A 67,761-nucleotide genomic window follows, 5' to 3' on the forward strand; every position below is an offset into this window, starting at 1 on the left:
GAGGGAGGTTGGCAAGGACGGGTGAATATGTCTATTGGATTTTCTTTTTGGGTTTTGCTGTGATACTCTAAGAACGAGATCGCAAACGCAGCTATTCTAACATTAAGAGACACATATCACTGTTAATATGATTAATGCAACTACGTTGTATCGCCCAAGTCCATCCTGAAATTGCCTGCTGCTCATGCATAATCAAGAGCACACTGCCTTTGGAGACATGGCTTGCTTGTCAAGGGGTGGATGAGATCTCTGTATAGTCATCTCTCTGTATATGTGGAAACACTGTGTATAAAAAGGTGATATCTCCTTGTGAACAGGATGGCTACAGGGCTGACGTCAGACCAGAAACACAGACTCCAAACAATGAATGGTGGGTGAAAACCCAGCCGTGGCGCTCAGTATGTTTATTTAACAAACAAAAGATTTGAACAAAAATACACACATAAACAAATAATAAACAGAAATAAAACAAGAATGGTGCTGGTTTTTAGCCAGCACGTATAGCAATTGTTTTCTCAGTTACGTCTCTCCTCTGACACTCTCAACCTTGAGACAGCTGCAGGCTTTTATATTCTGGCCGAGGGGTTAACTAGCTATTAATAAAAAAGCACGAGATTAATAAGGATGCGTGACTGACAGCTAGTTTAATAATCAGTAGCTGATCAGTCACGCATCCTCACAAGGTTTTTAAAAATAAAACAATATACAAAACACGGCTTTTCGCCGTCACATTTATACTTATAAATCATAATACAAAATAATAATAAACAAAGGGGCGGGACACTCTGCCACACTCCTTTTTTTAGATTTCCACAGGATGATCTCTTGTAAGTGATTTTCAACTCGCTAATGATACAATACCTGTTTTTCTTTATTTGTGTATTTCTGGACAGCTGTAATTAAATTCTCAGTATAAGAAGTGGTGTTGCACAGAACTGCTTTCCTGCAAGAACTTGGTAGTAGAGGTAGTGATCAATTACTAAACATACACATAATGGTAATTATCATTATTATTATTTCTGTCCAGGGACACCTTTCTCCAAGCCGACTTAATGATTAAATCATTGAAATACAAATTCACTCACCACGGGGAACACTGCAATATTTTGTATTCAGTTAATCTGTTATGAATAGCATTGGCCTTAGCATTGGAAGACAAGCGTAACCGACCAATAAGTTGACACCAGTTCCATCAAAGCATTACACACAAGACAACATTCCTCCGCCCAGGAGAGCAACCACCAAGAAAAGGTGTTGAAACTAAGCCTCGTCCAGGACAACTGCAAGCTGCTAGAGACTGGGAGATGCTGGCAGTTGGTCAACGGCTTATTTTTCCACCTGAGATTGCCACCACTAACCTTCGACCAGACATTGTCTTGTGGTCTGGATCAGCACACCTTGTTCACCTGGTAGAGTTAACACTGCCATGGGAGGATGCTGTAGATGAGGCGTATGAGGAAGAAATTTCGGTGTGCTCAACTAGCTGCTGAAGCGGAACAGCGAGGATGGAGAATCCAGGTTTACCCAGTGGAGGTAGGTTGTCGGATTTGTGGCACACTCAGTTTCTCAGACGTCGGATTCAGTGGCCAAGAGTTGCGTTGCACAGTGAAGAACTTATCTGAAGCAGCAGAGAGGAGCAGAAACTGGCTGTGGTTGAGACGGAAAGATTCTGGCAGGGGATCTCAAGCACAATAGAAAGAAAGAAACGCTGATGTACAGGTAAGTAAGCTGGGCTGAGTTGAGTGGGGGACGGAGGGGGGTGATGCTGGGACGCCAGAATCGCCGTCGAGCCCTCTTGGTGTCGTGTGCTAGTCAACGAAACACCGAGGATGGAAGGTGCCCACTTGAAGACCCCAGAGATGTACCCTACTTGGCTCAATCCAGACGGTTGTCATGCTGATGCGCTGGGGAGACCGCACTGTGGTTGATCCCCGGAGCCAGCATCGCAGCCGTTGTGTGTGCTGATGCGCTGGGGAGGCAATAAGATGATCCCTGGAGCCAGCATTACACTTCAGCCATCACCAGACAAAGATATCTACATCATCAGATGGGAAACTATGCAAATGGATGGAGATGCAGATGGATCATATTAGTTTAATGTAAAGCTACGTCTTGGTTGGTGCTTATCTTGGCGAGAGCCGAGTTCAAATCAGCATGAAGTGCAACATCTACTCTCGTAATGGTAATCAAGGGGTAAAAGATGGATTCAGCATATAGGCATGTTTGCTTTCATATTTATAATCTGTACAGCTGCTTTCTCTTGTATCATCTCAATTATATCAGAATACTGACGGGAAGTTGCCACGCCACTAATGGGACATTGAAAGTTATTATTAATTTCTTAGACACCCTTATCTAGGGCAACTTACAATTGTTACAAATATTTACTGGAGCAATCTAGGCAAAGTACCTTACTCAAGGGTATAGCAGCAGTGTCCCACACCTGGGATTGAACCCACGGCACAGGAGTCCAGAGCCCTGACCACTATTCTACACTGCTGTGCTCAGATCTTTATCAGTCTGAACAATAGAATAACTATTTTCTTCTGTTTGTTTCTTACCAGAACCAACAAACTGGAATTGGACGACTTCCTCACCAAGGGACAATGTATCTTTTCAACAAATGGCAAATACAAGGCTATTTTTCAGGTGGGTCATTCATATAACACCAAAGTTCAAACTTTTCTCATAACCTAAATAAGTGCGTGACACATTGATGACTTGCTGATATTTTATCAAACAATACACATTTGTAATAATGTAAAATAGCATGAGAGCATGAACTAGTTGAAGCTTTGTGAATAGGAATCAGTCATTGAACATGCCTGAAATGCATGCATTAATCATCATGATACATTTATATCTTTAAAGGACGATGGGAATTTCGTGGTGTATGAATACCCCGAAGGTGTGCCAATATGGGCTAGTGACACTTGGGGAAACAGGAATGCTGACAGGGTTATCATGCAAGGAGACTGCAATCTGGTGATGTGCGATACCAAAGGGACTGCCCTGTGGCAATCCAACACTCACATGCCTAACTGCCAAGCCTGTTGCCTGACTATGCAAGATGATGGCAACTTAGTTATTTACAGAGACAATAAAGAAATTTGGTCTGCAAGAAAAAATAAAATTCAATCTGTTTTGAATAGTGTGATGGGGGACTGCTCCATCTTTATGAACATGATTGGGACTGGCAGGGAGGGGGTTAAAATTCTCCCCTGCCAGGAAAACATGTGTGGCTGGAGCCCTAATTGAATAATTAGCAATTATTTTAATTGGGCTCCAGCCACAGGGGATAAAAGCCAGGGGAGAGGCCCTGGCTGGAGGGAGTTCTAGAAGGAGATGAAGATAGTGTTTTCTGTTTGTTTTGCAACCAGTGAAGGCAACGCCCAGCCTGGAAGCTTTATTTGTAAGTTTTGTTGTGTTTATTTTGTGTATGAAACCTTTTTGTTTGGCCCTTGTGCCTATTTATTTTGTATTTTTTGTTTATTAAAAAGATCAAGCTCTTTGCATTTAACTTAGTATGCAGATAATATTGCATCTGTCCAAGCTAGTACTTGCACCTCCCTTTCTCAACAGATCTGTCCAATAAAGTGAATGTTATCCAGCTTTATAAGAATGGCCTCCAAGATGTCGAAATCAAAAGCCTAAATTGAACGTTTTTTTAAAGAAAACTTTCTACTGTAATCAGTTGTGTAGTTTCTTGCCTATTTCCTGTAATGACTACAATATATGTGCATGAAGTTACTCCAGTATAACTGCACTGACATTTTTGCCTTGGATCTATCACACCTTTATGGGCATTGGAAAAAAAAAAGCATTAATCCTGTATTGAATTGTAAGGCAGGAATTTGTAGTATTGCTTTACATAAGTATTAAAGTATTTAACAATATGGAGACATGGAGGAGTGAAATTCCTGTAAGCGAGGCTGAGTAAGTCAGGTGATCACAAAACTGATAAGAGAAGAACAAGGAGGGGAAATGGCAAATTTCTATGAGCGAAATGTTATTTTTGTATCGGGACAGATATACAAGCTTTGTAACCTCTGCTGCGATCAAAGAATCTGGAGGAGACTCTCTCCAGCATGCTGTTTGGCTTTGTTCTTGCATATTACAATAAAGCAACTTCAGGTTTTGAAATCAGAGAGCAGGTGTGTGGCATATTTATTTTCCTACAATGTATTCTACTTATTCTACATTTATTATAATAAAAAGTTATTACAGTTTTCAGGCAACAATAGCCGTACAATATACTGTCTTTAAGAAATGCACATTAGAGCTGCTTCTACATTCATGTTGTAGATTCAAAAATCACTTCTTAGTACTTGCAACTCCCTTTCACAAATCCGTCCAATATAGTGAATGTTCTCCAGCTTTATGAGAACGGTCTCCAAGATATCTAAAATGAAAGAATATCTTTTAATCATTTAGTGTACAAGAAAACGGATTTTGAATCCACAGGTTCTGATCCCAATTTCTACACTTGTGTTTCACTTTAAAAACAATATTAGTCCTATTATAAGGGTCGGCCTGTTTGTGTATATAATAATCAAAACACAGTTTTAAAATATAAATATTTATACCCCCCTGCCTCTCTCAGGACTGAACTGATCAGCTGGATATATTGGAAGGTGGGAAGGAGGCTCCTCTTTATTCCAGTCCACAGTTTTTTACACAAACACAAGGAGTGCTGCAGTTCTGCTGATAAATTGAAAATGTACCAATTGTCACCCGACTCATCCAGTGTCATACGTTTTCCCCCTCTGAACATTTTGACAGTTAATTCACGATTTTAAAACTCCAAAGTCCAAAAGGATTGTATTATAAATTAGGATTCATTTTTTAAAATTGTATTGATAAACAATTAGATATAGGTGCCACTCTGAGGTGTTAGAATCACTAGAGACATTCTTACACTAAATATCTAGTGTTATTTCCTAATTGCTTATGCCTCAAAAGTATAGAAAATGGCTATTCCCCACAAACTTTGCTTTTGCGACCAGGCAGTGATATTTTGAAATTTACCTATTTCCAATGAGAAAACAGGTGAATTTGTGTCTTTTCGTTCAGAAAAAAACAACATATGAATCCAAATTAACATGTATTTATACTAAAGTAATACAAAAATGACTACAAAAGATTTAGAAGTGAGTAGTTTTTCAAGATTTACGATTATACTGTAAATCACTTTCACAAATCAGCCCCCAAATGTAGTCTCCCATCATGTTCTCGTTATACTGTCCTTGGTAGCGGCGTTCAAAGTCCAGTATATCCTGGTGGAAGCGCTCGCCTTGCTCCTCAGAGTACGCTCCCGTGTTCTCCTTGAATTTATCAAGATGAGCATCAAGGATATGGACTTTGAGGGACATCCTACAGCCCATTGTGCCGTAGTTCTTCACCAGAGTCTTAACCAGCTCCACATAGTTTTCGGCCTTGTGATTGCCCAGGAAGCCCCGAACCACTGCGACAAAGCTGTTCCAAGCCGCTTTCTCCTTACTAGTGAGCTTCTTGGGGAATTCATTGTACTCCAGGATCTTCTTTATCTGTGGTCCGACGAAGACATCGGCTTTGACCTTTGCCTCAGACAGCTTAGGGAAGAAGTCTTGAAGGTACTTGAAGGCTGCCGACTCCTTATCTAGAGCTCTGACAAATTGTTTCATAAGGCCCAATTTATACTACTATTTATATTGTAACGGGCACGGCTGGACTGACTCGCCGTTGCCACCTGTCGGCGAATAAGGCGCTGTGCCCGGAGCCAGTCCCCCTACATTTGGTTAATGTGCAGCAAAGGATGCTGGGAGTACGAACTATGGTAGGGGAGAAACTGAATTATTGTTGTTGTGTTTAATTGTTGTCCCTGTAAAAGTTCCCGTATTATTTCATGCATTTTCCTGTAATCGTTATTACCCTTCCTGTGTTATGTGTTAAATATGTGAATGTCACCCTGAGAGGCAGAGTAGTGCTCTGGGGTGGGGAAGGGCTGTGTGTGTGTGTTCGAGGAGGGCGCTGACGTGCTGTTAGCTGCTTATTAAACTGCATTACCTAAAAGAGCTATTGTGTGCGTGTCTCTGTTAATCCCTGTGCTCGCTACAATATTACTGGAAAGTTCTAGAAAGTTCTAGAAGTTACTCCAAGTTTACTCAGCACTGAATCTAACTGGAATGTTCTGGAAAATAGGTAAATTTCAAAATATCACTGTCCTGGTGTAACAGGGCGAGCAGCCCTGTACATGGTTTATTTATTTTTAGATCGGGGTCTCCCCCTCCGCCCCTGTGCAGTGTATTTATTTTGTATTATTTTTATGGTATTTGTCGGCGAGCGCCGTATTTGTTCTTGTTTTGATTAAATGACGGCGTAGCCGGTTTGTTTTGTTTAGCCCCATCCACAACATAATTAATTAAAACTCGTGCAGAAGGTGGCCATCTCCCGAATGAATTAAGTGATTTAATTTGTTGCTAATCGGGAGATGGTCACCTGTTATAAAAAGCCTGCAGCTGTCTAGTTCGGGGTGGGTGTCAGAAGGAGAGAGTGTGCGAGAGGAATGACGGAGAAACGAGAGAGAAAGTAAACATAGGAACAGTGAAGGCAATCTGCCCAGCCTGACCTGTGTTTGATTTATTTTGTGTTCGTGATTTGTTTTTGTTTACCCTTTTATTTTGCTCTGTGAGCGAGTGTTTTTGTTTGAATATTTTATTAATTTTTTGTTTGCTTTAAATAAAACGGCGCCCGCGCCACTGCACCATACCTTTTTGTTTTTGTTGTGCCTTCTGCCGTGACGTCAGACCCTCAGCCATTCCTGCCACACCTGGTCACAAAAGCAAAGTTTGTGGAGAATAATAGCCATTTTCTATACTTTTGAGGCATAAGCAATTAGGAAATAACACTTACTACCCAGGAACCAAAAAAAAAAAATTGTTACACGGTGTTATTGAATTGTATTTAGTCATATACTTGTACTTTTTAGAACTGAAGTACTGACTTCCTGTAGTCAGGGCAGTACCTGTAGAAGATATTGAAAGGGGGTCAGCTGATTTTCAGTACGTTTCCCTCTGCTTGTTTTAAAGCATAGTTTTAATGCACATGTTAGATTAATGTTTATATATATATATATATATATATATATATATATATATATATATATATATATATATATATATATATATATATATATATATATATATATTCATTGATTTGTTTCTTTTTGAATACTTTATTTATTCTTGATAACTGTTTGCTGGTTTGTTTCTATATACCCACCTGCAGACTGGTTTATTCTGGGGGAGGGGGAGGTCTGGAAGGGTATAAAGGCTGTTAGTTTTGTTCAGTCAGGATCGTCTTTTTGTGCAGATCAGAGGGCAGTTTTGCAGCTCTGTGGTTGGACTCAGTTATTGGAGTCAGTACCTGTGATTAGGTGACTAGAAATAGTTGTTTTTGGTTTCCAAAATTGTTTGATATTTTGTTCAATTAGCTTTTTGTTTATTATTGTTCTTAAATAAAAATAATTGGTTTGGCACCAAACTTCTCTGTGATCCTTGTGCGTGTGTGTGTGTGTGTGTGTGTGTGTCAGTCACACACACACACCCCGAGACACACACAGTGAGACAAACACACTGAAACACACACACTGAGACACACACACAGAGACACACAAACACACTGAGATACACACACACTGAGAGACACACACACTGAGACACACACACACACTCTTAGACAAACACACTGAGACACAGACACACACAGGTACAATTATGTTATGCTAATTGTTAAATATTCAGAATTAGCGGCCAGTTAAATATTTAACTAAATGTTAAATCTAGCTAAGAGATTTAAGATTTATTTAAATATTTAGCTAACTGTTAAATCTAGTTAAGAGAGATTTAAGATTTATTTAAATATTTAGCTATCAGTGATCTCACACACATCAGTGATCTCACACACAGGTCTCAGCTGTTGGTGTTCTGAGCTGGCATCAGTGTAGATGTTATTTTCTGAGCTGAGCTTTCATGACATCAGAGATATTGTTTTTTTTTTGAGCTGGCATGGCACAGAGATGTTAGTTTCTAAGCAAATAAATTACTTCATACAGCACAGATATACAGCTAGCCTATGTAATTTCCTTGCCCAAATTTGGTCTTATTTCCCTAGCATGATCCATGGTGTGAGACAAAGCATATTAAAAGTTAACATTAAACATTAAAAGCGTTTCTTCTTCACTTTACCAATGTCAGCAGAAACCCAGATAACAAGAAGTTCCATTTAAGAACAATGATGTGAGTTTTGCTCAATTCTCACAGGGAGCAAAGCGCTATACTCATGCATCACAAGGCTGAACGACAAGACTGGTGATTGCAAACTACTGATGTGCACCAGCCATGTACAGCTTGATGTTAAGAGTTCATTAACCCTGCGTTGATTCAGAGCTTACACAGGAAAATCACACAATGTTTACAGTTTCAATGATTTCTCACTTCCTTCAACATTTAAATGGGAAGCATCAGTAACGGATTGTATAATGAAAAGGAACAAAGGCTGATGAAATAATAAGAGCTCATGCCATTTAACTGGAACAGTGTGTACCCCGCCCCACACACGGTGCGTGCTTATCAGAAAAAAACTGCATGTTCCAATTGTATAGTGTGTTATTATGAGATCCGTGACACTTACCTGAAGTTATAGCATGTCACTTTTAACAAAAGTAAGGGATTTTAAACCAGTTTGAATTGGTTTGATTATGGTTTGTACACAGGCTCAAAACAGCTTATCAAGCAGAAACAAAGTTTTGATCATCCCTCCGAGGTCACAGCTGCACTCTGAATTATGAAAAGCCAGTCACTCCCACAGGGGTGTATTTGGGGTCACGTGCCAAACTAAACAGCTACAAGGTCAGGGAAGCAAGAGTTTTAAAATCCTTGCACAGTACTTGAATTTGGTGTTATGTTTGCATCCTATGGTAACATAATATATATATTTTTTATTTTTTAATTGTTTATTTACAGATTACCAGATACTCATTTTTAATTCATCAATAAAAACACCCTGAACTGCAGCGATGACACTAACGCTTTGTTTTAATAAGGGAAGATGGCCAAGAAACACTGTCTAGTGTCTTTAGACCTCCATCCAATTTACCTTTTGCCGCTAAGGTTTTAGAGAAGATGGGAGCTGGCCAATGCAATATATTTCTGGGTGATTTCAATCAGGCTTTAGATCTGGTCACAGTACAGAGACTGCCCTAGTCAAAGTGCTGAATGATTTACTAATGAGCACAGACTCCAGTCACATATCCATTCTGGTTCTGTTAGATCTAAGTGCAGCATTTGATACTATTGATCATGCTAGTTTAACTGATCGCCTTGAAAGTTTGATAGGGCTTTCAGGAACTGTTTTAGAGTGGCTTAGGTCATATCTTACGGACAGGCAGAATTTTGTTTCAATAGCAGACTCTCTATCACAATTATCCACTATCTCCTGTGGTGACCCCAGGGCTCCATTCTTGGCCCCTTACTATTCTCCTTATACTTGCTACCATTGGGCATGATTATCTGTAAACACCATGTACATCTTCACTGTGATGCTGATGACACACAGCTTGACATCTCTGTGAAACCTGGGGATATATCGGTTGTCTCCACCCTAATTGCATGGCTGTCAGAGGTGGAAAGCTGGATGTCCCAACATTTTTTGCAGTTAAATTCAGGTAAGACTGAAGTTGGAGCAGAAATTGGAGTTGGTAAATTCTATAAAAACTAATTTAGGTAAATATAATTCAAATATAAATTCCAAAGCCAGAAACCTGGGATTTGTAATTGATTCTGATTTATGATTTGAGGGTCATATTCACAATACCACTAAAGTGTCCTTTTTATTATTTATGTAACATTGCCAAGATTAGGTCTTTTTTTATCATTGCCTGATGCTGAGAAGCTAATTCATGCATTTGTTTAAAGACTGGATCACTGCAATGCTCTGTTATCTGGGCTACCAAATCATGCCTTATTCCGTTTGCAACTTGTTTAAAATGCAGCTGCCAGGGTGCTAAGTGAAACAAAGAGAAGAGAGAGCCCATAACTCCAGTACTGGCTGCACTTCACTGGCTTCCAGTACGTTTTAGAATTGATTTGAAGGTCTTGCTGCTGGCTTGCAAGGCGCTCCATGGTCTGGCTCCTGACTATCTAAAGAGCTCCTGTGCCCACATGCACCTGTCCGTGCTCTAAGGTCAGCCGACTCCAGTCTGTTGCTTCTTCCAAAGTTTAAGACCAAGAGAAAGGGTGAAAGAGCTTTAAGCTATAATAATGCACCAAGACTGTGGAATAGATTGCCATCCGACATCAGAGAAGCAGAGTCACTGCATGTTTATAAATCAAGGTTAAAAACTCATTTTTTTAGATTAGCTTTTGAATCCTGATTTTCTGTATCAATCTGTTATTATTTTAAACACGTTCACTGTATTTCTGTTTTTAAACAGAGTTGTTGCTTACTTTTTATTAATATTACCAATTTTGCTGTAAAAATGGTGTTTAATTCTGTATTTTGTTGTTTTTCTATTGTATTGTAAAGCACTTTGAGACACTTTGTGTGAAAGGTGCTATATAAAGAAAGAAACTTTAAACGTTACATCACTGCTTTCTAGCTATTTTTAGTGGGAAGATGAAGCAGGGATGTGAGTAACTAGACAGGGTTTCTTGGCCATCTTCAATAATAAAAACTTGTAATAGCTAGAAAGCAGTGATTTGTGTAGCTACACAATGTTTGCTACATTACTCAAATATATCAATACCCATCATGCCAGTAAGAACTGGCAGAAAAGTCGTTTGTGTCTTTTGCCATTTTCCCACTGCAGACTGTATTAACAACAGTATTTCTCCTGAAAATGTGCATTCAACTGCATATTTCACAATTACAGATGTGTTTAAAGAGGTGTCTATCAAAGCACAGTAAACAAAGCATAGACATTATTGTAGTGGCCTCTAGTGTCAGTGAGAGTAATTGCAGGCACTCACCCCAGTCATCCTGATCTTCTTTTCAGTAGGACCCTTGTTGATGCCGCCATGCCGCGTTCATTTCACAAACAAAGGGCCGGCCACACCCGTGCGTCACAAACAACTAAACTTGAATCTAAACTAAATGGAACTCAGATTGTGCTGCGCTTTGTATTATAATAGGATCCAGTCTTTCACAATGACAATTTTTTTTCTTCAGTATCATCGTGCATTAATTTCTGATACATATTATTCTTTTAAATGAACTCTTAAAGGGAAGCTCTGCACCTGCTGTGGAATGCAACTCTGTCACATGACACGTTTGCATTCCGCAGCAAAGCAGCTGTGTGAGCATGGACACCTGTCCCTGCAGAGCAGAGCAGCAAGTGGGAAATGAGAATAAATAGTTCTGTACTTCGATATTAAAAAGTTTAATTTCACTCTTAATTATATAAATTTGTAGAGGGGGAAAACTGGTTTCCATCTTCTTTATGTGGAATGGTTAAAAGTACTGAATTCTAGCTCTAAACTTGCTGACGTTTTGCAATACCCAGGAGCTGTGCACGAGCTGTTACCAGAGGGGAAGATTAACCAGCACCTTGGAAAACAGGAATTCTCTACAGCATCACACACAAATCATGACAAACAAACAATTTATCATTTATTGTACATTAGATCATTAAAAAAAATAAAAAGCATGATAATTAACTTGAAAATAAATAGAGTAAGTTCAAAATGTTAAATCCTGAAACTCATTTCCACACTGAGTTATTGATTTCTCCCGACTCGTCCATCAGATGAGGTGTGGAATAGTTTCCTTTCTGCATATTCCCACTCCCAGGCACTGACTGCATTGACAGCCTGAGTTAAACTGACAGCAGAGAAGCCTCTTGTGACGTGTCCGCATCATCACCCACTATCTGACACAGAGTGCAAGAGAGTTTTAAATGCATGCTCAAGAGTGATATACAAAACAGTTATTACACAGGGACTCGTAATGCAAGGTTAATATTATTTTCCCCTCATGAGTGAAAAGTCCCATTGAACATGGTTTTTAAAGTTCCTCTCTTCTGTGAATTCGCTGGTGTTTTTGAAGGACTTGTTTCACACTGAAACTCTTCCCACAGTCAGAGCAGTGATACGGTTTCTCTCCTGTGTGAGTTCGCTGGTGTGAAACAAAGCTGTCTGCCCGACTGAAACTCTTCCCACAGTCAGAGCAGCGATACGGTTTCTCTCCTGTGTGAGTTCGCTGGTGTGAAACAAAGCTGTCTGCCCGACTGAAACTCTTCCCACAGTCAGAGCAGGAATACGGTTTCTCTCCTGTGTGAGTTCGCTGGTGGTATTGAAGGCTTTGTTTCACAGTGAAACTCTTCCCACAGTCAGAGCAGTGATACGGTTTCTCTCCTGTGTGAGTTCGCTGGTGGTTTTGAAGGCTTTGTTTCACAGTGAAACTCTTCCCACAGTCAGAGCAGTGATACGGTTTCTCTCCTGTGTGAGTTCGCTCGTGGTTTTGAAGGCCTTTTTTCACACTGAAACTCTTCCCACAGTCAGAGCAGCGATACGGTTTCTCTCCTGTGTGAGTCCACTGGTGGTTTTGAAGGCCTCGTTTCACACTGAAACTCTTCCCACAGTCAGAGCAGTGATACGGTTTTTCTCCTGTGTGAGTTCGCTGGTGTGAAACAAGCCTGTCTGCCCGTCTGAAACTCTTCCCACAGTCAGAGCAGCAATATGGCTTCTCTCCTGTGTGAGTCCACTGGTGGTATTGAAGGCTTTGTTTCACAGTGAAACTCTTCCCACAGTCAAAGCAGTGGTACGGTTTCTCTCCTGTGTGAATTCGCTGGTGTTGTTTTAGGTTTCTAAAATGATTGAAACTCTTCCCACAGTCAGAGCAGTGATACGGTTTCTCTCCTGTGTGAATTCGCTGGTGTTGTTTTAGGTTTCTAAAATGATTGAAACTCTTCCCACAGTCAGAGCAGTGATACGGTTTCTCTCCTGTGTGAGTTTGTTGGGTTTTGTTTAAATGCCCCAACAGCATGAAACCTTTCCCACAGTCAGGATATTCTCCACCGCCTGCCCTCGCTTTAGCTGCTGGACTGGAACCTGGAAAATATGAACAGGAAAGAGTGAGGGGAAGTGCTTGTAGGCTTAAGGTTGGTTCATAATTCAGACTGACAATTTCTGGTTGGAGTTGAGGGTCTCCGACCCTGTGCGACAGGTTGAATAATGTCATCCACACTCCTGCACATGCCTTAGGGCATGTGCAGGGCCGATTAACACACAGGCAAACTAGGCATGTGCCTCGGGCCCAAACTCAAGGCGGGGCCCAAAACGGTTATGTGGGTTTTTTGTTTTTTTTAAATATACAGATCTGCGCCTAACCTGGAAAGAACTTCACTCCCCGACATTCGAACTGAGGCATGTATCTCAAAATCAAATTGTTCTGACTGGTGTTATGCAGATTTCTGTACCCCATAGAATTCTGCATCCCCTGTGCAGATGCAGTTTCTCAGACTGCTGGATGCGGACGCGCACACGCGATATTTCTGTACCCGAGCCCAGGTGTTTTCTCAAGCACTCCTGCAGCTTGCAACACATATTGTGAACAAGACAAAACTAGTGATGTGGCAAAATAAAAACCGCACATTGAACTCCACTGATTTTCTAGATATACAGGACATTCAGCCTCCTGTGTTGCTCATCCATGAAACCCTTGATTTAAAAGTAACCTTAGAAAAGATTTTCTTCTTTTAAAAACACGTTTTCATTTTTTTCACATGTACTGTCCAGAATCATCAAGTGTTCATATCCAGCGATCTTTGATAGAAAATGCAGCTGTGTCAGGATGGAATCATCAAGGGTACACAATTCTACAGGGTATAGAAAGCTACCATAGGAAACACCTGAATATACTTGTATGTCAAAACATTGATGATTCTCTGCTCTGGAGAAAAGGGCATTTTCTTTAATGAAGCGAGTCAAACCCAAGGAGACATTATTGACGATTTTGCGTGCAGTAATCTAATGTATTTGACTCACAACAATGTACAGGTAGGTTTGTTTTTTACTATTTATTTTCATTGGCTATTGTGGAGCTCCCATTAGTGAAAACAAGTCTGAGCACCCTTCTATATATTACCTTTTTCATCTTCATATGGGGTTCCTTGTTTGTTTGAACTGTTGCCTTTTTATTCAGTAAATCAGGAAAGTCATTGTTGAGCTGTACTACACAACAGGACTGCCCAGTCCCTGACCACATTCCGGCGCCTCCTTAAGACTCACCTCTTCAGACAGCACCTGTAGAACTCCTCTGTTTGTATCCTGGGACACTATCACCCTTCATGTAAATGTGCTTTATTTTGCTCTTATCTGCCCCCTATTTTACTGCATTTAATCCTGTACTTCAGAATACTGTAATCTGCCAAGTGATTAACCTGTAGTATTTTGTATTTAATCATATCCTGATGTAACTATCACTATTATCTGCTGTATTATTGAATTGTGGTTTGTCACACTTGAACAAAAGTTATTGTATTTCTTGCTCTTATTGTATTACTTGTATTGATAACACTTGAAATGTATTTGCTTACGATTGTAAGTCGCCCTGGATAAGAGCGTCTGCTAAGAAATAAATAATAATAATAATAATAATAATAATAACTTCACGTAGGCTTTAGTTTTTAGCACATCCCCTACAGTTTGATTTTCTGTCAGCTTCATTCAGTCATTCATAATAACTTAAAACTAAAGAATTCTACCTGTTGTAAAAGGGTGGAGCGCTAGGTATAAAGACTAAAATGTATACAGAGGTGTGTGTATGTATGTATGTATGTGTACGTGTGTATGTGTACATGTACTTGTGTACGTGGCTGTTTGTTCTGGGGTAGGAGGCCCGCAGGTTTATGCTTGCCTCGGGTCCAGTGATGGGTTCATCCGGCCCTGGGCATGTGGCTGGGTGCTGGAGTGGATTACAGCATGTTAATTTCAGCTGTGGGGGCTCGCACTGGGATACACCATCTTAAAAAAGCAAAGTTAAACTTAGAGTAAGTAGATGGGTTCCAAAAAATATAGCGCTACCCTCCCCACATGTTGCTACAACTGTTTAAATAATGTGTTTCTCTTTTCATTGTTCACATCCTGACAACTTTACACTCATAACTATAAAGTTTGCTTCAAAGCTCTTTACAAAATGTCCACTCTAGTACACTGATTATTGCCCACGTTGTCAAACAGGTAACACAGCAATAATGAGCACTGATGTGGTACGAAACAGAAAAGAGTACTTGGGTCTTTTTGTATCTCTCTTCCTGCAGTGATTTAGAGTGCATATCTAAAACCCCAGTGCACTAGAGCAGACATTTCAAAAAGAGCTTTCCAATAGACTTTAAAGTTATGTGTAAAAAGGTGGCAGGGTGTGAACAATGTAAAGAAATGACAGGTACGTTATTTAAACAGTTGTAGTAACTCATGGGGGCGGGTAATGCTAGATTTTTCAGAACCCCGCTACTTACTCTCGAAAGTCTTTACTTTATGTGTAAAAGCAAAGTCAGTAAAGACTGACGCAGGTGAAACTGAGCCCAGGGATCAAAATCTGCCTTCAAAGTTCTCCTGTAATGTTTCGGGTCTATTTCCTCTAACACACCCTACAATTATATATTTTTCAATAGCATTACATTTAGGGGTGTTAAACATTTAGAGTTTAAATGTCAGTAAAGGGTCAAGCGTTTTTAATTTAGCTTAATTGTTTAAACTTTGTCAAAAATGGCCAAATATTAACAACAAGAGCGTATCTGCAAATACAGCTACTCAGAGTTTTCTTTCGTTGCCTTCACCAGATGCATCGGAAGGCTTGGCATTTAAATCAGCCAAGCCTTCATTTTCATTACAAGCAGGACGTGCAAACGAGATCGCGACATGTTAATAAGAGACTCCTCTTTATTAAAGCTAGAATGAACAATAAAGTATTTTATGCTGGACTCACTTTATTACAATCGCTGTGCGTGACTGTATTGACATTAATAAAGAGGAGTCGCTTCTGCATTTAAATGAAAACCCCATTTAGTTGTTTCACATGAACTGCACCCAGCTACCTCCAGACCCTCATCTCTCCCTACACCCCCACTCGACCTCTCCGCTCCGCCTGCACTAGAAGACTAGCTCTACCTCCGCTACGCTCCCCTGTCTCCAGAGCCCGCTCCTTCTCCACCCTTGCTCCGCAGTGGTGGAATGACCTTCCTACAGATGTCAGGACTGCCCAGTCCCTGACCACATTCCGGCGCCTCCTTAAGACTCACCTCTTCAAAGAGCACCTGTAGAACTCCTCTGTTTGCATCCTGGGACACTATCACCCTTCATTTAAATGTGCTTTATTTTGCTCTTATCAGCCCCCTATTTTACTGCATTTAATCCTGTACTTCAGAATACTGTAATCTGCCAAGTGTTTAATCTGTAGTACTTTGTATTTAATCACATCCTGATGTAACTATCACTATTTAATCATATCCTGATGTAACTATCACTATTATCTGCTGTATTATTGAATTGTGGTTTGTCAAACTTGTACTTTGCTTGAACAAAAGTTATTGTATTTCCTGCTCTTATTGTATTACTTGTATTGTAACGCTTGAAATGTTTTTGCTTATGATTGTAAGTCGCCCTGGATAAGGGCGTCTGCTAAGAAATAAATAATAATAATAACGTGTTTCTCAGTGTGATTGAGATACACGAATGGCTGAACAGGATCAACTGCATTCTTTAAAGAGAGTAGAAAAGCAGAGGTACAACACAGACAACCAGAAGCCCTATTTATAACATATATGCAGTAATTTAGAGAAAGCTATTTATGTAAAAAATGAGTAATAGCACTATCTCAATGTTTTTTATTTTAATGTTTAAACTATATATTTTCAAAAGTTTAAACTTTTGATAAATGTAATGGAATCTAGCACCCATAATTACATCACACATGTACAATAATATCCCTCTATTTAGACACTGAACATTTCTAATGTTATATACAGTACTTTAGTTCTTCTCCCCCTTGGTATAATCAGGTAGGAGTGCCAGTGTGAAAGAGGCTTACATCTATATCTTAATAGTATCACCAGTAGTGAGTCCTATCTTGAACTGGTGTGAGAGGTACAGTAAAAACAAATAGCTAGTAATGTAACCCACATGCTCCCTCCCTCCCTCTCAACCACACTGTGGATATCATGCAATCTAGAATGACAATGTCACAGCTACTGGGAGTCACTCACCTGCTAGACAGCATTCTGAATGTGAGCGCCTGTCTCCCTGTCCACCTCCTTGCATGCTGTTGGGAGAGCCTTCCTCTCCAGCGCCTTGCTCTCTCACGCAGATTCTCTCCAGCACCACGCTACACTCCCGCAGGCGTACAGGCTCCAGCTCAGGGATGTTTGGTTTGAAGTCCTCGGATTCTTCCTTCCCTGGTTCCATGTGCTCAAACTCTACTGCAGGGGGCTCCCGTTTAATACGGACCATTTCCAGCACCTCTTCTTGTTTCACAGGAAGGGGTTCTTCTGTCTGCGGGATCTCCAATTCATTGTGCTCAGGTTTAATCTCAGAGACCTCTGGCTGGCTGCTGTCACATTGCATCTCACAGAGCTCCTGTTTCATGGGGAGGGAAGCCAGCCCAAAGAACTCCATTGTAAAGGGGAGAGGTTCAAGTTCAGGGAACTCCTCTTTAATCTGGACAGATTCCATCTCCACACTGTCCATGACAGCACACGGGATTCTGTTTAGAAGTTGCTGAAAAAAGAAGACATTTATTTATTTACAGTACTACTAAGACCATTGAAGGGACCGACAGAATCTGTCCTTAACAGCAGGGCTGGCTTTACTAGAGACACAGAATTACACAGAATTAATTGTAATAAGTTTATAATAACGAAGGACTTGATCTATCTAATCTCAAGAATGATGAATGAAAGTTGGCAAAAGTTACAATATTTCTCTTTTCATTAATTATTTTGAGTATTTTAGAATGCGTTCTCCTAAAACAACCGATCAGTAAGGAGTCCTTTTGTCCTCGGGCCTTAAATGTAGATTTGTTACAAAAAATGATCTGTGATACAATGTTCCACAAACTTTATCAAACTGTGTATATTCTTTTAAAGACTTACACAAACATTGCCAACACTGGTGTATTATTTATTTCTTAGCAGACGCCCTTATCCAGAGCGACTTACAATTGTTACAAGATATCACATTATTTTTACATACAATTACCCATTTATACAGTTGGGTTTTTACTGGAGCAATCTAGGTAAAGTACCTTGCTCAAGGGTACAGCAGCAGTGTACCCCACCTGGGATTGAATCCACGACCCTCCGGTCTAGAGTCCAGAGCCCTAACCACTACTCCACACTGCTGCCCAGTGTAGTGTGGGGTCACGCGAAATCTGGTCTCCCCTTATCGTACAAAAACAGGTTTCCATTAAAATAGATTCTAGCGAACAAACAGCTCTATGTACCGACACCATGAGCTGAAAAAATGGTTATCACTCAAATTTTCTTGATCTGAACAACAAAAACTAAAACGTGCAATGCATCTCCATCTATTTCTTGTATAACGTATTGCTGGACTGAAAATGGACCAAGAAGGAATAATATACAGTATATCTCCTCCAAATTAAAAAGAATTACCATTGTGCAACTTTTCACATTTTTTGAAGCTGTACGGTTTCCCTCATATGCAATTTTAAGTAATAATAATAATAATAATAATAATAATAATAATAATAATAATAATAATAAATCAGACAGAATGACAGTCCGGTTTCAGATAGCCTCCGGAGATAGCTGCAACAAAACTTAAATGATGATATTTCAATCCTGCTTGGGAAAATGAATATTTTGTTTTTGAACAATCAAGGGTGGAATTAATCTGCAGTGGCCAGAGCATTGCCAAGAAATGGTGTACAAAATATTAACACACGTCTGTAATGCAGTGGCACTGGAACCATGTTTAAAGCAGGGGTGCTGAGAGCTCCTCTAGTTCCAGTGCCCTTGCAGTAATGCAGTGGCACTGGAACCATGTTTAAAGCAGGGGTGCTGAGAGCTCCTCTAGTTCCAGTGTCCTTGCAGTAATGCAGTGGCACTGGAACCATGTTTAAAGCAGGGGTGCTGAAAGCTCCACTAGTTCCAGTGTCCTTGCAGTAATGCAGTGGCACTGGAACCATGTTTAAAGCAGGGGTGCTGAGAGCTCCTCTAGTTCCAGTGTCCTTGCAGTAATGCAGTGGCACTGGAACCATGTTTAAAGCAGGGCTGCTGAGAGCTCCTCTAGTTCCAGTGTCCTTGCAGTAATGCAGTAGCACTGGAACCATGTTTAAAGCAGGGGTGCTGAGAGCTCCTCTAGTTCCAGCACACTTGCAGTAATGCGATCACAGCATTATGAGGTATGTTTATTTGATATTGGGATATAATGAAGTATACGTAATACTAACAGACAAAATATATGATCTTGTCCTAGTGAGGTCAGTATTTTGTAAGGTGTCTGTTGCGCAACATGACTGTGCCAACCCCTGCATATGAGAAGTGCCATTTAAGATGAATTACTGCAATTATACCTGTGCCCAGCAACCTACAGAATTAACCAACGTTGCATCATAGTCAAATATAATGTTACGTTAACATATTGAATTACATACTGCAGTTTAACACAATTAAGCAGGTTGGTGATTCCCAGTCCTTACATAAAATATGCCTTTACCGTTAACAGAATGCTACATTCATTGTTTACTGAACTAATATGAAGCATCATCATTTATAACATATTTAAAAGTACAACAATTGCAAACAGCATCCATCTACCTGTAATTTTAGGCAACTTAAACTGAACAGAAGTCTCCATAGCTTAGCCATGTAGCTGTCACTCGCTGAAGCTGATTTTACAGGAAATTTACAGATTCTAGTTACTGACGCTTCGTAGAACAAAAGTTTGTTTTAATCCCCGTACAAAGTTATACTAATCTTATACATGGTTTTAATTGTGAGTATATTTAAATGAAAGATGTTAAACGTTTATATACGAACATTGAAACTGTACATAATTCATATTGTATTTTGTAACAAACTACTGAAAATGTATTTCTTAAACATGTACCAGTATGTACGTTTTTTTAAAAGGATAAAGGAATCTCATTCAAATCACGTCAGTGCGCTCGCTCACCGGTGATGCACAGTAGAGGTCACAGATTCCAAGTACCTGCACATCATAAATGATATCTTTCTAATTCCTGTGACTGAAGGTACAAGAATACTCTGTGGCTGCAAAATACCCACAGTATGTAGCCTGCTGGGGTCACGTGACTGCAACCTCTCACTTGGATTGTTTACATCACGTGGATATGTTCGCAGTCCCCAGTAGAATGTACAGATCAGGACTAAACAGAGCATTTTTCTAAATACAACAGTGGAAATCGTTTAAGCAACTAATGTATGAAAAAGAAAATATTAGAGGAAGGTTGGTGTTTCTGATGCGTTTCACTTAAAATCCGGACATCACGGCATCCAGGCTTGTTAATTTCTGCCACGCGGACACAGATGCTAATTCCTGGACTGTGCAGTCAAACCCAGACTGGTGGCAGCCCTAAATCAGGGAGATGGTGTTGAATTCTCAAATGCTCTGCAACCCCCGTAAACACCATTCTCCCCATTCACGAACGCCGTGACCCATCCCGTTCCCCTTCCAATCCAAACTGAACAACAAGTCCTGCACACATTCTCCCCATTCACTAACACCGTGACCCGTCCCGTTCCCCTTCCAATCCAAACTGAACAACAAGTCCTGCACACATTCTCCCCATTCACTAACACTGTGACCCGTCCCGTTCCCCTTCCAATCCAAACTGAACAACAAGTCCTGCACACATTCTCCCCATTCACTAACACCGTGACCCGTCCCGTTCCCCTTCCAATACAAACTGAACAACAAGTCCTGCACACATTCTCCCCATTCACTAACACCGTGACCCGTCCCGTTCCAATACAAACTGAACAACAAGTCCTGCACACATTCTCCCCATTCACTAACACCGTGACCCGTCCCGTTCCAATACAAACTGAACAACAAGTCCTGCACACATTCTCCCCATTCACTAACACCGTGACCCGTCCCGTTCCCCTTCCAATACAAACTGAACAACAAGTCCTGCACACATTCTCCCCATTCACTAACACCGTGACCCGTCCCGTTCCCCTTCCAATACAAACTGAACAACAAGTCCTGCACACATTCTCCCCATTCACTAACACCGTGACCCGTCCCGTTCCCCTTCCAATACAAACTGAACAACAAGTCCCGCACACATTCTCCCCATTCACTAACACCGTGACCCGTCCCGTTCCCCTTCCAATACAAACTGAACAACAAGTCCTGCAACAAAGCAATTGTCCAGGTCGTTACAATATATTTATAAGTAAAAGTATATAAAAAGCATGACAACCTTTATGAACAAAAATCTTCACTAATATACAATTGAACAGGAACTGTTGAATATTTAATTTCATACAGTACTAAATGTCATTGTTTATATGATAGGAAAGTAAATAAATAAATTAAACACACACGTCTATGTATTCATTTATTTCAATATTTATATTAATATTTATTTATGTTTTACTTTTACCAAGTATATTAGGCTATCCTTCAGCATAGCTAATTCTTAGAAATGAGGTTTCTTTTTTGTCCAGTGGGGACCGCAAATAGCGTTACTCTCATCAACCAGCATAGACAGAGGAAACCGTACTTCCTTGTGCCAGTAGGGACCAAAATAAGTGTTACACTCACAGGAAACCAACAATTTTCAGAGCTCCAGCTCAAAATCTCAGAATGAGGATGATGAAGATGAACGATGGCTCGAAATGGAGAATTTTCAGCTGTCTGACAATCTCTCAAAATCCTGTTTGTCTCAACTAATCGTGTAGCGCTGACAGTTAACACAACACGCTTGTAAGCTGAAGGTTGTAGGTTCAGAAAGATTTTTTTTTAGAGGCAAACGTTCCATCTTAGAACAGAAATAAATCAATTCGTTTGCTAGGGCAGCGGTGTGGAGTAGTGGTTAAGGCTCTGGACTTTTGACCGTAGTGGGTTCAATCCCAGGTGGGGGACACTGCTGCTGTACCCTTGAGCAAGGTATTTTACCTAGATTGCTGCAGTAAAAACTCAACTGTATAAATGGGTAATTGTATGTAAAAAACAACGTGATATCTTGTAACAATTGTAAGTCACCCTGGATAAGGGCGTCAGCTAAGTAATAATAATAATAATAATAATAATAATAATAGGGCGGCAAAAATCGTTGCGCGGCCCTGCCCATCCACTCAACTGAACCGCAGTTAAACTCTACAGGAGTTCCCGTATTTGAAAGAGATAAGAGCACCAATTCATTACAAATTCAGACAACCAGGTATTATTGTAAAGCAATAGTATATGCAAGACACTAGACGTACAGCTGTTTATATTAAATAGATATTTTCATACCCAGTTTCATACACACATGATTAAAACACCGTCATTATTAACTCTGTGTAACACTCCCCCCTCTCGTATACTGAATGGTTCGGTCGAGAATCAGCTCGCTTCACTGCCCTATTGTAGCCGCTTAAGAAATAAAACACTAATTAAACAGAAGAGTCGTGCAGGACATGCAAAGGATCAGCAGCATATTTCAGGAAAGCAAACGCAACCTACAGAGCAGAGCATCTCCGTGTGTGTCCATCAAACTGAATCAACCCGCAGCAAAGCACAGGAAGAGGGGCTGTGCATAAGAATGAACACCGCGCGCTCACTGTATTGCAGAAGAGCTCCCTTTCAAAGAGTCGCCAGTGCTGGAGTTACACAAACTGAACGGAGTGAACGCCACGTATGCAAACGACAATGTGATGAAATGGAGTGAACGTCACGCATGCAAACGACAATGCGATGAAATGGAGTGAATGCCACGCATGCAAACGACAATGCGATGAAATGGAGTGAACGCCACGCATGCGAACGACAATGTGGTGAAATGGAGTGAACGCCACGCATGCAAACGACAATGCGATGAAATGGAGTGAACGCCACGCATGCGAACGACAATGTGATGAAATGGAGTGAATGCCACGCATGCAAACGACAATGTGATGAAATGGAGTGAACGCCACGCATGCAAACGACAATGTGCTGAAATGGAGTGAACGCCACGCATGCGAACGACAATGTGATGAAATGGAGTGAACGCCACGCATGCAAACGACAATGTGATGAAATGGAGTGAATGCCACGCATGCAAACGACAATGTGATGAAATGGAGTGAACGCCACGCATGCGAACGACAATGTGATGAAATGGAGTGAACGCCACGCATGCAAACGACAATGTGATGAAATGGAGTGAACGCCACGCATGCGAACGACAATGTGATGAAATGGAGTGAACGCCACGCATGCAAACGACAATGTGATGAAATGGAGTGAACGCCACGCATGCAAACGACAATGTGATGAAATGGAGTGAACGCCACGCATGCAAACGACAATGTGATGAAATGGAGTGAACGCCACGCATGCAAACGACAATGTGCTGAAATGGAGTGAACGCCACGCATGCAAACGACAATGTGATGAAATGGAGTGAACTCCACGCATGCAAACGACAATGTGATGAAATGGAGTGAACACCACGCATGCGAACGACAATGTGCTGAAATGGAGTGAAGGCCACGCATGCAACGACAATGTGCTGAAATGGAGTGAACGCCACGCATGCGAACGACAATGTGATGAAATGGAGTGAACGCCACGCATGCAAACGACAATGTGCTGAAATGGAGTGAACGCCACGCATGCGAACGACAATGTGATGAAATGGAGTGAACGCCACGCATGCGAACGACAATGTGATGAAATGGAGTGAACGCCACGCATGCGAACGACAATGTGATGAAATGGAGTGAACGCCACGCATGCGAACGACAATGTGATGAAATGGTCGGCACCACTGCTGCACAAACGCAAAAGGTCCTCAAAACGCAACTCCTCCAGAGTAATGATGTGTCATTCATGGCGGATGGGCAGCAGTGTGGAGTAGCGGTCAGGGCTCTGGACTCTTGACCGGAGGGTCGTGGGTTCAATCCCAGGTGGGGATAAGGGCGTCTGCTAAGAAATAAATACATGAAAATAAAATGGAACGCTGCAAACAATTAAAGAGGTAGAAGCCCGATTCGATTCTGTTACCGGTTCAGAATCGATACTGTTTGTCTCTGCGGCTGGATTGGGAGAACTTCTTAAAAACTAAAACTAGCGGATATTTCACGCAGCCATGCTTCAAATGAGTATTGATGCACGTGCGCAAGACAGTTTATGAATACGCTCAATGTTTTTATTAGCATGACGCCTAAAAGTCTGCAATTACAAAAGACATACGTTTGTACGCAGTTATTTAAAAGTGACCATCAGTGCAAAAGTGCAGGCTCCAGATATAAAAAGCTTACTGGAGCACTGCTAACTTCGAAATCGGTAGAATTATTCTGTTAAGTGAGCACGAATCAGAATTAGAACCGCTAATTGACAAACGTTACATGCCATGAAGATCTAGCGAAATCTATTTCATATTTACTGTGAAGTATAATAATAGAGAGAGACGCTTACTTCAGGTATTGTCAGTGGGATGTGCAGCACGGCTCTAGTCACTCGCTTTGACCGTCTCGGTTCTTCTCTCCAGGGTACACATGCAGTTCAAACTAACAGCGACAGGTAATCTGTGTGACTAGACTAGTCCTCACTGCAGATTTAACCCCCTCTCTCTCAGTTCCAGGTACAAGACCACGCCCCCAACACGTCAGCCCCTCCCCGGGTGTCCGCTGTCCGGTGTTAGCCTCTCTTTGTTCTCTTCCAGAGGGAGTCGTTAGCGCTTTCCTCTGATGGGAGAGCTGCAGTGAATGCGTCCTTTCTTCTCTTCAGGTGAGAGCCGTTACCAGCCACTCCAAATCTGGAGTGGTGTTACAATGTGTTAGTTTAGTTCAAGGAGAACAGGTTGTTTTGTATAATTCATATATTTGCTTCGTTTCACTTACACAGATGTATACAGCACTATGAGATTACAAGAACACAGTTTAAGATACTGTGAAAGAAGTCGTTCAAGGGGAGGGGACAATTTCACCCCCCAGGTGATCAAGGAAGTGCAACACTATCTGAAAGCAAGGCTTGTAAACTGGTATTTATTATAACTCGTGTAGCACCAGATATCCCGTAGCAAAATAAAAACATGTTTCTTTCACGCAGGAATATTAAAAACCCTGTGTGACGCTCCACAGCACGAGTTTGGAACTGAGGTCTCCCTCAGTGTTTTAAATGATACCAGCAGAATAAAACTAGTGAAGGAAACAAAGGTACACTTCATTGAAAGTATATTTAAACATTATTTCAAACATATTAAGGAGAAACCAGTTCAAATACAAATGTGGCTTTTTTGTTAAAGATTCTGAATTTAATATTTGAATCAGTTCATAAAAGTGACCAGTAGATGGCAGAATTTTTACTTTTATTTTTTTCAATGCAGTCCAGCAATCCAGTTTATTCTTGCACATTAATAACACATATATTAGATTTCTGTGGTGTCATTATGTTTCCTTTTCCAATATGGTCCTTGTTAGTGTGAGTGACATTTCCTTGTTCATTTGCATCAGTCTGAACCCCTTCTATACATTTCAGCTTCAGCCCTTCGGTTCCAATACAACGAAACACTAAAGTTAACAAACCAGGATTATTATTGTTACATGTTACTGTTTGTACCACTTGACCCTCATTCGATTAAAAATAAAATGCATATTTTAGTAATCAATCTCCAGAAGTGTGCTTCTAAATGTGTTTCCAAAAGCTGCTCCACATGAAACACCTCAAAGCTGCTCCACATGAAACACCTCAAAGCTGCTCCACATGAAGCACCTCAAAGCTGCTCCACATGAAGCACCTCAAAGCTACTCCACATGAAACACCTCAAAGCTGCTCCACATGAAACACCTCAAAGCTGCTCCACATGAAGCACCTCAAAGCTGCTCCACATGAAACACCTCAAAGCTGCTCCACACGAAGCACCTCAAAGCTGCTCCACATGAAGCACCTCAAAGCTGCTCCACATGAAGCACCTCAAAGCTGCTCCACATGAAACACCTCAAAGCTGCTCCACATGAAACACCTCAAAGCTGCTCCACATGAAGCACCTCAAAGCTGCTCCACATGAAACACCTCTGCAGTGGTGTCATTTTCTGTGACCTTAATGTTTTAAAGTAATGCTGGATTTTGTTTGTTGTTTTTCCCATTTCCGCATGCATGACATCCCTGTACAGTGCAAACCTGTTTGAGGATCCATTGCTCCTGATCCAATCTAAATCAATCTGCATGCTGTTTGGATTAATAGACTTCTCTTCTCCTAGACAGGCAGCACAAATAGTGGAGCCGAGCAGTAAAGCAATAAAGAAAAAACACTTCACAACAGTTCAGTGTAAAATCAATGCAAAGTTTATTAGTGGCTTCTGAATAGTGAAATGTGTAAAGGTGTTCTCTTTTAATAGCATGATCTACACTTCACACTGTCTTACAGGATGCAATTGATACACAATATATAAAGCTTTAAACATTCTACTGTAATGGCAGTGCTGATTTATATGTAGAGCTCAGACAAAAGTTTAGCATCACCTAGAATTTGTTGGTATAGTTAAAAACAAAACAAAAAAAAACAACTATATGAACATAATTCAGAACTTTTATTTAACATTGTGAAATCAAAGAAACTACACAAGGATATCACAAGTGTCTACTGGATGCCATAATAGTAGTACAGTACTTCATCATACTTCATCAAAATGTCACTTTTTCATTCAGTATATGGAAAACTACAAAGCAGTGTGTAATTCAATGTGTTCATGTAACATTATTCAGCAGATTTCATTCGAATTTATGAAGCAAAATTAGTTCATTCCACAGAGTGAGGCAAAACCTTTAGCCAGAGTTGTAGTCTATTTCTAATAGACTTATCTGTGCTTTTTAATACGTAAAGTGAAAATGTCTAAATTGCAACACAATGAATGCAAAGAGATTCTGAGTCCTAATAAATTCATAGGAAAAAATTCAATAAAAACAATAAAACAGAGTTATGCATATAAGGTTTATCATCTTGTTATCTGATCTAAAACAAAACCCCTGAGTCGTGGGCCAGGCTTGTTCTCAGCTGCATCTCCAGTGTGTTCAAAGCCCAGCTCAGGACACTGGAAATGCAGCTGAACTCACACACTGAGAACCAGCAGGCAGCAGAGAAGACTGAGCCCACACTCCAGGGCTTACATCATGAGACACTAGCAAAGGAATTCCAGGACACAGAGGGAATTCCATTTCTCATTTCATGAAGACTGAGCACACACTCCAGGGCTTACATCATGATACACTAGCAAAGGAATTCCATTTCTCATTTCATGAAGACTGAGCCCACACTCCAGGGCTTACATCATGAGACACTAGCAAAGGAATTCCATTTCTCATTTCATGAAGACTGAGCCCACACTCCAGGGCTTACATCATGAGACACTAGCAAAGGAATTCCATTTCTCATTTCATGAAGACTGAGCCCACACTCCAGGGCTTACATCATGAGACACTAGCAAAGGAATTCCAGGACACAGAGGGAATTCCACTTCTCATTTCATGAAGACTGAGCCCACACTCCAGGGCTTACATCATGAGACACTAGCAAAGGAATTCCATTTCTCATTTCATGAAGACTGAGCCCACACTCCAGGGCTTACATCATGATACACTAGCAAAGGAATTCCATTTCTCATTTCATGAAGACTGAGCCCACACTCCAGGGCTTACATCATGATACACTAGCAAAGGAATTCCATGACACAGAGGTAATCCCATTTCTCATTTCACAAAGCCTCTAGGAACAATTCTATAATTGAGAGTTTAGAGTTTTATCTAGATTGATTAGTTATCTTATAAAACCTATTTAATTGATGTTTTACACGATTGAGGATTTACTATGAACCCACATACACACTCTAGACACAAGGAATGTTTCATCAATAGTAGTATTGTATTCAGAGCACAAATATTAAACAGAAATCACAAAAGTCATTAAGTCAATCTCTTGGTTTTCTACGCATAACTGTCATAAAGTCAAAGCTCTCAGCCTGTATTAAAGCATCTAGCAGGACCAGTGAAATATGACACTGCTTACACTCACACACACACATACAGCCTAAACTGAAATGGTTCAGACAATCTTACAATAGATCACACTAAAGCTTACTAATAGGAAATTGTTTATCGATATAGCAAGTTTACTTTAAAATAAATTCTTCATACAACTATGAGGTAGATTACTTATAGTTACTTAATCAAGTTTCACTAAAACGTTATTTCACACACAAGGTGTGCAAACTAAACAATTAACATTTCAGTTGTACGTGATAGTGTTACAATTATGTCTTCCTCGCGTCAAACCGCTTCTTGTTGCCGCTGTGAATTATCTGTACAGAATTCAACTGTCCTTTCAGCCTAATCCAGTCCAGATGCCACCCAGTCCTGCTCACCTAGTTCAGGGGTCACACAGTTCAGTGTGTCTGCAGGAAAGGAGCCCTTTTTCTTCAAGACACATATTTCATTAATCTGTCCAGTTACATCTATAATACACTTTCATGTATTAATATCATATTCAGGGCATATTCACCACAAACAGCAGCATCTTCCCCTTTTTCAATGTCTCTCTTGGGTTTGTTCAGTTCCACTGCAGATCTGTATCTCAGGAATCATTAACAGTTTAAACAATGAGAAACCTTTTACATACAGAGGTAATGGAAACATAATAATGTGCCCTTTATACACACAGATACTGGAAAAAATACAGGAACTCAAACTCAATGTCAATGCAATCCTTTATAAATAACTAAACCTGCCTTTGGATGTACTGCATTGTCACTCTAATGATATCATACTGATACAAAATACAAGCAAACAAGCCATATTTTGCCCAAAGGATTAAACAGCTAATGGTGATTCCACAAAAGCACCAGCTCTGTTACTGTCAAACAGTCTGAGGCAACTTCACTCTGCAGATTGTTTATATCAATTATTCATAAACTGTATAACTATGAATGTAGTAATAATGGTAATGTTGCAGCATGTATGTATTGCAGATTTGAGTAAATGCAACTTTTATGAATCTTTTACTTGCAAACCTTTCATGCTTTACAGTATATTTATACAGCTCTAATATTGTGGGTCTGTCATAATTGCACACACAGCAATTTACACAATAAAAATGATAGGAATTGTATTTCAATCCCACTGCATTGAAGCAGGGCTCCAGTATACAACAAGCTTGGAGGTTCTCAGTACTTAAAGGGTGCATAAGGACCTTTTTATTTGATTGTGTCGCATGTTCCCATGTGTTGCTACAACTGCTTACGGAAGGTGTGTGTATTGTTTAATTTGTTGTTTTATTTTTATATTTTGACCACTTTTTTAAACTTTTAAATTGCATTCACTGCCTCAAGGACCTCTCAGAACTACATTTCCCATCATCCTCCTGCTCACTGGTAAATTCATCTCAGTTACATATGTGAGCAGGAGGAGGATGGGAAATGTAGTTCTGAGAGGTCCATGTAGGTACATGGGAAGCCATCTTGAGGCAGTGAATGCAATTTAAAAGTTTAAAAAAGTGGTCAAAATGTATAAAAAAATGAAAACAATACACACCTTACGTAAACACATGGGAACATGTAACACAATAAAATAAAAGGTCTGTATGTGCCCTTTAAACACTCAAAGCAGTCAAGTTCATTCAAACCCAAAACAGCACTTGCTCCAGTGCAAAGTTTGCACCACGTGAAATAAAAAAAAGAAAAAAAGGTTGTTTCAGCTTGTGCTTGCACTGGTGCAATAGCTTACAGGCCATTCTAGTAATATGAAGGGCACACTGCTGCCACACCCATGAAGAGATTTTTAGTTTTAGTTTCTTATAAATAATTCACTTCTGTTCTCACCGACACTGGTACAGTAATGGTATTTTAAAAATATGATGTGTTATCGGCAACGTTGTTTAATGTGTTCACAGAAACAAGCTTGGCATAAATCCTCACAGCATGATAAGTGAGATTAATTTCCAATGCAGTTCATTCTGAAAGAATGGGTCTGTCTCCTTCAGTTTGACATGCTCCCCTTCTCAGTGTCTCTGGATTCAGGCTGGCTCACTCCTGGGGACCCCCTTCATTTACTGCAGGGTGAGAGAGAGAGACAAGGAATCAGACAGCTCTCCACACACTCAAGCAAGCAGGGTGGAGAGGTGAGGGACTGGGAGAGGAGGGAGGCTGGATCCAGTGTGAATTCGCTGGTGTGTTTTTAGTGTTCCTGACTGCCTAAAGCTCTCCCCACATTCAAGACAGTGATACGGCTTCTCTCCAGTGTGACTGCGCTGGTGTGTTTTTAGTGTTCCTGACTGCCTAAAGCTCTCCCCACATTCAACACAATGATACGGCTTCTCTCCAGTGTGACTGCGCTGGTGTGTTTTTAATGTTCCTGACTGCCTAAAGCTCTCCCCACATTCAACACAATGATACGGCTTCTCTCCAGTGTGACTGCGCTGGTGTGTTTTTAGTGTTCCTGACTGCCTAAAGCTCTCCCCACATTCAACACAATGATACGGCTTCTCTCCAGTGTGAATGCGCTGGTGTTCTTTTAGTGTTCCTGACTGCCTAAAGCTCTCCCCACATTCAACACAGTGATACGGCTTCTCTCCAGTGTGACTGCGCTGGTGTGTTTTTAGTGTTCCTGACTGCCTAAAGCTCTCCCCACATTCAACACAATGATACGGCTTCTCTCCAGTGTGACTGCGCTGGTGTGTTTTTAGTGTTCCTGACTGCCTAAAGCTCTCCCCACATTCAACACAATGATACGGCTTCTCTCCAGTGTGAATGCGCTGGTGTTCTTTTAGTGTTCCTGACTGCCTAAAGCTCTCCCCACATTCAACACAGTGATACGGCTTCTCTCCAGTGTGACTGCGCTGGTGTTAATTTAGGTTTCCTGACTCACTGAAGCTCTCTCCACATTCAACACAGTGATACGGCTTCTCTCCAGTGTGAATTCGCTGGTGTTTTTTTAATTTTTCTTTGTCAGTGAAGCTCTTTCCACATTCAATACATTGATATGGCTTCTCTCCAGTGTGAATGCGCTGGTGTATTTTTAGTTTTCCTGACACATTGAAGCTCTTCCCACAGTCAGTACAGTGGTGTGGCTTCTCTCCGGTGTGAATTCTCTGATGTTTTTCTAGTTTTCCTTTGTTAGTGAAGCTCTCTCCACATTCAATACATTGATATGGCTTCTCTCTAGTGTGAAGTCGCTGGTGTGTTTTTAGGTTTCCTGACGCATTGAAGCACTTCCCACATTCAGTACATTGATACGGCTTCTCTCCAGTGTGAATTCGCTGGTGTTTGTTTAGTGTTCCTTTGTCAATGAAGCGCTTTCCACATTCAGTACATTGATACGGCTTCTCTCTAGTGTGAAGTCGCTGGTGTGTTTTTAGGTTTCCTGACGCATTGAAGCACTTCCCACATTCAGTACATTGATACGGCTTCTCTCCAGTGTGAATTCGCTGGTGTTTGTTTAGTGTTCCTTTCTCAGTGAAGCGCTTTCCACATTCAGTACATTGATACGGCTTCTCTCCAGTGTGAAATCGATGGTGTCTTTTTAGGCTTCCTAACACAGTGAAACTCTTCCCACATTCAATACACTGATACAGCTTCTCTCCAGTGTGAATTAGCTGGTGTTTGTTTCGAGTTCCTTTGTCAGTGAAGTGCTTTCCACATTCAGTACATTGATACGGCTTCTCTCCAGTGTGAATTCGCTGGTGTTTTTTTAGGTTTCCTGACGCACTAAAGCTCTTCCCACATTCAGTACATTGATACGGCTTCTCTCCAGTGTGAATTCGCTGGTGTTTGTTTAGTTTTCCTTTCTCAGTGAAGCTTTTCCCACATTCAGTACATTGATATGGCTTCTCTCCAGTGTGAAGTCGCTGGTGTCTTTTTAGGCTTCCTGACGCATTGAAGCACTTCCCACATACAGTACATTGATACGGCTTCTCTCCAGTGTGAAGTCGCTGGTGTCTTTTTAGGACTGCTAACTCACGGAAGCTCTTTCCACATTCAGTACAGTGGTGCGGCTTCTCTCCAGTGTGACTCTGCTGGTGTGTTTTTAGGCTTCCTGGCTTGCTGAAGCTCTGCCCACATTTATTACACTGATGTAATATCTTTGGCCAGGATATATTTTCTGTATCCTTAAACAAGTCAACAGATTCCCCTTCAATGTGGACAGGCTCCAGTTCAGTCTCTTCTTTAATGTGGACAGGCTCCAGTTCAGTCTCTTCTTTAATGTGGACAGGCTCCAGTTCAGTCTCCTCTTTCATGTGCACAGGCTCCAGTTCAGTCTCTTCTTTAATGTGGACAGGCTCCAGTTCAGCCTCTTCCTCTTTAATGTGGACAGGCTCCAGTTCAGTCTCTTCTTCTTTAATGTGGACAGGCTCCAGTTCAGTCTCCTCTTTCATGTGCACAGGCTCCAGTTCAGTCTCTTCTTTAATGTGGACAGGCTCCAGTTCAGTCTCTTCCTCTTTAATGTGGACAGGCTCCAGTTCAGTCTCTTCTTCTTTAATGTGGACAGGCTCCAGTTCAGTCTCTTCTTCTTTAATGTGGACAGGCTCCAGTTCAGTCTCTTCTTTAATGTGGACAGGCTCCAGTTCAGTCTCTTCTTTAATGTGGACAGGCCCCAGTTCAGTCTCTTCTTTAATGTGGACAGACTCCAGTTCAGTCTCTTCTTTCATGTGGACAGGCTCCAGTTCAGTCTCTTCTTTCATGTGGACAGGCTCCAGTTCAGTCTCTTCTTTCATGTGGACAGGCTGCAGTTCAGGCATCTCCTGTTTAATGCAGATAGGTACCAACTCCATCTTTGTTCCTTGGCTTTCACCAGGATAAGGCAGTCCTGAAAGCAGAAAATGAAATGAAGTATTACGATCTGTTCTCTATCGGTGTGTTTACACTTACAGCTCGGACCTGAACTGACTCAGGGTCTGTGAATGTGTGGGTTGTAGTGAGTAGTGAAAGGGTGATGCAGGTGCTCCAGACAAGGACAAACCCAAAGTTCACGGTTCAAGTTCCTTTTTATTTCTTGAACAAAAATTAAATAATAAAGCTGGCTCTACCCAGCAATGGGTATTGCCAGCATCAAAACAAGGGGTTGCAGTCCCTTAATAATAATCACAAAAACCACAAACACAACACAAACACAGTCACGTCTCTGGACAGTGCGTGCTCGTAGTGCAGGTGCGGTGCTGGAAACAGCGATGCTTGATTAAGTGCAGGTGCGGTGAAGTCCGGGTGAATCGCTGGGCCCAGACTGCAGCTCCCAGATTTGCAGTCCATTTATTAAGTGCGTGTCAGGCACGTCAGGTCCAATTTATTTTCACATGCACAGTTAATTTTAGACGTGCTGTTTAAAAATATTTTTTTTCCCCAGTCAAACGGGTTTAAAAGGCCCTGCATATCAACAAAGCACTCATTAGGCATCTCCAGCCCCGCCCCACCCTTTCGTTTGCTATAGCTTTCACATATGCTAATAAATAAATAAATAATAATAATAATAATAATAATAATAATAATAATAATAGTACATACCGATCAATCATCTCCTGATCACTCATTTTATCACCAAACTCCTCAATAACGTGATCCAAGTCATTATTTTATTACTATAACATCTCAAAAAAGCTCTGCAAATGTCCGTAATATTCTCTGTGCGCTGATACAGTATCAGTCAGCTTGTTTCCTTATGATTGCCCCTATCCGATGCCAGGGGCAAGTATGACTATTCATGAGATACGTCCTTTTTTTTATTTTTATCGGCTTGTCTCGGCTCCTGTCGCTCCCACTCGGCCATTGAATGGTTTTCTCGGCTTTTTCCGGAGAAAAAACGACTAGAAACCCGTTATTTGTGTTTTTTTGATGATGTCGGACAGGGTCCGACATTGGACCGGATAGGAATAATTGCAATGTCCGACCAGGTCCGACATAGGACCGCAAAGGGTTAATTATTCTGAGAATGATAAGAGACACACGGTTGCAAAACAAACACAAAGCACTTAACCCTCGCTCCAAACAGTCCTCGTTTCCTCCCATCAACCACAACAAAGGAACCGATTATGACATCACATCCCCCTAAGGTACCCTCAGCCCCGCCCCCTCCGATAGCTAGTTCAATCACGTCTCTTCCAATTCATGAATGAAACTTTGCTTACCGTACTAGGGCGGGGACTCCTGGTACCGTGACGCCATCCCTTTCCTGAATGGCCGGCTTCCGACTGCCCCCGGAATGAACTGCCGAAACATTCAGTACGGGGCACGCAATTCCTGCTGTACAGTGCTCTCACAGGTCGAGAGGGAGATTGTTGATTCAGATTCATTCGTGCTTTGTCACAGGGTCTATCAGATTAAGATTCCTATCATTTGAGCCCCTGTTTACACTTGAGCACAGACCTAGGCTGGCTTTGGCCCCGTATGCGCGCACATAGCCCCTGAACTGCAGTGCGTGCCCGATGACATCATATCAACCACCCCTTGTGTGAAGACATTTCCCCTCCCAGAACACAGAGGCGGAAGTGTTTAAATCAACAGCAAGCCTGTCATTTGTGTGTTTCTACTCCAAGGTGGTCATTCCGTGCCAATTAAGATTTCATTCTGTCATCAGAAATGGAGCGGAGCATTGAGAATTACAGTTATTGACAGTTATTGTCTTCATTTACACATCTGTCTGACAACTCGTCTCACATGGAAATGTAAACAGTAACTCCCATGTATTTTCTTACCCATGACAAGTATTCCAAGGACACAGAGAAAGCAGGCAGGTGGCAGAGCGTTCAGCTTCAGAGCCCCACAGGTGTGGAATGATCTGCCTCGATTTGGAAGGGAGGCACCATCTCCTGCTGCTTTTAACCCTTCCGCTCCGGTGAACATTCTACCTGTTTGAGGTCTGACTGACAGAACGTGACTTTCGACTTGTGTATCAGGATCATTTTACACCAAATTGTTTGATGGCTGCGTAATGTGAAGAAGTTCAACATCAGACAGATCTGACAACTCATCAACACTTTCTGTAATAAAAATTAAAGTTTTCTTTTGGGTCAGTGTGACAGAAACACAGTGATTCTTGGTGGTAAATCTCCCTCTTGACCTGTCAGTGCGATAAGTAGCGAGAACAGAGTTGTACCTTGGACGGGCTGGCCCGACAGTTCTTTCCCAGGGTTCAAGGGCCAGCTAGAAAGGGGGTGGAACTCCGGTTAATTAACTCATTGACCTGGAAGGGAAAAGACGTGGCAGTCGCAGATTGGAGGGGCAGCTGCACTCGTTTACCAAGGGGTCATGTGTGACGGCATGAATGGGGACGGAGAATCGCAATCTGTTCCTTTGCTTTGGTTACGAGAAAATAACCTGGAAGGACCTGTGCAGTATCGTGATAACTTATCATGAGTGTTTTGTTTTGCCTATAATTGTTGGTTGTTGTATTAATAGATGACTAACACATTCCAGAGCTGTTGCCAAGGGCCAGCACAAAACCTGGAACAGCACTGCACTATTGTCACTGATAAACCTGTACAACCCACCACGAGCACTACAGCACGCACCCAGGACTGGTGACCGTGTATTTATATTGTAGGAGGGATACTTGTGTGTTTTATTTGAGACTGCAAACCCGTTATTATTTACCCCGTGCTCTACACATTGCTGTGTATTGCCAGGGATCATTATTTGGTCACCAGACCTGGATTGTTAAAAATAAATGACTTCCAACTGGATTACAAATCTCTGTCTGATAATTACACACCACATCACTCCTGCACCTGTACACTGCAAACCACTTTGCCACAGTCGGTAAGCATTCTTGGTACTGTAAAGCAATTTAGTCTGCTCTCCAGTAATGCTGCACTTTAAAATCATGGTATATACCAGTCGTCTAAACCGAAACCTAAGATACTGAAATGCTGCACCTCATAATAAAATGTATTTCTCTTGGGCTGGGGCTTCAGTGCAATGCATTTTGATTGGACGGTCATCTCTGATGTTTATCCTGTGAATATTTCACGACAGTTGATATTTTGTTTTCTGGTAAGCTTGTACTTGTGATCGCCAAATCTCCAGACAGAGAAAAAAATAAATAAACTAACTCATCTAGCTTTCTGTCTAACTACTTTTGTTTTGAAAGTATATAAAACCATCCCTGATTGGTTGTTGGAGCCTTTGGAGATGTCAGTCATTTGGTAAACAACCAATGGTTGTTTAAAACGCCTTAAAATGGGCGTCTACCGTCACCATGACATCATCGTTCACATGTGAATGATTTATAGCAGCTGTTTTGCTGTTTTTTGGACCAGGTAGGAATGAATAGTCAGATAGTTTTCAAAATGGTTTCATGTGGGTACAACCGGCATTAAAATTTTTGAAAATCCAGTATTGCACCAAATATAGCCTTGCAGCCAAATAATATTTCTCAAGAGCAGTCAAGGATAGCCCTCCTAGTTTAGAGAGCGAGAGTCTCCTTTTCTTTATTCTGGGCTGGGAACCCTCCAGAGAAAACCTACCCCGCAGACAGATTGACAGTTCAGCATCTTCTACTATTAATTCTAATTTTTATCCTGATTATTGGTAGCCTAAAACTTAGTTCCAATCTTCACATAATAAAATGATTTACATGCAAATAAACATTTTCCCATCCAACTAACAGTATGATTTTTCAAGCAGGTAGGTCATTTATTTACAAGTTCCCTAACAATCCAATTATTATATAATGATGTAACTGCTGTCAGCTGCTTTTGTACATGTCAAACTACTGAAACTTACAGAAATATCATTAAAATAGCACTTTCACCCTTTGCAGGAAATGAAATCACCAAGCAAATTTTCAGAAACTCGCTCATATCACTAACAATCTTATGTGTAGACATTATTCTTGAAATGTTTCTTTGTAATGGCTTATCCCACAAGGTTGAGATTAAATGTTGGGGCCATTTACAAAAAATGCATATTAAATACAGAACAGTAAAACATTGCAATACAACCGCCTATTATAATCCTGTTGAGTGCTTGAAACACTGATGAAAGTCATTCTACACATCATATATTATTATTACTACTATTATTATTATTATTATTATTATTATTATTATTATTATTAATTCTAAGCTCTCTGCATAAATCAGTGACCATCAGGACAAAGCTAAACGAAAGCCAGAGAGTGTTTCACTTTACAACACAACGGAGTATGGTGTGGATGTACTTGATCAAATAGCACGGCAGTATTCTATCAAAGGTGGTTCTCGCAGGTGGCCTGTGGCTGTTTTTTTTATGTTTTGGACCTGGCTTTTGTTTTGTACAAGGAGTGCACCGGGAACACAATCTCCCGGAGGAACTTCATTCTGCAGCTAGCCCTGGAGCTGCGGCAGAAACATTTTGATCAGAGAAGTGTAATCCGGTTTGCAAATGCCCCTCAACCTTCAGCCAGCGCTGCACCCACTGGCACACGGAGGAAAAGACAAGGCCAGGCTGCTAAATGCAACAGAAACAAAACACTGGAAGCCTGCGCCCGTTGTGAACAGGCAGTCTGTGGCACATGCACTGGTAAAGTTGAACAGTGTGTTTTCTGTGTGGATTGTACTAATTAGACAGCTGTAATAGATGTGCCTTTGAACTCTGTTTCCCTCAAAGCGCATTCATGTCGCTTGTTATGTTATATTTTTGTTTTATTTTTAGAACTAGTTATTTATTTTTTATAATTTTGTATGTGCATACAACTTTCTACACCTGTTTACACAGTAGTTTATTGTGTAATGTGTATTACAGTTTTCATATTTATGTATATGTGATATACAGTGTTTTTGCTGTGCAAATGTTATATATGGTGTTCATAAATAAAAATATGAAGTTGTATCCGATTGTTTTTCATTTTCATATCGAAGCTGTTTTAAAATAGACGCCAAATGAACCTTTCGGCGGTTCAAGTGTTAATCTGAAAATGCACAAAACTCAAAACTGACTTGTTTCACATAACTTTGTTAATTCATTGCCACATCTGTTTATAGTTATTTTCTGCATTCAAGACTGAAATGATTGCAGATGTGTTATTTTAAATAGGAGATTGTGAACAAGATGGCTTGCAGTGCATGACTTCAGACCAGAAACACAAAACCAAAACAAACAGGTACTGGCGGGGCAACACTGAAACGCTACGGCATTCAGTTCATTTATTAAACAATAGGAAATAAAAGACTTAAACAAACACAAAACAAAAGGAACCACACACGTATCGTGCTGGTTTTCAGCCAGCACGTATTTTATACTCTGGCCGAGGGGTTAACTAGCTGTTAATTAATTATTACCCCTCGGCCACAGTCTGCACGAGTTTAATAAGGATGCGTGACTGTCAGCTAGTTAAATAATCAGTAGCTGATCAGTCACGCATCCTCACGAGGTTTTTAAAATACAAAATACAAAACAATAACAAATAATGGCAGCGGCTTTTCATCCGCACCGCAAACAAGAATACAAATAATAATATAACCAAAGAGCACTCATCTCTATTAATAATACAAATAATAATAATATAAACAAAGAGCACTCATCTCTATTAATAATACAAATAATAATAATATAAACAAAGAGCACTCATCTCTATTAATAATACAAATAATAATAATATAAACAAAGGGCACTCATCTCTATTAATAATACAAATAATAATAATATAACCAAAGGACACTCATCTCTATTAATAATACAAATAATAATAATATAAACAAAGAGCACTCATCTCTATTAATAATACAAATAATAATAATATAACCAAAGGACACTCATCTCTATTAATAATACAAATAATAATAATATAAACAAAGAGCACTCATCTCTATTAATAATACAAATAATAATAATATAAACAAAGGGCACTCATCTCTATTAATAATACAAATAATAATAATATAACCAAAGGACACTCATCTCTATTAATAATACAAATAATAATAATATAAACAAAGAGCACTCATCTCTATTAATAATACAAATAATAATAATATAACCAAAGGACACTCATCTCTATTAATAATACAAATAATAATAATAATAATATAACCAAAGGGCACTCATCTCTATTAATAATACAAATAATAATAATAATATAACCAAAGGACACTCATCTCTATTAATAATACAAATAATAATAATAATATAACCAAAGGGCACTCATCTCTATTAATAATACAAATAATAATAATAATATAACCAAAGGGGACTCATCTCTTTTCTTTTTTTCCTCTACAACAAAAAAAACTTTATTTGCAGCAGATGTTTTATGGCAAAAAATTCAGAGTATAAAGTAATGTGCTGACAGTCATGAAGTGCTGCAGTAATTCACAGTATAAAGTAATGTGCTGACAGTCATGAAGTGCTGCAGTAATTCACAGTATAAAGTAATGTGCTGACAGTCATGAAGTGCTGCAGTAATTCAGAGTATAAAGTAATGTGCTGACAGTCATGAAGTGCTGCAGTAATTCAGAGTATAAAGTAATGTGCTGACAGTGATAAAGTGCTGCAGTAATTCAGAGTATAAAGTAATGTAGTGACAGTCATGAAGTGCTGCAGTAATTCAGAGTATAAAGTAATGTGCTGACAGTCATGAAGTGCTGCAGTAATTCAGAGTATAAAGTAATGTGCTGACAGTCATGAAGTGCTGCAGTAATTCAGAGTATAAAGTAATGTGCTGACAGTCATGAAGTGCTGCAGTAATTCAGAGTATAAAGTAATGTAGTGACAGTCATGAAGTGCTGCAGTAATTCAGAGTATAAAGTAATGTACTGACAGTCATGAAGTGCTGCAGTAATTCAGAGTATAAAGTAATGTGCTGACAGTCATGAAGTGCTGCAGTAATTCAGAGTATAAAGTAATGTGCTGACAGTCATGAAGTGCTGCAGTAATTCAGAGTATAAAGTAATGTAGTGACAGTCATGAAGTGCTGCAGTAATTCAGAGTATAAAGTAATGTGCTGACAGTCATGAAGTGCTGCAGTAATTCAGAGTATAAAGTAATGTAGTGACAGTCATGAAGTGCTGCAGTAATTCAGAGTATAAAGTAATGTGCTGACAGTCATGAAGTGCTGCAGTAATTCAGAGTATAAAGTAATGTAGTGACAGTCATGAAGTGCTGCAGTAATTCAGAGTATAAAGTAATGTGCTGACAGTCATGAAGTGCTGCAGTAATTCAGAGTATAACGTAATGTGCTGACAGTCATGAAGTGCTGCAGTAATTCAGAGTATAAAGTAATGTGCTGACAGTCATGAAGTGCTGCAGTAATTCAGAGTATAAAGTAATGTAGTGACAGTCATGAAGTGCTGCAGTAATTCAGAGTATAAAGTAATGTGCTGACAGTCATGAAGTGCTGCAGTAATTCAGAGTATAAAGTAATGTGCTGACAGTCATGAAGTGCTGCAGTAATTCAGAGTATAAAGTAATGTAGTGACAGTCATGAAGTGCTGCAGTAATTCAGAGTATAAAGTAATGTGCTGACAGTGATGAAGTGCTGCAGTAATTCAGAGTATAAAGTAATGTGCTGACAGTCATGAAGTGCTGCAGTAATTCAGAGTATAAAGTAATGTGCTGACAGTCATGAAGTGCTGCAGTAATTCAGAGTATAAAGTAATGTAGTGACAGTCATGAAGTGCTGCAGTAATTCAGAGTATAAAGTAATGTGCTGACAGTCATGAAGTGCTGCAGTAATTCAGAGTATAAAGTAATGTAGTGACAGTCATGAAGTGCTGCAGTAATTCAGAGTATAAAGTAATGTGCTGACAGTCATGAAGTGCTGCAGTAATTCAGAGTATAAAGTAATGTGCTGACAGTCATGAAGTGCTGCAGTAATTCAGAGTATAAAGTAATGAAGTGCTTCAGTAATTCAGAGTATAAAGTAATGTACTGACAGTCATGAAGTGCTGCAGTAATTCAGAGTATAAAGTAATGAAGTGCTTCAGTAATTCAGAGTATAAAGTAATGTACTGACAGTCATGAAGTGCTGCAGTAATTCAGAGTATAAAGTAATGAAGTGCTTCAGTAATTCAGAGTATAAAGTAATGTACTGACAGTCATGAAGTGCTGCAGTAATTCAGAGTATAAAGTAATGAAGTGCTACAGTAATTCAGAGTATAAAGTAATGTACTGACAGTCATGAAGTGTTGCAGTAATTCAGATTATAAAGTAATGTGCTGACAGTCATGAAGTGCTGCAGTAATTCAGAGTATAAAGTAATGTAGTGACAGTCATGAAGTGCTGCAGTAATTCAGAGTATAAAGTAATGTGCTGACAGTCATGAAGTGCTGCAGTAATTCAGAGTATAAAGTAATGTAGTGACAGTCATGAAGTGCTGCAGTAATTCAGAGTATAAAGTAATGTAGTGACAGTGATGAAGTGCTGCAGTAATTCAGAGTATAAAGTAATGTGCTGACAGTCATGAAGTGCTGCAGTAATTCAGAGTATAAAGTAATGTAGTGACAGTCATGAAGTGCTGCAGTAATTCAGAGTATAAAGTAATGTGCTGACAGTCATGAAGTGCTGCAGTAATTCAGAGTATAAAGTAATGTAGTGACAGTCATGAAGTGCTGCAGTAATTCAGAGTATAAAGTAATGTACTGACAGTCATGAAGTGCTGCAGTAATTCAGAGTATAAAGTAATGTGCTGACAGTCATGAAGTGCTGCAGTAATTCAGAGTATAAATTAATGTAGTGACAGTCATGAAGTGCTGCAGTAATTCAGAGTATAAAGTAATGTAGTGACAGTGATGAAGTGCTGCAGTAATTCAGAGTATAAAGTAATGTAGTGACAGTCATGAAGTGCTGCAGTAATTCAGAGTATAAAGTAATGTACTGACAGTCATGAAGTGCTGCAGTAATTCAGAGTATAAAGTAATGAAGTGCTTCAGTAATTCAGAGTATAAAGTAATGTACTGACAGTCATGAAGTGCTGCAGTAATTCAGAGTATAAAGTAATGAAGTGCTTCAGTAATTCAGAGTATAAAGTAATGTACTGACAGTCATGAAGTGTTGCAGTAATTCAGATTATAAAGTAATGTGCTGACAGTCATGAAGTGCTGCAGTAATTCAGAGTATAAAGTAATGTAGTGACAGTCATGAAGTGCTGCAGTAATTCAGAGTATAAAGTAATGTGCTGACAGTCATGAAGTGCTGCAGTAATTCAGAGTATAAAGTAATGTAGTGACAGTCATGAAGTGCTGCAGTAATTCAGAGTATAAAGTAATGTAGTGACAGTGATGAAGTGCTGCAGTAATTCAGAGTATAAAGTAATGTGCTGACAGTCATGAAGTGCTGCAGTAATTCAGAGTATAAAGTAATGTAGTGACAGTCATGAAGTGCTGCAGTAATTCAGAGTATAAAGTAATGTGCTGACAGTCATGAAGTGCTGCAGTAATTCAGAGTATAAAGTAATGTAGTGACAGTCATGAAGTGCTGCAGTAATTCAGAGTATAAAGTAATGTACTGACAGTCATGAAGTGCTGCAGTAATTCAGAGTATAAAGTAATGTGCTGACAGTCATGAAGTGCTGCAGTAATTCAGAGTATAAATTAATGTAGTGACAGTCATGAAGTGCTGCAGTAATTCAGAGTATAAAGTAATGTAGTGACAGTGATGAAGTGCTGCAGTAATTCAGAGTATAAAGTAATGTAGTGACAGTCATGAAGTGCTGCAGTAATTCAGAGTATAAAGTAATGTAGTGACAGTCATGAAGTGCTGCAGTAATTCAGAGTATAAAGTAATGTGCTGACAGTCATGAAGTGCTGCAGTAATTCAGAGTATAAAGTAATGTAGTGACAGTCATGAAGTGCTGCAGTAATTCAGAGTATAAAGTAATGTGCTGACAGTGATGAAGTGCTGCAGTAATTCAGAGTATAAAGTAATGTACTGACAGTCATGAAGTGCTGCAGTAATTCAGAGTATAAAGTAATGAAGTGCTTCAGTAATTCAGAGTATAAAGTAATGTACTGACAGTCATGAAGTGCTGCAGTAATTCAGAGTATAAAGTAATGAAGTGCTTCAGTAATTCAGAGTATAAAGTAATGTACTGACAGTCATGAAGTGTTGCAGTAATTCAGAGTATAAAGTAATGAAGTGCTTCAGTAATTCAGAGTATAAAGTAATGTAGTGACAGTCATGAAGTGCTGCAGTAATTCAGAGTATAAAGTAATGTAGTGACAGTGATGAAGTGCTGCAGTAATTCAGAGTATAAAGAAATGTGCTGACAGTCATGAAGTGCTGCAGTAATTCAGAGTATAAAGTAATGTAGTGACAGTCATGAAGTGCTGCAGTAATTCAGAGTATAAAGTAATGTGCTGACAGTCATGAAGTGCTGCAGTAATTCAGAGTATAAAGTAATGTAGTGACAGTCATGAAGTGCTGCAGTAATTCAGAGTATAAAGTAATGTAGTGACAGTCATGAAGTGCTGCAGTAATTCAGAGTATAAAGTAATGTGCTGACAGTCATGAAGTGCTGCAGTAATTCAGAGTATAAAGTAATGTAGTGACAGTCATGAAGTGCTGCAGTAATTCAGAGTATAAAGTAATGTACTGAAAGTCATGAAGTGCTGCAGTAATTCAGAGTATAAAGTAATGTAGTGACAGTCATGAAGTGCTGCAGTAATTCAGAGTATAAAGTAATGTGCAGACAGTGATGAAGTGCTTCAGTAATTCAGAGTATAAAGTAATGTAGTGACAGTCATGAAGTGCTGCAGTAATTCAGAGTATAAAGTAATGTGCTGACAGTGATGAAGTGCTTCAGTAATTCAGAGTATAAAGTAATGTACTGACAGTCATGAAGTGCTGCAGTAATTCAGAGTATAAAGTAATGAAGTGCTTCAGTAATTCAGAGTATAAAGTAATGTACTGACAGTCATGAAGTGCTGCAGTAATTCAGAGTATAAAGTAATGAAGTGCTTCAGTAATTCAGAGTATAAAGTAATGTACTGACAGTCATGAAGTGTTGCAGTAATTCAGAGTATAAAGTAATGTGCTGACAGTCATGAAGTGCTGCAGTAATTCAGAGTATAAAGTAATGTAGTGATAGTCATGAAGTGCTGCAGTAATTCAGAGTATAAAGTAATGTGCTGACAGTCATAAAGTGCTGCAGTAATTCAGAGTATAAAGTAATGTGCTGACAGTCATGAAGTGCTGCAGTAATTCAGAGTATAAAGTAATGAAGTGCTTCAGTAATTCAGAGTATAAAGTAATGTACTGACAGTCATGAAGTGCTGCAGTAATTCAGAGTATAAAGTAATGAAGTGCTGCAGTAATTCAGAGTATAAAGTAATGTGCTGACAGTCATGAAGTGCCGCAGTAATTCAGAGTATAAAGTAATGTGCTGACAGTCATGAAGTGCTGCAGTAATTCAGAGTATAAAGTAATGTGCTGACAGTCATGAAGTGCTGCAGTAATTCAGAGTATAAAGTAATGTGCTGACAGTCATGAAGTGCTGCAGTAATTCAGAGTATAAAGTAATGTAGTGACAGTCATGAAGTGCTGCAGTAATTCAGAGTATAAAGTAATGTGCTGACAGTCATGAAGTGCTGCAGTAATTCAGAGTATAAAGTAATGTGCTGACAGTCATGAAGTGCTGCAGTAATTCAGAGTATAAAGTAATGTAGTGACAGTCATGAAGTGCTGCAGTAATTCAGAGTATAAAGTAATGTGCTGACAGTCATGAAGTGCTGCAGTAATTCAGAGTATAAAGTAATGTGCTGACAGTCATGAAGTGCTGCAGTAATTCAGAGTATAAAGTAATGTAGTGACAGTCATGAAGTGCTGCAGTAATTCAGAGTATAAAGTAATGTACTGACAGTCATGAAGTGCTGCAGTAATTCAGAGTATAAAGTAATGTGCTGACAGTCATGAAGTGCTGCAGTAATTCAGAGTATAAAGTAATGTAGTGACAGTCATGAAGTGCTGCAGTAATTCAGAGTATAAAGTAATGTGCTGACAGTCATGAAGTGCTGCAGTAATTCAGAGTATAAAGTAATGTACTGACAGTCATGAAGTGCTGCAGTAATTCAGAGTATAAAGTAATGTGCTGACAGTCATGAAGTGCTGCAGTAATTCAGAGTATAAAGTAATGTGCTGACAGTGATGAAGTGCTGCAGTAATTCAGAGTATAAAGTAATGTGCTGACAGTCATGAAGTGCTGCAGTAATTCAGAGTATAAAGTAATGTGCTGACAGTCATGAAGTGCTGCAGTAATTCAGAGTATAAAGTAATGTAGTGACAGTCATGAAGTGCTGCAGTAATTCAGAGTATAAAGTAATGTGCTGACAGTCATGAAGTGCTGCAGTAATTCAGAGTATAAAGTAATGTAGTGACAGTCATGAAGTGCTGCAGTAATTCAGAGTATAAAGTAATGTGCTGACAGTCATGAAGTGCTGCAGTAATTCAGAGTATAAAGTAATGTGCTGACAGTCATGAAGTGCTGCAGTAATTCAGAGTATAAAGTAATGAAGTGCTTCAGTAATTCAGAGTATAAAGTAATGTACTGACAGTCATGAAGTGCTGCAGTAATTCAGAGTATAAAGTAATGAAGTGCTTCAGTAATTCAGAGTATAAAGTAATGTACTGACAGTCATGAAGTGCTGCAGTAATTCAGAGTATAAAGTAATGAAGTGCTTCAGTAATTCAGAGTATAAAGTAATGTACTGACAGTCATGAAGTGCTGCAGTAATTCAGAGTATAAAGTAATGAAGTGCTTCAGTAATTCAGAGTATAAAGTAATGTACTGACAGTCATGAAGTGTTGCAGTAATTCAGATTATAAAGTAATGTGCTGACAGTCATGAAGTGCTGCAGTAATTCAGAGTATAAAGTAATGTAGTGACAGTCATGAAGTGCTGCAGTAATTCAGAGTATAAAGTAATGTGCTGACAGTCATGAAGTGCTGCAGTAATTCAGAGTATAAAGTAATGTAGTGACAGTCATGAAGTGCTGCAGTAATTCAGAGTATAAAGTAATGTAGTGACAGTGATGAAGTGCTGCAGTAATTCAGAGTATAAAGTAATGTGCTGACAGTCATGAAGTGCTGCAGTAATTCAGAGTATAAAGTAATGTAGTGACAGTCATGAAGTGCTGCAGTAATTCAGAGTATAAAGTAATGTGCTGACAGTCATGAAGTGCTGCAGTAATTCAGAGTATAAAGTAATGTAGTGACAGTCATGAAGTGCTGCAGTAATTCAGAGTATAAAGTAATGTACTGACAGTCATGAAGTGCTGCAGTAATTCAGAGTATAAAGTAATGTGCTGACAGTCATGAAGTGCTGCAGTAATTCAGAGTATAAATTAATGTAGTGACAGTCATGAAGTGCTGCAGTAATTCAGAGTATAAAGTAATGTAGTGACAGTGATGAAGTGCTGCAGTAATTCAGAGTATAAAGTAATGTAGTGACAGTCATGAAGTGCTGCAGTAATTCAGAGTATAAAGTAATGTACTGACAGTCATGAAGTGCTGCAGTAATTCAGAGTATAAAGTAATGTGCTGACAGTCATGAAGTGCTGCAGTAATTCAGAGTATAAAGTAATGTAGTGACAGTCATGAAGTGCTGCAGTAATTCAGAGTATAAAGTAATGTGCTGACAGTGATGAAGTGCTGCAGTAATTCAGAGTATAAAGTAATGAAGTGCTGCAGTAATTCAGAGTATAAAGTAATGTACTGACAGTCATGAAGTGCTGCAGTAATTCAGAGTATAAAGTAATGAAGTGCTTCAGTAATTCAGAGTATAAAGTAATGTACTGACAGTCATGAAGTGCTGCAGTAATTCAGAGTATAAAGTAATGAAGTGCTTCAGTAATTCAGAGTATAAAGTAATGTACTGACAGTCATGAAGTGTTGCAGTAATTCAGAGTATAAAGTAATGAAGTGCTTCAGTAATTCAGAGTATAAAGTAATGTACTGACAGTCATGAAGTGCTGCAGTAATTCAGAGTATAAAGTAATGTGCTGACAGTGATGAAGTGCTGCAGTAATTCAGAGTATAAAGTAATGTGCTGACAGTGATGAAGTGCTGCAGTAATTCAGAGTATAAAGTAATGTGCTGACAGTCATGAAGTGCTGCAGTAATTCAGAGTATAAAGTAATGTAGTGACAGTCATGAAGTGCTGCAGTAATTCAGAGTATAAAGTAATGTACTGAAAGTCATGAAGTGCTGCAGTAATTCAGAGTATAAAGTAATGTAGTGACAGTCATGAAGTGCTGCAGTAATTCAGAGTATAAAGTAATGTGCTGACAGTGATGAAGTGCTTCAGTAATTCAGAGTATAAAGTAATGTACTGACAGTCATGAAGTGCTGCAGTAATTCAGAGTATAAAGTAATGTAGTGACAGTCATGAAGTGCTGCAGTAATTCAGAGTATAAAGTAATGTACTGACAGTCATGAAGTGCTGCAGTAATTCAGAGTATAAAGTAATGAAGTGCTTCAGTAATTCAGAGTATAAAGTAATGTACTGACAGTCATGAAGTGCTGCAGTAATTCAGAGTATAAAGTAATGAAGTGCTTCAGTAATTCAGAGTATAAAGTAATGTACTGACAGTCATGAAGTGTTGCAGTAATTCAGAGTATAAAGTAATGTAGTGACAGTCATGAAGTGCTGCAGTAATTCAGAGTATAAAGTAATGTGCTGACAGTCATAAAGTGCTGCAGTAATTCAGAGTATAAAGTAATGTAGTGACAGACATGAAGTGCTGCAGTAATTCAGAGTATAAAGTAATGTGCTGACAGTCATGAAGTGCTGCAGTAATTCAGAGTATAAAGTAATTGCTGACAGTCATGAAGTGCTGCAGTAATTTAGAGTATAAAGTAATGTAGTGACAGTCATGAAGTGCTGCAGTAATTCAGAGTATAAAGTAATGTGCCGACAGTCATGAAGTGCCGCAGTAATTCAGAGTATAAAGTAATGTGCTGACAGTCATGAAGTGCTGCAGTAATTCAGAGTATAAAGTAATGTGCTGACAGTCATGAAGTGCTGCAGTAATTCAGAGTATAAAGTAATGTGCTGACAGTCATGAAGTGCTGCAGTAATTCAGAGTATAAAGTAATGTGCTGACAGTCATGAAGTGCTGCAGTAATTCAGAGTATAAAGTAATGTGCTGACAGTCATGAAGTGCTGCAGTAATTCAGAGTATAAAGTAATGTGCTGACAGTCATGAAGTGCTGCAGTAATTCAGAGTATAAAGTAATGTAGTGACAGTCATGAAGTGCTGCAGTAATTCAGAGTATAAAGTAATGTGCTGACAGTCATGAAGTGCTGCAGTAATTCAGAGTATAAAGTAATGTAGTGACAGTCATGAAGTGTAATTCAGAGTATAAAGTAATGTGCTGACAGTCATGAAGTGCTGCAGTAATTCAGAGTATAAAGTAATGTGCTGACAGTCATGAAGTGCTGCAGTAATTCAGAGTATAAAGTAATGTGCTGACAGTCATGAAGTGCTGCAGTAATTCAGAGTATAAAGTAATGTACTGACAGTCATGAAGTGCTGCAGTAATTCAGAGTATAAAGTAATGAAGTGCTTCAGTAATTCAGAGTATAAAGTAATGTACTGACAGTCATGAAGTGCTGCAGTAATTCAGAGTATAAAGTAATGAAGTGCTTCAGTAATTCAGAGTATAAAGTAATGTACTGACAGTCATGAAGTGCTGCAGTAATTCAGAGTATAAAGTAATGAAGTGCTTCAGTAATTCAGAGTATAAAGTAATGTACTGACAGTCATGAAGTGTTGCAGTAATTCAGAGTATAAAGTAATGTGCTGACAGTCATGAAGTGCTGCAGTAATTCAGAGTATAAAGTAATGTAGTGATAGTCATGAAGTGCTGCAGTAATTCAGAGTATAAAGTAATGTGCTGACAGTCATAAAGTGCTGCAGTAATTCAGAGTATAAAGTAATGTGCTGACAGTCATGAAGTGCTGCAGTAATTCAGAGTATAAAGTAATGAAGTGCTTCAGTAATTCAGAGTATAAAGTAATGTACTGACAGTCATGAAGTGCTGCAGTAATTCAGAGTATAAAGTAATGAAGTGCTGCAGTAATTCAGAGTATAAAGTAATGTGCTGACAGTCATGAAGTGCCGCAGTAATTCAGAGTATAAAGTAATGTGCTGACAGTCATGAAGTGCTGCAGTAATTCAGAGTATAAAGTAATGTGCTGACAGTCATGAAGTGCTGCAGTAATTCAGAGTATAAAGTAATGTGCTGACAGTCATGAAGTGCTGCAGTAATTCAGAGTATAAAGTAATGTAGTGACAGTCATGAAGTGCTTCAGTAATTCAGAGTATAAAGTAATGTAGTGACAGTCATGAAGTGCTGCAGTAATTCAGAGTATAAAGTAATGTAGTGACAGTCATGAAGTGCTGCAGTAATTCAGAGTATAAAGTAATGTGCTGACAGTCATGAAGTGCTGCAGTAATTCAGAGTATAAAGTAATGTACTGACAGTCATGAAGTGCTGCAGTAATTCAGAGTATAAAGTAATGTGCTGACAGTCATGAAGTGCTGCAGTAATTCAGAGTATAAAGTAATGTAGTGACAGTCATGAAGTGCTGCAGTAATTCAGAGTATAAAGTAATGTAGTGACAGTCATGAAGTGCTGCAGTAATTCAGAGTATAAAGTAATGTGCTGACAGTCATGAAGTGCTGCAGTAATTCAGAGTATAAAGTAATGTGCTGACAGTCATGAAGTGCTGCAGTAATTCAGAGTATAAAGTAATGTAGTGACAGTCATGAAGTGCTGCAGTAATTCAGAGTATAAAGTAATGTGCTGACAGTCATGAAGTGCTGCAGTAATTCAGAGTATAAAGTAATGTGCTGACAGTCATGAAGTGCTGCAGTAATTCAGAGTATAAAGTAATGTAGTGACAGTCATGAAGTGCTGCAGTAATTCAGAGTATAAAGTAATGTGCTGACAGTCATGAAGTGCTGCAGTAATTCAGAGTATAAAGTAATGTAGTGACAGTCATGAAGTGCTGCAGTAATTCAGAGTATAAAGTAATGCAGTGACAGTCATGAAGTGCTGCAGTAATTCAGAGTATAAAGTAATGTGCTGACAGTCATGAAGTGCTTCAGTAATTCAGAGTATAAAGTAATGTACTGACAGTCATGAAGTGCTGCAGTAATTCAGAGTATAAAGTAATGAAGTGCTTCAGTAATTCAGAGTATAAAGTAATGTGCTGACAGTCATGAAGTGCTGCAGTAATTCAGAGTATAAAGTAATGTACTGACAGTCATGAAGTGCTGCAGTAATTCAGAGTATAAAGTAATGAAGTGCTTCAGTAATTCAGAGTATAAAGTAATGTACTGACAGTCATGAAGTGCTGCAGTAATTCAGAGTATAAAGTAATGAAGTGCTTCAGTAATTCAGAGTATAAAGTAATGTACTGACAGTCATGAAGTGCTGCAGTAATTCAGAGTATAAAGTAATGAAGTGCTTCAGTAATTCAGAGTATAAAGTAATGTACTGACAGTCATGAAGTGTTGCAGTAATTCAGAGTATAAAGTAATGTGCTGACAGTCATGAAGTGCTGCAGTAATTCAGAGTATAAAGTAATGTAGTGATAGTCATGAAGTGCTGCAGTAATTCAGAGTATAAAGTAATGTGCTGACAGTCATAAAGTGCTGCAGTAATTCAGAGTATAAAGTAATGTGCTGACAGTCATGAAGTGCTGCAGTAATTCAGAGTATAAAGTAATGTGCTGACAGTCATAAAGTGCTGCAGTAATTCAGAGTATAAAGTAATGTACTGACAGTCATGAAGTGCTGCAGTAATTCAGAGTATAAAGTAATGAAGTGCTGCAGTAATTCAGAGTATAAAGTAATGTGCTGACAGTCATGAAGTGCCGCAGTAATTCAGAGTATAAAGTAATGTGCTGACAGTCATGAAGTGCTGCAGTAATTCAGAGTATAAAGTAATGTGCTGACAGTCATGAAGTGCTGCAGTAATTCAGAGTATAAAGTAATGTGCTGACAGTCATGAAGTGCTGCAGTAATTCAGAGTATAAAGTAATGTAGTGACAGTCATGAAGTGCTTCAGTAATTCAGAGTATAAAGTAATGTAGTGACAGTCATGAAGTGCTGCAGTAATTCAGAGTATAAAGTAATGTAGTGACAGTCATGAAGTGCTGCAGTAATTCAGAGTATAAAGTAATGTGCTGACAGTCATGAAGTGCTGCAGTAATTCAGAGTATAAAGTAATGTACTGACAGTCATGAAGTGCTGCAGTAATTCAGAGTATAAAGTAATGTGCTGACAGTCATGAAGTGCTGCAGTAATTCAGAGTATAAAGTAATGTACTGACAGTCATGAAGTGCTGCAGTAATTCAGAGTATAAAGTAATGTAGTGACAGTCATGAAGTGCTGCAGTAATTCAGAGTATAAAGTAATGTGCTGACAGTCATGAAGTGCTGCAGTAATTCAGAGTATAAAGTAATGTGCTGACAGTCATGAAGTGCTGCAGTAATTCAGAGTATAAAGTAATGTAGTGACAGTCATGAAGTGCTGCAGTAATTCAGAGTATAAAGTAATGTGCTGACAGTCATGAAGTGCTGCAGTAATTCAGAGTATAAAGTAATGTGCTGACAGTCATGAAGTGCTGCAGTAATTCAGAGTATAAAGTAATGTAGTGACAGTCATGAAGTGCTGCAGTAATTCAGAGTATAAAGTAATGTGCTGACAGTCATGAAGTGCTGCAGTAATTCAGAGTATAAAGTAATGTGCTGACAGTCATGAAGTGCTGCAGTAATTCAGAGTATAAAGTAATGTAGTGACAGTCATGAAGTGCTGCAGTAATTCAGAGTATAAAGTAATGTACTGACAGTCATGAAGTGCTGCAGTAATTCAGAGTATAAAGTAATGTGCTGACAGTCATGAAGTGCTGCAGTAATTCAGAGTATAAAGTAATGTAGTGACAGTCATGAAGTGCTGCAGTAATTCAGAGTATAAAGTAATGTGCTGACAGTCATGAAGTGCTGCAGTAATTCAGAGTATAAAGTAATGTGCTGACAGTCATGAAGTGCTGCAGTAATTCAGAGTATAAAGTAATGTGCTGACAGTCATGAAGTGCTGCAGTAATTCAGAGTATAAAGTAATGTAGTGACAGTCATGAAGTGCTGCAGTAATTCAGAGTATAAAGTAATGTACTGACAGTCATGAAGTGCTGCAGTAATTCAGAGTATAAAGTAATGTGCTGACAGTCATGAAGTGCTGCAGTAATTCAGAGTATAAAGTAATGTGCTGACAGTCATGAAGTGCTGCAGTAATTCAGAGTATAAAGTAATGTAGTGACAGTCATGAAGTGCTGCAGTAATTCAGAGTATAAAGTAATGCAGTGACAGTCATGAAGTGCTGCAGTAATTCAGAGTATAAAGTAATGTGCTGACAGTCATGAAGTGCTGCAGTAATTCAGAGTATAAAGTAATGCAGTGACAGTCATGAAGTGCTGCAGTAATTCAGAGTATAAAGTAATGTGCTGACAGTCATGAAGTGCTGCAGTAATTCAGAGTATAAAGTAATGTGCTGACAGTCATGAAGTGCTGCAGTAATTCAGAGTATAAAGTAATGTGCTGACAGTCATGAAGTGCTGCAGTAATTCAGAGTATAAAGTAATGTACTGACAGTCATGAAGTGCTGCAGTAATTCGGGGTGCACCGATAAAGATTTTCTTGTCCGATGCTGATAGTCGATGGTTCTCTGTCCATATCGACCGATGCCGATAATAACAGACAGTGCATGTAAGCTATTGTAAACTACTAGAACAAGACCCAGGGCCAAATTGAAACTGTTTTACAATTATGAATGTTAAAATGAACAGGTATTGTTTACGTGTTGCATTTACTTCAGAAAATGAATACAAAGAATAACGAAGTATTATACTGTGTGCTGGACAGCAATTTATACATTTGTTTTACAACAGTCACACAAAAATAACATTTTGCATTTGTACTAGTAAAAATATACAATGTGACATTAATTTGTATAGCCACTTGCTGTCTAGCATTGCGTATCATAACCTCTACCTGTACTGTACAGTAGAAAAGAAACACAGTCTGGCAATGTGAACTACAGCAGCGGCCGTTCCATTCTTATTGTAAGCATACACTGCTTCAAAATGAAGCACAGCTTAAACTGTTCACTTCATCAAAAACAAAAAGATCTCATGAAAATAACCGCTTACAAAATTCAGACAAACTTGAATTAGTTACTGAACAAGACAGCACAGTAATCAATTACAGCTTCAAAAAGCCACAGAATACACCCGCACCCAATGAGATTGAGCAAGATACACAATTACTAATAATAATAATAATAATAATAATAACAATTTTAAACCATCAGTGTTATTTAGGATTCAACCTATTTTTTTTTTTTAAAGCATCAGAATAATATTCTACTCGCAGTCCATCGCTGGATTTAATGCAGCATCAAGTCTGTTCTGCTGCACACAACTCGCTATCCTATTGTTGTCTTCAGATATTAAAAATCCAAACACGGCTCTTTTGAGACTTATTTACTGCAGGGTGATCACACGTTACACAGCACTGGTAAAATGAGTGTCTCAATGTTCTTGCATCATTAGTAAGCATGCCTGAGCAAACATTAAATTCTGTGCTGGATGAAATTCAATCATGTATATGGATGTACATTATCGGCTAAAATAACACACACTGCAGATAGTCGATTGTGTGTGTGTGTTTATTTCCTCTTATCGGTGCCATGCAGACAGGCTCCCGATTATCAGAGCACCCCTATTATTAAATAAAAACATGTAAACTGGCACAGAAATAAGAAATAAAAGCTTCTTGAAGTGCGTCCTGAATGGTTATAATAACGAGATGCAAAGTGAAACGCAAGTGCTTTGAATGAAGTGACTGAACTAACACGATGAGACTGCAGTTTAAACATACGTGTATTTTGTTGATCTTACAGTAAATCAATGAAATGTGCGTGTTTCAGCACATTGCCACCAACTGTCATTTTAACATTTTACTATGGAGGGGCGTTAACATGAACACAAAAATGTAACACCAGCAGATGACAGAAAACACTTTAATCCCCATTAAGATGAGCGACGTGATTGTTTGGTCTTGAGATCTGTTTATATGGTCTCATGACAATGTGCTCTGATGCCCTTCAGTGATTTCAATTAATATTTAGCTTGTGCATGATAAGACATGGGATTACTCTGCAATCTCATCAAGTTTACTACCAGTCACATCCAGAACTGTCACGTCCATGACGCTAATCTGGGCACTTACTATTAGAAAGGGTCAACATGTTTATTCCAGAACATACATTTTAAAAAATTAGCTTTGCAGAGAAAGTCTGAACAAAATATATAATGTAGTATCCAACTTTTATAGAAACTTTACCAAGAAAATGTTATGGCTGTGACATTTGGTTTAATTTAAACACCATTATTTTGAATCACTAAAATATTTTCCTTCATCCCAAGAAAATGTAATATTAGTAACTGGGCAGCAGTGTGGAGTAGTGGTTAGGGCTCTGGACTCTTGACCGGAGGGTCGTGGGTTCAATCCCAGGTGGAGACACTGCTGCTGTACCCTTGAGCAAGGTACTTTACCTAGATTGCTAACCCAGTAAAAACCCAACTGTATAAATGGGTAACTGAATGTAAAAAAATAATGTGATATCTTGTAACAATTGTAAGTCGCCCTGGATAAGGGCGTCTGCTAATAAATAAATAATAATAACTTGGTAACATACCCAGAGTCAAAATGTGACATATTTACAAATGTGTGACTAAAACATGTATCTACCATTGATAGCTAAAGTGTATGGAAGCTGGACTTATGAAAATGTTGTTTTTTTAACAGTAATTTTAAATGCCTGTAAAGTAAAGGCACAAAGAGAACAATAATAATACAGCCTGCATTGATAGACACCCTTTAGGACAAATACAGGGAGAGATGCTTTTGATAAATACAACTTTTTTTTTTCATGGCAATGGCACTTTTTCATTGTCCTTATAAAGTTTTTACTTATTAAAAACAAGGCTAATTGTTTAGAATGTTACTGCAATTACTGATTTGAGGACAACTGTGTGTACAGCAATAACTTGCATAGTATTGATTTGAGACACCTCTGTGTGCAGAGCAATAACTTGCATAGTATTGATCTGAGGCACCTCTGTGTGTACAGCAATAACTTGCATAGTATTGATTTGAGGACACCTCTGTGTGCAGAGCAATAACTTGCATAGTATTGATTTGAGGCACCTCTGTGTGCAGAGCAATAACTTGCATAGTATTGATTTGAGACACCTCTGTGTGCAGAGCAATAACTTGCATAGTATTGATTTGAGGACACCTCTGTGTGCAGAGCAATAACTTGCACAGTACTGTTCACTTAAGAAACAGTCGGAAATGAGTCATGGAAAAGAGATCTACTGAAAAAATTAATTTAAAAGCAAGTGATCAGCCCTTTTTAATCTGTGAAAATAACAGAGATTAATTGTACTGTAACGCGCATTCTTGTGCTAAACTCTTAGCCTTTCAGATACGTTTCCTTCTGTAATATTAAGCAACAATGTCACAATAATAAACAAAGCATTGCACACAATTACAATCCTGCCCAGTAACACAGTGACTGCTCTGACACACTCAGTTACAATGAGACAATATAAACCCAGTATGAAGCTGATTGAAGTTGAATGAATAGAGAGAGAGACGCTTACTTCAGGTATTGTCAGTGGGATGTGCAGCACGGCTCTAGTGCTCTAGTCACTCGCTCTGACCGTCTCCTCAGTGAATGTGTCCTTTCTGCTCTTCAGGTGAGAGCCGTTACCAGCCACTCCAAATCTGAAAATGTGTTGAAATGTTTAGTTTAGTTCAAGGAGAGCAGAGATTTTTTCTTTTACAATTAATATATTATTTGCTTCGGTTCACTTTCACAGATGTATACAGCACTATGAGATTACAGGAATACAGATTAAGATACTGTGGAAGAGGCCGTTTATTTGGAGGGGGGAGTGGAGGGGGGAGGGGGAAGGGAGAAGGGGGGGGGGGCACGATTACAGCACGAGAACTGCAGTGGAAAGAGCGGGAACAAAACTGTCCATCACACAGATGCACGACGGGAATGACAGGACCCGGATCAATACAAGATTAAGCGGGATAGAAAGCCAGTTTCCCATGCGTGTTCAGGTAAGTGTAAAACAATGGGATGTGCTCAGGATTCACGCTTTGGAAACCGCTCCTGTTACAATCTTAACGGTACACTTGAACCCACACTGCAGTCAGTGAAATAATAATTTGATACTGAAATATATATTTGATCTCTTTTTTAAATCATCGATTGCTAGGCTCTAACTTGCACGCTGTCTCAAGAACAGAAAAAAGCAAAAAAAAAAAAAAAAAAAAAAAAATTCACGACAAAAATTGCGAGACCGCCAGACATTATTTACCCGCTAGATGTTTTCATAACGAGTTAAATTTGACACAGCCACGCCGCTTCACAAATACAACACACACACACAAAAACAACGCGCTCCTACCACACTACAACCCGGACCTTTCAAAATAATACAATATAACAGCGCTCTGTAGTTTATAAACACATTGTAGAGCTCCATGCAGACTCTCTCACCTCCTCTCTGCTCTCCCTCAGTGTCTGAACGGATAAAACAACGCGCTCCTACCACACTACAACCCGGACCTTTCAAAATAATACAATATAACAGCGCTCTGTAGTTTATAAACACATTGTAGAGCTCCATGCAGACTCTCTCACCTCCTCTCTGCTCTCCCTCAGTGTCTGAACGGATAAAACAACGCGCTCCTACCACACTACAACCCGGACCTTTCAAAATAATACAATATAACAGCGCTCTGTAGTTTATAAACACATTGTAGAGCTCCATGCAGACTCTCTCACCTCCTCTCTGCTCTCCCTCAGTGTCTGAACGGATAAAACAACGCGCTCCTACCACACTACAACCCGGACCTTTCAAAATAATACAATATAACAGCGCTGTGTAGTTTATAAACACATTGTAGAGCTCCATGCAGACTCTCTCACCTCCTCTCTGCTCTCCCTCAGTGTCTGAACGGATAAAACAACGCGCTCCTACCACACTACAACCCGGACCTTTCAAAATAATACAATATAACAGCGCTCTGTAGTTTATAAACACATTGTAGAGCTCCATGCAGACTCTCTCACCTCCTCTCTGCTCTCCCTCAGTGTCTGAACGGATAAAACAACGCGCTCCTACCACACTACAACCCGGACCTTTCAAAATAATACAATATAACAGCGCTCTGTAGTTTATAAACACATTGTAGAGCTCCATGCAGACTCTCTCACCTCCTCTCTGCTCTCCCTCAGTGTCTGAACGGATAAAACAACGCGCTCCTACCACACTACAACCCGGACCTTTCAAAATAATACAATATAACAGCGCTCTGTAGTTTATAAACACATTGTAGAGCTCCATGCAGACTCTCTCACCTCCTCTCTGCTCTCCCTCAGTGTCTGAACGGATAAAACAACGCGCTCCTACCACACTACAACCCGGACCTTTCAAAATAATACAATATAACAGCGCTCTGTAGTTTATAAACACATTGTAGAGCTCCATGCAGACTCTCTCACCTCCTCTCTGCTCTCCCTCAGTGTCTGAACGGATAAAACAACGCGCTCCTACCACACTACAACCCGGACCTTTCAAAATAATACAATATAACAGCGCTCTGTAGTTTATAAACACATTGTAGAGCTCCATGCAGACTCTCTCACCTCCTCTCTGCTCTCCCTCAGTGTCTGAACGGATAAAACAACGCGCTCCTACCACACTACAACCCGGACCTTTCAAAATAATACAATATAACAGCGCTCTGTAGTTTATAAACACATTGTAGAGCTCCATGCAGACTCTCTCACCTCCTCTCTGCTCTCCCTCAGTGTCTGAACGGATAAAACAACGCGCTCCTACCACACTACAACCCGGACCTTTCAAAATAATACAATATAACAGCGCTCTGTAGTTTATAAACACATTGTAGAGCTCCATGCAGACTCTCTCACCTCCTCTCTGCTCTCCCTCAGTGTCTGAACGGATAAAACAACGCGCTCCTAGCACACTACAACCCGGACCTTTCAAAATAATACAATATAACAGCGCTCTGTAGTTTATAAACACATTGTAGAGCTCCATGCAGACTCTCTCACCTCCTCTCTGCTCTCCCTCAGTGTCTGAACGGATAAAACAACGCGCTCCTACCACACTACAACCCGGACCTTTCAAAATAATACAATATAACAGCGCTCTGTAGTTTATAAACACATTGTAGAGCTCCATGCAGACTCTCTCACCTCCTCTCTGCTCTCCCTCAGTGTCTGAACGGATAAAACAACGCGCTCCTACCACACTACAACCCGGACCTTTCAAAATAATACAATATAACAGCGCTCTGTAGTTTATAAACACATTGTAGAGCTCCATGCAGACTCTCTCACCTCCTCTCTGCTCTCCCTCAGTGTCTGAACGGATAAAACAACGCGCTCCTACCACACTACAACCCGGACCTTTCAAAATAATACAATATAACAGCGCTCTGTAGTTTATAAACACATTGTAGAGCTCCATGCAGACTCTCTCACCTCCTCTCTGCTCTCCCTCAGTGTCTGAACGGGTCTGTCTCCCACAGGACGAGGAATATACCAATCACAAAATACAAACCGATCAGCGCGGTTTAACAATTCATCTAATATGAACCGCAAAGGAAATTGTGATACCGGGGATCTTTTAATTAAAAATGAATATGACTTTCAATTTTAACATCATAATCGAGCTGTTTGTAGCTCTATATTTTCCCAGTGAATACAATTTGAATTCAGGTAACCCCTCCCCCATGCCGGAGTTGGTATAGTCCTTTCTCTATCAGGCGGCAGCAGCGTCGATGCTGCGAGTTTCACGCAGATATATAATCTGTGTTTCGTGTAATTATATTGATATTTCCCGTCCTCTTCTTCCGAATGAGATGTTCAAACACTAACGCGATACCCCTGATAATGTTTTTAGAAGTATATCAGGTTAATTCAAGTTGAGCGCCGTTGTCACAAACAGATCCACAATGGCGCAGGCATGCTCGCAGTTTCATAGCTTTCTCTTCGCTAGTCTTGCAGGTTCAGGGCGTGTGAACTTGTTTTTGGTAAATACAGCACAGGGTCGCAGAAAGGTCATTCTTTACGAGTAAACTTCCAGGCAGTAACCTCTGCTATTTCTACCACATGCTTTTATTTAGTTTCTCTTAAACTGTATGATTGTCTCCTATTCTTTATCCAGGACAGTATTCCTCCCTGCTGTCCAGCGGCACAGATTTAGGATCTTCCTCAGACTGCGCTGCGAACTAAACCAGGCAACAGAGCCGCGTCCACAGCAGCAGAAGAGTCACCAGCAATGAGACACGCCAAGGAGTGCGCTGCTCTGTGAGACTCGAGGGGACGCGTTATCAAAGCGCTTCCTCCAGCCTTTAATTAACTGCTATTGATTTAAAAAAGGACAAGACATCATGTTAATGTTACAACATGAAAAACTAAACACACTGAGAGTGCTGAAGAGGGCTTGAAATACAGTGTATTACTCAGCTGTGTGGTTCTAGTTTTGTAAAATGAACAGGTGGTTTACCTCTTTAAAATAAATAGGAGTTAATTAAAGACTGGCGTAAAAGCTTTGAAAAGATGTCCTGAGGTGTCTTATTGTGATTAAAAAGCGTCCCATTCCACAAGAAAAACCTGAGAGGCGTTAGAAAACTAAAGCTCTTTGAATGAAATGCTTTTTATTATATGAATAACTACCCAGTGGAGTGACAGAGCAGGTTAATAAACTAAATGTATTGAATGAATAATGAAATCAGATCATATATGTCAGAGAGTGAGAGGTTTGTATTAAACAGTCCAATTACAGTATTTTTAAAATGTTTTAGTAGTTTAACTGCTTATGACTGTCCAGATTGGAAACAAAGGTAAATATTCTTATACAATACTCTGCATTTATATTACTGCTCCCAACAGTACTTTCTGTAAAGCTGTATTTGAGTCTATAGTTGTTGTCCCCGGTCTGTACCAAGTGTATTCATTCAGGAGAAGCAGAGTCTTCAGTAACACAAGTGGAGGGGCAGCACAGGGACGTTACAATGAGGGGCACATTGTAGTTATTTATTTTAAATTGTTTTAAATGCTTCGACACTATTGTATAGTACTTTAGATTATATATGTTTACATATATGCATTCGAATTGGGATTATTTTGTGTTTAAGGAATGTGATCATCAGAAATACTGTAACGGGAAATAAGCAGCCTACAGAATGTGTGCATTGCAGAAAGCGTTTATTATTAAAACATGGTGAGAGATCTCTCAGGTTTTATTAATAAGCACCAGTATTCTATCTGAGTGACAATTTACAAGTTAAATTGCAACAAAACCGTCAAAATGTAAGTGCTTCAATGTATGCAGTAGGTGGCACCAAAACACTGTTCATCTTTTACATTGTACAGTTTAGACTGCATTGGTCGATAATGTACATTCCTGCTTGAATGAGTTCAGTAAAAAGGGGCGGACCTAGATATTTGAAACAGCATTACTGATATTTTTATGATACAATAATGAAATGATTGGGTATTTTTACCACAATATAAAGCATTATTTAATTCTTAGTTTAAACTGCTGCATAATAAAGTGAATGTACACAAACATTTGTGTTTATTTTGTAAGTCTTCAAATAGATTATTATGTTGAACCCATTTTGCTTTTTAAATGATACCTTCAATGTTCTATTATTATTTATTTTTTAGCAGACGCCCTTATCCAGGGCAACTTACAATTGTTACAAGATATCACATTATTTTTACATACAATTACCCATTTATAAAGTTGTTTTTTTACTGGAGCAATCTAGGTAAAGTACCTTGCTCAAGGGTACAACAGCAGTGTCCCCACCGGGGATTAAACCCACGACCCTCCGCTCAAGAGTCCAGAGCCCTAACCACTACTCCACACTGCTGCCCTGACAGTGTGTGTGTCTGAGTCAGTTTGTTTGTGTGTGTGTCAGTGTGTGTGAGAGTCTCAGTGTGTCGGTATGTGTGTGTCTGTGTGTCATTGTGTGTCGGTGTGTGTGTGTCTGTCGGTGTGTGTGCGCGTGTCAGTGTGCGTCTGTGTCTCAGTGTGTGAGTGTGTCTGTCTATGTGTCTGTTTAGTATTATTATTATTTATTTCTTAGCAGACGCCTTTATCCAGGGCGACTTACAATTGTTACAAGATATCACATTATTTTTACATACAATTAACTATTTATACAGTTGGTGTTTTACGGGAGCAATCTAGGTAAAGTACCTGGCTCAAGAGTACAGCAGCAGCGTCCCTCCACCTGGGACTGAACCCACGACCCTCCGGTCAAGAGTCCAGAGCCCTCACCACTACTCCACACTGCTGCTCTGACAGTGTATGTGTGTGTGTGTGCGTGTGTGTGTCTGTGTCTCAGTGCGTGTGTGTCAGTTTGTTTGTGTGTGTGGGTGTCTGTGTGTGTGTCATTGTGTGTCTGTGTGACTCAGTGTGTGTGTGTTTGTTTGTCAGTGTGTGTGTCAGTGCATGTGTCTGTGTGTCAGTGTGTGTGAGTCAGTGTGTGTCAATGTGTGTTTGTTTGTGTGTGTCTGTGTGTGTCTGTCAGTGTGTGTGTGTCTGAGAGAGTGTCACTGTGCGTGTGTCGTAAGAACATGGTGTAACAGACATTTTGTAGGTACAATTGTTTGTATACATGTATAAACTAGCACGAGTTAATTAATCTTTTCACACTGCACTAGATGCTGCTAATACATTAACTACCTGTGAATTGAAGCGGTTCTTTCATGGTTTCTAATTGACGCACCCGATGCATGTTATACATTGCACACGGTGCGAATATATTTAACTCACACGGTCTAAGTTATTGGTTGATTTTAGGTAATTGGCTGCTAAATTCTTTATTGGTTTTCTCTGTATAAATATACTATGTTGAGTCGAAACAGGAGCTCATTTTGCATTGGAGTCCAGGAAAGCAAGTGAGAATATTGATTGTGTTTGTTTTGTGAGTCTTATGAAAACTAGATTGTTTGTAGTCGGATAATCTGTGTAAATGTTGTTTTGCACAAGGAAACTTACTTGAAAGTTGAAGTGTCTGACGGCTGTGTTTTCTCTTTGCTATTTAGGTTAATCCATTCACTGCAGGGCGGCCGACCTTTGTGTGTGTGTGTGTGTGTGTGTGTGTGTGTGTGTGTGTGTGAGTGTGTGTGTGTGTGTGTGTGTGTGTGAGTGTGTGTGAGTGTGTGTGTGTGTGTGTGTGTGTTTGTGTGTGTGTGTGTGTGTGTGTGTGTGTGTGTGTGACTGTGACTGTGTGTGTGTGTGTGTGTGTGTGTGTGTGTGTGTGTGTGTGTGTGTGTGTGTGTGGTTCGTAGCAGAACTGTTTAAAGCCCGCTGCTGTAGTCCTTGCGAATCCTCCCTCTCATTCCTTTGTGTGTGAGAAAAGCCATTGTATTTATTACCGTTTTTTTTGTTCTTTTAATTCTTGTATTTTTATTTTTTATTTTAACGTGTATAATAAAGCTCGTACAATGTCTTTTTTTTGTCAACTTTGTTTTAGAACTGCAGCTAAAAGTATATATTTTTCTCTAATTGCTGTATTGCCAGATTTGGAAGATCTTATTGATCCCAGGATCTCATCAAGCAGCTTCTTGAAGGATCCCAGGGTGTCATCTTCAACAACATTACTGGGGGGTTGGTTCCAGACCCTCACAATTCTGTGTAAAAAAGTGTCTCCTATTTTCTGTTCTGAATGCCCCTTTATCTAATCTCCATTTGTGACCCCTGGTCCTTGTTTCTTTATTTTTTCAGGTCAAAAAAGTCCCCTGGGTTGACATTGTCTATACCTTTTTGGATTTTGAACATTTGAATCAGATCGCCGCGTAGTCTTCTGTGTTAAAGACTGAATAGACGACATGCCTTTTCTACCCAGGATAATTCTGGTTGCTCTTCTTTGCACTCTTTCTAGAGCAGCAATTTCCTTTTTATAACAGGTGACCTGAACTGAACACAATATTCTAGGTGAGGTCTTACTAATGCATTGTAAAGTTTTAACATTACTTCCCTTTATTTAAATTCAACACTTCTCTCAATATATCCGAGCATCTTGTTGGACTTGTTTATAACTTCCCCACATTGTCTAGATGAAGACATTTCTGAGTTAACATAAAAAATTCCTAGGTATTTTTCATAGATTCCTTCTTAAATGTGTGTGCGTCTGCCCGTCTCCATTTCTATTCTGATGAGGCTCAGATTTTCTTCTCCTTCCCCATCTCTGACTCCACCATCTCCTCCCGTCTCTCTACCTGTCTGCTATTTCGTCCTGGATGCACTCGCATCACCTCAAACTCAACCTCTCTAAATCTGACCTCCTTTTCTTCCCCTCCTCCTCCCTCTCCTCTGATCTCTCTATCTCCATTTCTCTGGAATCTACCACTCTCTCCCTCTTCCTCTGCTAAGAACCTCGGAGTCACCCTGGACCCCTGCCTCTCTTATTCCCAGCACATCTCCACTCTGGCACGCACTTGCCGATTTTCTTCCTGAGCAACATCCGAAGAATCCGACCCTTTCTCACCAACTACGCCACCCAGCTCCTGGTCCAGGCCTTGGTACAGTCCTGCCTAGACTACTGCAACTCCCTCATGGCTGGCCTCCCTGTGTCTGCCACCCGTCCGCTCCAGTTCATCCAGAACTCCGCTGCTCACCTGGTGTTCTCTCTGTCTCAATTCTCCCAATCTACTCCACTACTCCGCTCGCTCCACTGGCTACCGATCACCGCTCGCATCCAGTTCAAGACTCTTGTACTAGCCTACAGATGCCTTGACCAGACTGCACCCAGCTACCTCCAGACCCTCATCTCTCCCTACACCCCCACTCGACCTCTCCGCTCTGCCTGCACTAGAAGACTGGCTCTACCTCCGCTACGCTCCCCTGCCTCCAGAACCCGCTCCTTCTCCACCCTTGCTCCGCAGTGGTGGAATGACCTGCCTACAGATATCAGGACCGCCCAGTCCCTGACCACATTCCGGCGCCTCCTTAAGACTCACCTCTTCAGACAGCACCTGTAGAACTCCTCTGTTTTTCCCCTGGGACACTATCACCCTTCCTTAAATGCGCTTTATTTGCTCTTATCTGCCCCCTATTTTACTGCATTTAATCCTGTACTTCAGAATACTGTAATCTGCCAAGTGTTTAATCTGTAGTATTTTGTATTTAATCATATCCTGATGTAACTATCACTGTTATTTGCTGTATTATTGAATTGTATTTTGTCACACTTGTACTTGCTTGAACCAAAGTCATTGTATTTATCTTGCTCTTATTGTATTACTTGTACTGTAACACTTAAAGTATTTGCTTACGATTGTAAGTCACCTTGGATAAGGGCGTTTGCTAAGAAATAAATAATAATAATGTAACTGCAATCAGTTGCAGTAAAACAATAATAGCAACAAAAAATAACATTAAAAAGCAAAACATCTCAATAATAATAATAATAATAATAATAATACATCTCTCTTGCTTCAAATTGATTCTTTGTCACCCAGTGTATTAACATGTATTAAGATGTATTAATAGCACTGTTCTTAGTTACCATTAAATTGGTATGTTTTGCTTTTTAACAGTCTCAAAGGATGACTACAATAAGTTAGAAAGAAAGAAAGAAAGAAAGAAAGAAAGAACACTGTGTCCAGCACAGAGAGCCCGGAGTGACTCTCACACCTGAAAGAACACTGTGTCCAGCACAGAGAGCCCCGAGTGACTCTCACACCTGAAATAACACTGTGTCCAGCACAGAGCCCCGAGTGACTCTCACACCTGAAAGAACACTGTGTCCAGCACAGAGAGCCCCAAGTGACTCTCACACCTGAAAGAACACTGTGTCCAGCACAGAGAGCCCCGAGTGACTCTCACACCTGAAAGAACACTGCGTCCAGCACAGAGAGCCCCGAGTGACTCTCACACCTGAAAGAACACTGCGTCCAGCACAGAGAGCCCCGAGTGACTCTCACACCTGAAAGAACACTGTGTCCAGCACAGAGAGCCCCGAGTGACTCTCACACCTGAAAGAACACTGTGTCCAGCACAGAGAGCCCCGAGTGACTCTCACACCTGAAAGAACACTGTGTCCAGCACAGAGAGCCCCGAGTGACTCGCACACCTGAAGGAACACTGTGTCCAGCACAGAGAGCCCCGAGTGACTCGCACACCTGAAGGAACACTGTGTCCAGCACAGAGAGCCCCGAGTGACTCTCACACCTGAAAGAACACTGTGTCCAGCACAGAGAGCCCCGAATGACTCTCACACCTGAAAGAACACTGTGTCCAGCACAGAGAGCCCCGAATGACTCTCACACCTGAAAGAGCACTGTGTCCAGCACAGAGAGCCCTGAGTGACTCTCACACCTGAAAGAACACTGTGTCCAGCACAGAGAGCCCTGAGTGACTCTCACACCTGAAAGAACACTGTGTCCAGCACAGAGAGCCCTGAGTGACTCTCACACCTGAAAGAGCACTGTGTCCAGCACAGAGAGCCCTGAGTGACTCTCACACCTGAAAGAACACTGTGTCCAGCACAGAGAGCCCCGAGTGACTCTCACACCTGAAAGAACACTGTGTCCAGCACAGAGAGCCCCGAGTGACTCTCACACCTGCAGACCAGCATGGGGGAGCGCGATGCTGGATGGAGTTGCAAAGTTTCAAAGTAAAGAAAATATATGAAGTGCAGTGATCATGCTGTGTTTGTATAAATATATGAAGTGCAGCGATCATGCTGTGTTTGTATAAATATATGAAGTGCAGCGATCATGCTGTGTTTGTATAAATATATGAAGTGCAGCGATCATGCTGTGTTTGTATAAATATATGCAGTGCAGTGATCATGCTGTGTTTGTATAAATATATGCAGTGCAGTGATCATGCTGTGTTTGTATAAATATATGAAGTGCAGCGATCATGCTGTGTTTGTATAAATATATGCAGTGCAGTGACCATGCTGTGTTTGTATAAATATATGAAGTGCAGCAATCATGCTGTGTTTGTATAAATATATGAAGTGCAGCGATCATGCTGTGTTTGTATAAATATATGCAGTGCAGCGATCATGCTGTGTTTGTATAAATATATGCAGTGCAGCGATCATGCTGTGTTTGTATAAATATATGCAGTGCAGTGATCATGCTGTGTTTGTATAAATATATGCAGTGCAGCGATCATGCTGTGTTTGTATAAATATATGAAGTGCAGCGATCATGCTGTGTTTGTATAAATATATGAAGTGCAGTGATCATGCTGTGTTTGTATAAATATATGCAGTGCAGCGATCATGCTGTGTTTGTATAAATATATGAAGTGCAGCGATCATGCTGTGTTTGTATAACTAAGCCACAAAATATACTTTGCTCTGGTTTTGTTTTTTCATTTCTTTAACTGAGCTGCTCACATTGCAGTAGTTAAAACATCTGATTTGATTAGCAGGGCTGCAGCGCACACCTGTTGTTACTGCAGAGAGATTTGAATGTCTCCATGGCAACAGGGTTCCAGTACAGGTCATGTGTTGAGCAAGTTGGTTTCTACAGAATTAGCAAGACTGATACTGGGCCCAAATAGGTCCAAATAAAGCCCCAAGGTCGAACTCCAGTGACTCTACAATGGGGGCAGGGGGATTTTAAACCATGTTCTTAACCTGAATAGATCATCAGGAGTGCAGAGACTGGTACAGCATTCAGTGTGATCCCTGTCTGGACAGTCAGCATTGCAGAAACCCACTGAAGAGGTACAATGAAGAGCAGATATCCCACCCAGTCACTGTGCATTATACATGGATAAGGACTGGAGGACCAGTGGTATGGATTTGTGGAGATGGTCGGGTCGGGTCTGCAAAAATTTCAAAGGTTTTAAATTTAGGCCTGAGCTGACCTTTCACTTTTACCTGCAACAGCACAGGCAGCCACTCTGATAGGCTGCACCGTCACAGCGCTCGCTGGAGTTAAATAAACCAGAGACCCCTCAATACAACAATCATACAAATTATTATATAAGTGTGCAAATGCAAAACAATATACCACTGCACTGAATGTAATTAATGAACTGTTGTTCACAGTGACGGGACACGTGTCGTGATACCTCTATCTCTCTCAAATAGAAAAGACAACAACTGGCTTAAATGCACACTGCAGTGAGCCTCACGCAAGCACACTGCAGAGAGCCTCACGCAAGCACACTGCAGAGAGCCTCACGCAAGCACACTGCAGAGAGCCTCACACAAGCACACTGCAGCGAGCCTCACGCAAGCACACTGCAGCGAGCCTCACACAAGTACACTGCAGTGAGCCTCACGCAAGCACACTGCAGCGAGCCTCACGCAAGTACACTGCAGCGAGCCTCACGCAAGTACACTGCAGATGCCTCTCTAGCCGAACTATTTGGAAGCAAAGCACACCAAGGCCAATTCCATCAACTAAAGGACTTTCTATGCTGGTACATTTAATGTAATTTAATTCTACAGTTTATATGTATTTGTTGAAGAATTCCTTGTCAAA

General features: G+C 39.9%; 2 protein-coding genes across 2 annotated transcripts in view; one reads left to right on the forward strand and one right to left on the reverse strand.

Moving 5' to 3' along the window:
* Positions 1 to 4,148, forward strand: part of LOC131721186 (B-type lectin plumieribetin-like) — a 7,039-nt gene extending 2,891 nt beyond the window's left edge. Inside the window, exons 4-5 of the mRNA XM_059014516.1 lie at positions 2,565 to 2,649; positions 2,872 to 4,148. Coding sequence (XP_058870499.1) covers positions 2,565 to 2,649; positions 2,872 to 3,258 — 472 coding nt within the window. The 3' untranslated portion in view covers positions 3,259 to 4,148. The remainder of the gene's footprint in view (positions 1 to 2,564; positions 2,650 to 2,871) is intronic.
* Positions 4,149 to 11,633: 7,485 nt separating this feature from the next.
* On the reverse strand, positions 11,634 to 59,395 carry LOC117407791 (zinc finger protein 184-like). The gene is made up of 5 exons (XM_059014517.1): positions 58,768 to 59,395; positions 55,841 to 55,964; positions 31,072 to 33,008; positions 17,240 to 17,750; positions 11,634 to 13,085 (listed from the first exon to the last, which is right to left on the reverse strand). Exons 3-5 carry the CDS (start codon positions 32,971 to 32,973, stop codon positions 12,040 to 12,042), a joined length of 3,459 nt encoding a protein of 1,152 aa, XP_058870500.1. The 5' UTR covers positions 32,974 to 33,008; positions 55,841 to 55,964; positions 58,768 to 59,395; the 3' UTR covers positions 11,634 to 12,039.
* Positions 59,396 to 67,761: the final 8,366 nt, after the last annotated feature.

Source organism: Acipenser ruthenus, chromosome 48 (assembly GCF_902713425.1).
Source record: "Acipenser ruthenus chromosome 48, fAciRut3.2 maternal haplotype, whole genome shotgun sequence".
Lineage (NCBI taxonomy): Eukaryota > Metazoa > Chordata > Actinopteri > Acipenseriformes > Acipenseridae > Acipenser > Acipenser ruthenus.

Bases quoted from the DNA above. Each gene is read 5' to 3' on its own strand.
- LOC117407791 (XM_059014517.1), bottom strand. From the start codon at position 32,973: ATGGAGTTGGTACCTATCTGCATTAAACAGGAGATGCCTGAACTGCAG. The intron at 17,751-31,071 runs AGTGAGTCAGGA...TTCTTTTTTCAG, and splicing joins TTGAATGTGGAGAGAGCTTC to CAACTTCTAAACAGAATCCC. The intron at 13,086-17,239 runs GTGAGTGACTCC...CATATTTTCCAG, and splicing joins TTCAGAATGCTGTCTAGCAG to GTTCCAGTCCAGCAGCTAAA.